Raw genomic sequence first — 72,089 nt, 5'->3', positions numbered from 1 at the left:
GCACCGGTGTACGGCACCATTTGCTCGTCGACTGATACATACTCAGAAGGTACGATGCTTTCTGTCTTTTTCAGGACCCGGTCTATAACCGGACGAACCTTCCATACGCGATCGGTGTTCTCCGGGTCTTTAGAGAGGATATCTACCAGATGAAACAAATTTCGGAGACGCGAAAACCTATTGAAGTTCATGGCGTCTGCTATTAGAGGTATCCGAGTCCGACTACCCCAGTACATGCGATACCTTGGGAATTTAAAAGCACTCATCGCTATATGAATACCTATGAACCTTCTTATTTCAGAGGCTGTTGTACCCAAACTTGAGCCGGTTTTCTGTACAGAATAAAGATTGGTCATCTCGGCGGCTAACTCATAAAATTCACTATCAAAATATTCTTTGAAGTAGTCTATAGGCTCCTCGGGACCAAGTGGCGGCGGCGCCGGGTCGGCATTGTTGATAACTTTCGAGAAGATCGCATTCTTCCATACGAGTCTGCGTTTTCGATTTTTCGGAGGCGGGGGAGGAGCGGCTCATCATCCTCAACTTCCGATAATGAATCTTCATCCGTATCGTGTGGCTGCGATAGATTTACTGACGCCCAATCTTCACCTTCGTCATCTGAGTTTGGTAGGTCCGATAACTCTGAAAGGTCTGAGTCGATCGCGTCCAAGACATTCAGTATGTCAGCGTGACGAACTCGACGTGGTCGATCATTGGATGGACCTGGAAAAGAAGATAGTGAGTCGCTTTTCCAGAATAGCGACGTGACAGGAAAAAGTTATCACTGATGTTTTCAAATAATACTAAAAAAAGTATGTTCCTCTGACTGTACCATATATGCTGCTATTTAACTAGAAAAGTTAGTATCAAGTCACACTGTCCTTACCCAAGAACACGCTACTTCGAAAAAATCTGCGGCATCTATCCAACGCACTAGCGAGATAAACTTTTTTAATAGATGGGGTAACTAACTGAAAAGGACAAATGAACCCCTTTTTTTGCGTATTTTCATGGTAAATCTGGTAAAAAAAATGCATGAAAACATACCTGGTAGATCCATTCTTTCGAGTACGGATGTGCAACAACTTCAAAATACTGCTAAAAATCAGAATTTAGCATCATCGGTTTGAAACTTTGCCAGTGTCTTTTCGCATTACTTATTATTATGGAGCGCATACTCGAGTATCGCTGCCATCTACAGGGTCCAAGAAGACCAAGCGAAGCTGTGATGTTCTCATGTGAGAACATGGTGACTGAAAGGGTTATATTCTTTTATTTTCTTTAGTTCTCAAAGATATATTAATTTCTCACTGGATGATTAATATACTCTTTTTAATGAAGAGATACGAAGATCTAGTGATCAAACACATGTAAGGATCAACGAACTTCATTTTGCAGAGGAGGCTTATATTCTTTTATTTTATTTAGTTCTCAAAGATATATTAATTTCTCACTGGATGATTAATATACTCTTTTTAATGAAGAGATACGAAGATCTAGTGATCAAACACATGTAAGGATCAACGAACTTCATTTTGCAGAGGAGGCTTAAATTCTTTTATGTTCTTTAGTTCTCAAAGATATATTAATTTCTCACTGGATGATTAATATACTCTTTTTAATGAAGAGATACGAAGATCTAGTGATCAAACACATGTAAGGATCAACGAACTTCATTTTGCAGAGGAGGCTTATATTCTTTTATTTTCTTTAGTTCTCAGATATATTAATTTCTCACTGGATGATTAATATACTCTTTTTAATGAAGAGATACGAAGATCTAGTGATCAAACACATGTAAGGATCAACGAACTTCATTTTGCAGAGGAGGATTATATTCTTTTATTTTATTTAGTTCTCAAAGATATATTAATTTCTCACTGGATGATTAATATACTCTTTTTAATGAAGAGACACGAAGATCTAGTGATCAAATACATGTAAGGATCATCAAAATTCATTTTGCAGAGGAGGCTTAAATTCTTTTATGTTCTTTACTTCTCAAAGATATATTAATTTCTCACTGGATGATTAATATACTCTTTTTAATGAAGAGACACGAAGATCTAGTGATCAAACACATGTCAGCATCAACGAACTTCATTTTGCAGAGTGGGCTTAAATTCTTTTATGTTCTTTGGTTGTCACAGATATATTAATTTCTCACTGGATGATTAATATGCTCTTTTTAATGAAGAGATACGAAGATCTAGTGATCAAACACATGTAAGGATCAACAAACTTCATTTTGCAGAGTAGGCTTATATTCTTTTATTTTCTTTAGTTCTCAAAGATATATTAATTTCTCACTGGATGATTAATATACTCTTTTTTAATGAAGAGATACGAAGATCTAGTGATCAAACACATGTAAGCATCAACGAACTTCATTTTACAGAGTAGGCTTAAATTCTTTTATGTTCTTTGGTTCTCACAGATATATTAATTTCTCACTGGATGATTAATATACTCTTTTTATATGAAGAGATACGAAGATCTAGTGATCAAACACATGTAAGGATCAACGAACTTCATTTTGCAGAGTGAGGCTTTATATTCTTTTATTTTCACAGATATATTAGTTTCTACTAAAGAATAATAATTAATTTCTCACTGGATGATTAATATGCTCTTTTTAATGAAGAGATACGAAGATCTAGTGATCAAAAACATGTAAGTATCAACGAAACTTCATTGTACAGAGTAGGTTTAAATTACTTTATGTTCTTTAGTTGTCACAGATATATCATTTTCTCACTGGATGATTAATATGCTCTTTTTAATGAAGAGACACGAAGATCTAGTGATCAAACACATGTAAGGATCAACGAAACTTCATTTTACAGAGGAGGCTTAAATTCTTTTATTTTCTTTACTTCTCAAAGATATATTAATTTCTCACTGGATGATTAATATTCTCTTTTTAATGAAGAGACACGAAGATCTAGTGATCAAACACATGTAAGCATCAACGAACTTCATTTTGCAGAGGAGGCTTATATTCTTTTATTTTCTTTACTTCTCAAAGATATATTAATTTCTCACTGGATGATTAATATGCTCTTTTTTATGAAGAGACACGAAGATCTAGTGATCAAACACATGTAAGCACCATTAAACTTCGTTTTACATAGTAGGATTAAATTCTTTTATGTTCTTTAGTTGTCACAGATATATTAATTTGTCACTGGATGATTATTATGCTCTTTTTTTATGAAGAGATATGAAGATCTAGTGAGCAAACACATGTAAGCATCAACAAACTTCGTTTTACAGAGTAGGATTAAATTTTTTTATGTTCTTTGGTTGTCACAGATATATTAATTTGTCACTGAATGATTACTATACTCTTTTTTTTTTATGAAGAGATACGAAGATCTAGTGATCGAACACATGTAAGCATCAACAAACTTCCTTTTACAGAGTGGGCTTTAATTCTTTTATGTTCTTTGGTTTTCACAGATATATTAATTTCTACTGAATAATTAATATAACTTTTCACTGGATGATTAATATGCTCTTTTTTATGAAGAGATACGAAGATCTAGTGATCAAAAAATGTAAGTATCAAGAAACTTCATTGTACAGAGTAGGTTTAAATTACTTTATGTTCTTTAGTTGTCACAGATATATCATTTTCTCACTGGATGATTAATATGCTCTTTTTAATGAAGAGACACGAAGATCTAGTGATCAAACACATGTAAGGATCAACGAACTTCATTTTACAGAGGAGGCTTATATTCTTTTATTTTCTTTAGTTCTCACAGATATATCTTTAAACTGGAAGATATATATATATATATATATTTTTAAACCGGCAAGTTTAATTTCTGGTTGAAATTAAACACTGTACCACTGGAAGGTCACACACAGGAACCCAAATTCTCTACGGCCATTTTGAATGAAGCACTAGTGAACTCTGAAGTCTCCGGAGGGGCCTTCTTAGTTGTAGAGACCCAGACCATTTTGGATTACCATAACCGGAAAGGATGCAAAATGGGAAGTCTTAGATTGTAAATTCAAAATAAAGAAGCCAATTGTTTTTAATGAAAAAAGAGCATTTTGAGACTATCTTTCATGATATAGAACAGTGTTTTCTAACCTTTTTTCCTCACGAACCAAAAGAAAGGCCCGAGGAAATTTGACGATTCTCTTTATGTAGTCGTCGATGACAGGTAAAAAAAAGATTAAATTTATAGAATGTATATTTGTCATATTGCAGAATAATTGATCAGGCCTGTATTAATCGTGAAACACTTGCATAAAACATTAATAAGACTAAAATAACGGCTATGAAAGTTGAAAACAATATAAATTTCAACAACTGGTTTTTATGGTTTACATTTGAAAAATACTTTTAGTGAAATATTTGTAGATTTTTGATAGAACAAAGCAATTCAACGTTAGGTTCAATATCTGAAAATTCCAGTGTTAGATCATGTTTTGCATTTAACCTGTTTCTGTTTTTATCTTTTAGATAAGTATATGTTGAAAATCCTTTCTCGCATAGACATTTTGTGTAAAATGATAATAGAACTTCAATTGCCTTTTTGACAGAACAGGATATTCATTTTGTATAATGATCCAGAAGTGAATTAAAGATTGAACCTTAAAAATTGCTTCAAGAGAACTGTCACAAGATAACTTTCTGAGTTTTTGTTTTTCCAGTATATTTCAAGAGGTTTGTGAACTTACATTTCATTGAAATGGATTAGCCTACCTATCCAGCTGTTTGAGATGTATGCATTGCATCTGTTCGGAAAATAGTCATCGGAAGTTAATCGAAGATAGTTCAGATGTTCATATTTACTCCTTTTACTGTTTTCGTAGAGTTTAATTGAACTTTCTTTCATTTAGGGCTACAATGAAAGAAAGGTTGAGATGGCTAGGGCATGTTCTGCAGATGAAGGATGACAGATTGCAGAAGACTTTCCTTTTTGGCAAACCGTCTAGGGCTAAACGGAAAGCAGTTCATCCACGTCTGGGGTGGGAGGATGTCATAAAGAAAGATTTAAAGGAAATGGGAACTTCCTGGGAAGGTGTAAAGAGGGAGGCTTGAATAGATTGGGATGGAAGAGGAGCAAGGGTAGCTGTGTTGGCCTCAGATTGCTTGGTGCTGCGGCGAGTTGTTAGTAGTAGTAGTGGTTTTATGTTATTTCATTAAACGAGGCCTGATGCCCCTTTCATCACAGGTACCCTCGCTTATACAATGCGTCTTTTTAGGTCAAGCCTGGCTCATCAAACTTTCAATTCGCGGGATTTTATTTAAATCTGTCTTCCGTGTAATGTCTTATAGTCTACTATATATGCTAAATCAATCCAAATAATCAGAAACGCGCGTTCTTTTCTTTACCGCTATCCAAGAAGTGGTCTTAGTCTTGCTGCCACCAGTATTGGAAGAATGTCTATTCCTCCACGACTATTTGGAGATCTCTAACGCCATAAGAATAATCTGGTGGTGCCAGTTGGTGTCGGAGTCAAATTGATGCCACTACTGGCTTATATTAGAGAATAGGTATAGTAGCCGAGTTCTCCACTGTCTCGCGTGGCCTATTCTCCTCTGAATTTTCGTAAACGAAATGGGTTACCAAGGTCCCTCCCTGACACCACTAAGGCAAATCTTCTGGTAATATGGCGCCACAATCAATTCTCACAGTCCGAGGATTCAACGCCGTATAGCCTTGCTAGTTTCTGACAAATGGCAGGGAATGCAACGTGTACTTCCCGCGATATGTAAGTGCCACAATAATTGGCCCAAGACTCCAGGCTAAGGGCAACGAGCATCAAACTCAACAATCATCTGAAAAATCTTCTTTCCTCTTTTAGAGATATCTCATATTACAGGGCTCTCGCTGCAATCCAAATCTGTCTGTAATCCAGTAAACTATATCACTCTAGGTTAATAATAAAGACGTCAAATTAGAAAGTATTAGCTTACTTTTTATCAAATCAAAGGATACAAAATAAGGGATTATAAACTTTTTGTCTCTAGACAAAAGTAATAATCAACCGGGGTGCGACAGACAAGGGTCAGACAATCAAGTCCCTCACAGGGTGTGACGTGAAGCTACGCATAATCGAGAATGTTTGAGTTAATCTTCCCTCTCACCCCCAATCAAATTTCAGTCAAACCTGGCGTTCAAAAATACATTTCAGATGGATGAGTCATCTTTTAACTGTGAACTACTGTCCAAGCTAATTAATCTGTCTGCGAGAAAAAAGGGAAAACTAAAACTGTTTTGCTAAAAGAAGTAACAAAAGATTATGAAGTATAAGGAAAAGGGGAGAGAGGTTGTCAAAGGGAGAGTGGGAATGATTTAAGTTAACTAAAGAAGCAAAGAAAAGGACATTTATCAAGTACCTGGGACCTCAGGGCCCTAACAATGCATCTATGTTTAATAATGTAGTGGTAACTATATCAGGGGTCGTATAAAGGTCCCGAAGTCTCAAAATTCCAAAAATCCCCAAAATGGTCCCTAAAAAAATCCCCATAGTCCCTATTTCTGTCACAAAAGAATCATTGATGAAACAGCATAGTCTTATAAACATTAGGTGGACGGCGTTTGCATCCCAGGTGATTACCCCCCCCCCCACACACGGAAAATACTTCCCGGAAAATACCCCCCATGGAAAATACCATCCCGTGGAAAAAAACCTTCCCCGGAAAATACCACACGTGGAAAATAAGGCTTTCCAAATTTGAGAATTTTATTTGAATTTAATATTTTTAATTTCCGTTGGGGCAAAGAGTTTTGGTACTTGTGTATTATACGCAACGTATTTAAGTTTATGCTGCGTAAAACTTGAGAGCAAACCGGTTTCTTCGTTAGTTTTTTTCAGCTTAGCGAGAGACAAGACAAAGACAAGAAACAGAATATATGGGATATATATAATTTGGGCTATATATTTGCGCATAAAAGGGGGGGTGGGTTGGTAAAGTATTTAGACAGTTTGAAATCTAGGAGATTCTTATTGACAGAAATTACTCCGTATATAAAAAGGGATGTCCCCTCCTCAACGCCTCGCTCTTTATGCTAAAGTTTGACTCTTTCTCACAACTCTGTTTTTTAAACAATAACAACTTTAGCGTAAAGAGTGAGGCGTTTCCGGTCGAATACGCTCATACCCGATCTTCTAGCACCATCATTTCAATACGATCACCCCTGGGGAAAAAGAAACAACAAAAAATAAATTAACACGCATCCGTGATAGCCTATGTATTCTGAAAAAAATAGCAAAATTCCACATTTTTGTATAAAAGAGCTTGAAACTTCTACAACAGGGTTCTCAGGTGCGCTGAATCTGATGGTGTGATTTTCATCAAGATTCTTCGAATTTTAGTGAATATTTCTCCCCTATTTCAAAAAATCAGGCAAATTTTCCCAGGCTCGTAGCTTTGAATGGGTAAAGCTAAACTTGACAAATATTATATAGTTGGATCGGCATACTAAGTTGATTCTTTTGATGTATCTATTGATATCAAAATTCCTTTTCTTAGAGTTTCCGTTACTATTGAGCCGAGCCATTCCTTACTTACAGTTTAAGCTTAAACTTTGGTTCTAATTTGATGAAACTTGTTATAGAAAAACGTTGGTATATGTGTTGAAAAAAAATGGCTATCTCTAGACTTTGATTGAATGTGTTTCAGTAAATGGTGGGCGTGAAAGGGGGTTATTTACTCTCCACTCACTTTCGAGTATTAAAAAGGGAAATTTCAATTTCCAATCAAATGATCCCTTTTTGAAATTTTTACAACAACTTTCTATATAAACGTTATATGCCCCCAGAGCATAAGTTACAACCCTTGCACTGAAGGCTCTGATAGGGCTATCATCCTAAAAGACCTAATTTCCAGAACTCTTCCAGAACAAAATTGATATCTCAAAATTTTGACTGGATCTGTTTGGGGAAATTGTGGGCGTGAGAGGGGGGTTAGTTGCCCTTCAATCAGTTTCGACGATTAAAAGGGCACTAGGCCTTTCAAATTTCAATTGAATGGGCCCTTTTTTATGTTTTTACAACATCGCTTTCTATAAAAACCTTACATTCTCCAAAGGCATAACTTAAAACTCTTGCCCTGAGGGTTGTGGGGGGGGATGGGTTGTCATCCTTAAGGACATAATTTCCAGAATTTTTCACTATGTTGAACAAAATGGCTATACAAGAATTTTTGATTGGATATGTTTGGTGAAATGGTGGCCTAGAGAGAGGGGCTAGATGCCCTCAAATCACTTTCGAGCATTAAAAAGGGCACTATCCCTTTGAATTTCCAATCGAATGAACCCTTTTTCAAGTTTCTAAAACAAAGATTTCATTAAAAACCTTATATGCCCCCAGAGAATAACTTATAACCCTTGCCCTGAAGACAGTGTGGGGAGTGGCCTGCTCAAAGGAATAATTTTCTGAACTTTAAACTGCGTGGAACAAAATGGCTATCTACAAATTTTGATTGGATGTGTTTGGGGAAGTGGTGGGCGTGGAAGGCGTGTTAGTTGCCTTCCAATCAGTTTCTACTATTAAAAAGGCAAAAGCAATTTCAATTTCTAATCGAATGAGCCCTTTTTGAAGTTTCTACGACAACGTATATGCCCCTTATATGCCCCCAGGTCATAACTTAAAACCCTTGCCCTGAGGGCAGTGGGGGAGTGTCCTCCTCAAAAACATAATTTCTATATGGACATCCACAACACTGAACAAAATGGATATGTAAAAACTTTGATTGGATATGTTCGGGTGAAAAGTGGGCGAGAGAGGGGGGCTAGTTGCCCTCAAATCACTTTCGACATTTAAAAGGGAACTAGACCTTTGAATTTAGAATCGAATGAGCCCTTTTTCAAGTTTATACGACAAAGATTTCAATAAAACTTAAATGACCCCAGGGCATAACTTGTAACCCTTGCCCTGAAGACTGTGAGGGAAGTGTCCTGCTCAAAGGCATAATTTCCTGAATTTTAACTGCGTGGAACAAAATGGCTATCTCAAAATTTTGATTGAATGTGTTTGGGGAAATGGTGGGCGTGGAAGGGGTGTTCGTTGCCTTCCAGTTACTTTCGAATATTAAAAAAGGCACTAGGCATTTCAATTTCTAATCAAATGAGCAATTTTTGAAGTTTCTACACCAACGCGTTCTATAAAAACTTAATATACCCCCAGGACATAACTTACAACCCTTGCCCTGAAGGCTGTGAGGGAGTTGTCATCCTCAAAAACCTAACTTACAGAACTTAAAACTACGTTGAACAAAATGGTTATCTCAAAATTTTGATGGGATGTGTTTGGGGGAATGATGGGCGTGTGGGGGGGGGGCGAGTTGCCCTCCAATCACTTTCGACTATTACAAAGAGCACCAGGCCTTTGAATTTCCAATTGAATGAGCCTTTTCTGAAGTTTCTACGACAACTGCTTCTATAAAAATCTTATATGCCCCCAGGGCATAGCTTAAAACCCTTGCCCTGAGGGTTGTGGGGCAGTGTCTTCCTCAAAAACATATGTTCTATTTGGAAATCAATTACGCTGAACAAAAAGGCTATCTCAAAATTTTGAGATGTGTTTGGGAAAATGATGGGCGTAGGGTGGGGGAGCTAGTTGCCCTCCAATCACTTTTGACTATTAAAAAGGGCACTAGCCCTTTGAATTTCCAATCGAATGAGCCTCTTTTTAAGTTTCTACGATAACGCCTTCTACAAAAACCTTATATGCCCCCAGGGCATCACTTACAACCCTTGCCCTGACGGCTGTGGGGGAGTGTCCTCCTCAAAAACATAATTTCTATGTGGAAATCAACTACGCTGAACAAAATGGCAACCTCAAAATTTTGATTGGATGTGTTTCGGGAAACGGTGGGCGTGGAAGGGGTGTTAGTTGCCTTCCAATCACTTTCGACTATTAAAAAGGGAACAAGCCTCTCCAATTTCCAATTGAATGGGCCGTTTTCGAAGTTTCTACGACAACTTCTTCGATACGAAGTGCTTTGCTATAAAGGAAAAAAATAATAATTAATACATTGTGCCAACATCGTTCTTATATGCCCCCAGGGCATAACTCAGAACGTTTGCCCCGAGGGTTGCGGGGGAGTGTCCTCCTCAAAAACATATTTTCTATCTGGAAATCAACTACGCTGAACAAAATGGCTATCTCAAAATCTTGATTGGATGTGTTTGGAGGAATGATGAGTGTGGGGGGGGGGGCTAGTTGCCCTCCAATCACTTTCGACTATTAAAAAGGGCACTAGCCCTTTGAATTCCCAATCAATTGAGCCTTTTTTTAAGTTTCTACGACAACGCCTTCTATAAAAACCTTATATGCCCCCAGGGCATAACTTTAAACCCTTGTCCCGAGGGTTGTGGGGGAGTGTCCTCCTCAAAAACGTACTTGCTATCTGGATATCAACTACTCTGAACAAAATGGCTATCCCAAAATTTTGCTGGGCTGTATTGTGGGGACGGACGGGCGTGGGGGGGGTCTAGTTGCCCTCCGATCACTTTCGACTATTAGAATGGGCACTAGCCACTCCAATTTGCAATCGAATGAGCCCTTTTCGAAGTTTCTACGACAACTCCTTCGATACGAAGTTCCCGGGTATGGGGGAAAAATAAAATAATACATTGTGGCAACATTGTTCTTTACTTAGGCAGCGCTATTGCGCTGCCTATGATAGACTTGAGTATACTTGATGGAATCTTAGGTTTAGTAGGCTGTTTACGTCTTCTGTTTGTAATAAGACGGTAAGGGCAAGCCTAGACAAAAACATTTTTGATAATTTCTATAAACCTTATTGCAGACTCATCGGGGTCTTCGGACTAATAACAGGGTAAAAAATTGGCGTCCTCAGCAACTCCTTTAGTTTAGCGGTATTCATAACTCTTACTTTTTGCTGCTGCCTGGTAATAGTTGGCATAATACCGATAGTTAGATCACACACCACCATAAAATTATCTGATGTATCGTCTACGACCACCACACATGTTCGAACTTGAATATTCGTACAAATATTTTCAATAAGAGACTGGGAACTTTCGGTAACTCTAGTCGGTATACGACATTGAGGGAGACATCCGGCGGTTAAAAATGTGGACAGTATTTCCGATGCTACGTCATAAGTGTGTAGATTACTCCTACTATGGTTACGTAGTAAAGATATATCAACATTAAAATCACCCATAATGATAGACTTACGGTATTTACGCGACAATATATCAAGACATTCCAGTAGAATTTCAGTACACCTTCCACTTGGAGGACGATAACATACACAACTCATGTTATCAAATTTAGCTCATTAGCTATTGGCTCATGGTTAACCTAAATTTCTACCGCCAATATTTCAAACAACATCTCCACGTTCTAATGTTCAACATCACTATTAGTTTTAAGAGGTATTAGTGAATTGACAAAAAGTCCAAGTCCTCCTTGCTTATTATTCTGGTTGTTCTTACACACGAGGTTATAATCAGAAAGATTAACTAACGTTTCAGTTATAGAATTTAACAATGTTAAAAACACGAACCAAATACGCCCAATTCACTCGACCAAATAAAAGAAAAATATTATCCAATTTACTAACGAGACCACGGCAGCTCAGGAACGCCAGCCGAAAATCACCCGGAAAATAATGAGTACTAGAAAAATCATTGGGGAAAATATCCTTATTACTTGGTCAATTAATTACTTCCAAATCCAGGTCTTTTGTTTCACAAGACGAATTAGAAAAAAAATCATTAAGATCAAGCGGGCTATTCTGAAGATCAAACAACGTTTCGAGTGATTACATAATTTTTCACTTATGTTGCAAATTCTAATCTTAAATACATAAACCTTTTGTATATATAACTTTTAATCCTGAAATCGAAAAAATTTAATTACATAAAACGAAAAAAAGATTTCTCTAAACACAAAGTGAGCACAAGTGAGTAGTCACGCTGGTATCAAAATTTGTCTTCATTTTTTCCCCTATTATTTATAATTTTACACCTGAATCTTTTATGAATAGTACAACAAAACTGACTCTGCACTGCTATATGGGCTTGCGTTCTGCACAACTAAGTCTCCCTATGCGGCTTCCTTTCTAGCCAATAGTAAGAAGAACTTGATCCTGACAGGAAGATCTATTGCAGAAGGTTCACATTCTTTTCCAAGTACATCCATTACCCTAAAAATACTAGCCTGATTAATATACATATACATCTGCAGATAAAACAAGTTTTATCAGCAGACAATCAGGCTTTTTAGTAAAATTATTACCACCATATCAAGAAATTAATCGTCAAATTTACACACAAAAAACAATAATAAAATGCACTGTGAATATCAATATGTCCGTTGGCAGTTTGGACCTATTTGGGCCAAAATTGCAGATTTAGACTACAAAACGAAACTCCCGACCAGTCCCTCAACTGATAAAGTGTCATTTCGCTGTTCCACTAAGGGTAAAATATGAAAAGTATTTTCTTTTTAATTTATAATCGAAAAACCACATACTGTTCAATTTTTCCGAGAATTCAATTCGATATCAGTATGCAACCAATTTACTTGTGCTAGTCTACATCCTACTAATATTCATTCAATTTTTTCACTTTATGTCTGTATCTTTGAAATATATGATAAATAATGCGCTTATACAAAATTTCTATTTCTATTTGATTTCCAGTAAAGGGCATTTTTGCCTTCTATTTCACTGGTATTCGCTAGATTTTAATGTCAAATTTAATACTTTATGGGCAGTTTCACTAGTTGCTATTGACCAATTAATTGGGATTCCAATTAATTCAATAAAGCTTGATAAAGAGTTTGGGTATGACCTCCTTCTCTCACTGTAAAAGTCCAAAACCTACTGCATCATTGGCGGCTTACTGAAAACTATATGCGTCTTGAACAGTCTTGGAAAGTATAAACAACATCAAATTGAATATTTGATGTATAATGATATTAATTGTTGAAAGATCCATCCGTTCAAGAATTTTTTTTTACTATAATTTTATTTTTATTTTCAATGCTGTAAGAGCTGGAGAAGAAGATATTTGTAATATAATTCGTTTTCAGTTAAGCGCCAATGACACAGTAGGCTTTTGGTTTTTATTTACAGTTAAGGAAAGAGGCAGTATCCAAACACTAGTTTGTATTGAAATTATATTCGTCTTGAACAACTTTAAAAAGAGCTAATAAATTAAACTTAATATTTGATATATAATGATATTAATTGCTGAAAGTTCATCAGTTCAAAATGTTACTATAATTTAATGTTTATTTTCAATATTAAGTACAAAAGAAAATATTTGCTTTCAGTAAGATTGGTTTTCAGTAAAGCGCCAATGACGCAGTAGGTTTTAGACTTTTACAGTGAGAGTATTTAACAGTCAAGATTTTATCAAATTCTTGGACCTATTTGGACCAGTTTGGACCTATTTGGACCAAAATTGCAGATTTAGACTACAAAACGAAACTCCCGACCAGTCCCTCAACTGATAAAGTGTCATTTCGCTGTTCCACTAAGGGCAAAATATGAAAAGTATTTTCTTTTTAATACGTTTAACCAGGGTAAACGTCCTGGTTTCAGTTGTCTTGGAAAATAATCTTTTGTCCTTGTGAATGAACCCAAATGAGTCTAACATCTGATGTATGTATATCTGTTTCTATTAAAATCTTGACTGTAAAAGTCTTTCAACAATTAATAAGCAATTTGATAAAACACTTTATATCAAGCTTTATTGTTCATTATAATCCCTACATCTTTTGCATAATGTATTGTTTATGATGCATATACAAAAAACCTCTAAAACCAGAGACACTTTATACAATAATAAATTTTGTTGAATTTGACTCAGTCAGTTCAAACATTCAAATTGAGATGACTTTTATTAATATGAATCAGACCATAACCTTGACTCAGTTGACACTACTGCTGTAGTTTATCAATTTTTAAGCAAAAGAATACAAATATTCTTTGGTGAACACTGAAGCACTAAGCACTAAACTGTACTGAAGCACTATATTTTGTACTAAAGTATACAATTAAATAAATCAACTGTTAGTCAACCTCCAGCAATAAAAGATCGTTTAGACAGACCTTCAGTTAGGACTATACAAAGAGGGTTAAGAGCTATGCTTTCTGTTTGGCTGTTTCTTAAATATTTTTTAATGAATTTACATGCTTAGTTTTTCTTAGGAATTAAAATACAAAAAAAAACTGAAAAAATAGGAAAGGATTTGTAAGCTTTATTTTTGGTAAGTGTACAACGAGGACAAAGCCTTATGCTTACAGCTTGTCGTTTTACTCGAGGCGCCACAGACAACTTGCACCATTAACAAATTCTTAATTTTTTTTTTTATTAAAATAACTTTTCCATCAAAATAAGGTATAAATATATGAGCAGTCCACCACATAATGAGATATGTTAAGAAAACAATTGTTTAGCAAAATTATCCAAGTTAACATATTTTGCAGTGGGAAAACCTTTATCTTCACTTCTTTAACTGTTGTACATTTTATTAACAAAATTCTGAAAAATAAACATAGATTTGACTGCATTTATCCGTTTTCAAATACTCTATACATGAAAGTTAAACACTATCACTGCCATCTACAAAAAAGATATTAATAGGCAAATACTGATAAATTAGGTTAAGTTAGGTTAAGTTAGAATAGACTAGCTAGATGGCTCTTGCGTGTTTGTTTATAAACAATTTTCAAGACTTGAAGAATAGACTAAATATTGAAAAATGTGACAGAAAAACTGGAAATACAAGGAAATAAGTGAAGATAAAGGTTCTGCCACTGCAAAATATCTTAACAAGGATTATTTTGCATATTATGAAGTAACAATTGTTTTCTTAACATGTTCCTTATGTGGTGGACTACTCATACATTTACACCCAAAATAATTGTATCTAATAATCGTTTACTGAATTCAACAATTTTTTATGCTGTCAAACCTTAAAATCAAATAATTTCTCCAATTTAGAGACACTCTTGTTCGCGCATTGGAAAGCAGTACTCCCAAATAAAACTATTTCAATGTCGAATAAATGCAAGGCTCAAACCTGAAGGGTGTAAGTCATGTAAAAAGTCGTGTAAAAAGTGGTGTAAGTCGACTAGATGCAAGACTCAAACCTGAATGGTGTAAGTCACGTAAAAAGTCGTGCAAAAAGCGGTGTAAGTCAATTAGATGCAAGGCTCAAACCTAAAAAGGTGTAAGTAACGGAAAAACATTCTTGCGAAGTAGATAAAAAAGTAAAACGACGTTTTTTTTTACCCCATGGCTATAAAAAAAGGAACTTTTAAAATCATCCTGTGCTGTAAAACCGAAACAACGAACTTAAAATAAAATACAATGTGTAAAAAGCATAGAAAGCACAGGGGCAGCCCAAGACCGTTTCCGAAATGAAGAAATGAATTTTTTTTGAAATGATGATGCTAGTACTAACTAATCCAAGTATCGTGAGGCCTTGCACAACTAAGAGCCACATATGATGATCTCCAGTTTTCAAATATTTTTATTTGACGACAAAAATCAGCATAAAAAATAATCAACAACCTCCGAATTTCCTTAAATAGGTTCTAAGACAACATTGGCTATATATGACGCACGAAATGACGAAAACAAAAAACAAATGAAAAACAAAAAGATAAAAACAGCAAGGATAGTAATTTTCAGTCAAGAATAGAATTCATGTTCATTCTTTTTTTTTTTTACATAATCGTTCTTTCTAGATTTAAAACAAAAAGTTGCTGACTAACTAAAAATTATCCTTGTTATCGCTTCGTCTTTTCGTTTTCCCTCAGCTTTTCTTGTTTCTTCTTTATTTAGCAAAATCAAATTTAACTTCTTGGTGTTTTTCATAACTGGTGCCTCGTGACAAAGGTAAACTGGCCCACTGCAAATTTTATTTTCAAAACTTAGCATAATTCAAATCTACAAAGTAACACTTCAAACCAAGGGATATACAATTTTCAAAGCCAAAACTACACAACAAAGACTAAAATGGGAAAATAAGTTAAATCAAAGCAGATAAACGACAAAGCAAAAAGTTCTCATTTTCATTTTTACTTTTATGTGTTTCTGCTAAATTTTGCAAGAGAGCAAAGAGTAAATACATCAGTTTTGCAAGATTATAATGCCTAAAAAGCTGAAAAATATAGTTTTGCTTATATATACAGGATCTAAAATTTTGATAAAATTCTTAGAGCTAGAGAAACTGAAAAAATATTGGTCTTAATGCTGGGTCTCATGGTCATATGTACAAAGGAAGGTCCAGTAGAAACTTTAAGAACCTACATAAGCTGGAACGAATACGAAGCTTATCAGTGTTAGTAGTCCAAAGCCATAATGGTGAAATAAGTAGACACTCAGGAGTGCCATTGCTGGGAAAAAAACGAGCTAAAGCATGCTTGCTAAAATTAAATTCAAGGCTACCAGATTCAAGGCTACATAAGCATAAACGATTACGAAGCTTATCAGTGTTAGTGAGCAAAAGCGATAATTTGAAAATAAGTAGAAACTCAGGAGTGCCACTGCTGGGGACAAACGAGCTAAAGCATGCTTGCTAAAATTAAATTCAAGGTTACCAGATTCAAGGCTACATAAGCATAAACGATTACGAAGCTTATCAGTGTTAGTAAGCCAAAGCCATAATGGAGAAATAAGTAGACACTCAGGAGTGCCACTGCTGGGAACAAACAAGCTAAAGCATGCTCGCTAAAATTAAATTCAAGGGAGATTCAAGGCTATCTTGATTAAATTCAAGGCTACATAAGCATAAACGAATACGAAACTTATCAGTATTAGTAAGCCAAAGCCATAATGGGGAAATAAGTATACACTCAGGAGTGCCACTGCTGGGAACAAACGAGCTAAAGCATGCTTCCTAAAATTAAATTCAAGGCTACCAGATTCAAGGCTACCTTGATTGAATTCAAGGCTACATAAACATAAACGATTACGAACCTTATCAGTGTTCTTAAGCCAAAGCCATAATGGGGAAATGAGTAACCACTCAGGAGTGCCACTGCTGGGAACAAAGGAGCTAAAGCATGCATGCCAAAATTAAATTCAAGGCTACCAGATTCGTGTAGCTCAGCCGCAAACCGTAATTTACCTGGTCAACCACAAGAAGCCTTGAGGTTCTCAAATCGTCCCCCTCGATGACACCTAGATACTCGAGTTATGTCCAGGAAAACCTTCCCCTTTTTAATTTTAACGAATGAGGAGTGTGAATGGGGGAACTCTTAGGTGACAAGGAAGGTTAAAAAAAAAAGAAACTTCGCTGGTCCTTTTTGACAATAAAGTGATGTATCAAAATATATTCGACAGTAAACTGATCGATGATATTGTCAGCTGATTAGGGGGTAATATTCGCATTTAGCTCATGAAATTATCAAATTGATTGTCATCGAATCAAATCAACCAGACCCAAGAAATGTGTGCTTAATTTGCTAATTATTGACATTTTCACCCTAGATAGACATTAGATATAGCTGCCGAAACCTGAATCCCTGAATGATTGGTCTTTTTTTGGCGTGAGATTCAAAATTCGAGACATAGGTGCTCAACTTTATGTCATTTGCTTTAAACGAGAAACAACAACCATTGGCACCAGTGGATTCATCAGTTGTCCCTATAACAACTGAAAGCATATCTAACGATACCCCTGAGGTAAAGAGGGGAATATAAGGGTAAGATTTCTTCCAATTTTCCACTAAAATCCACAAATCCTGCTGCAACTCAGCATCTACTTGCTTCCTGCTTTTTGCTTGCAGTCTGCATTCTTCTGTACTTTGCTCATATTGCTTCTTTCAAATGTCTACCAGGAGGCAATCTGCTGCTGCTGCTTCTAGGTCTGCTAACTCAAGTAACCCTGCTGTTGCTATGCCTGAGATTCAGACAGATATTACTAATTTGAAAAAATCCAAGTCCATTGAAGAAAATGTCTTTAAATCCCTGTTTACTACTGTTACAAAGAGTATTCAGTCACTAGTTCAATCAATTGGTCTGCCTATAAAAGGTGACGAAGTTGACCTTGATTTGGCAGTAAAAGACCTATTGACAAGCTGCATCGAAGATGACATTAAACAGATGCTCAGTGTACAGCTTCAAGAAGTGGACATTTCTGATAAAATTGCAGATATTGAAAAAAAGCTTTCTGATCATGCGTTGCTCAAACTGATCAACTTAAGCAGCAAGAATTAAATCAACTCATTGTTTTTGGATTACCTGAGGATACTACATTTGACAACCCCAAACTTAAGTTTTTGTCACTTTGCCAAGATAATTTTCCTAGCATTAGCCTTTTCAAAAGTGACATCGTGTTTGTGAAACGTATTGCAAGACGAGTTAGTAACAAAAATCGACCAGTTATTATTGAGTTCTGGAACCTGAGAGCACGATTCTTGCTTCTCAAAAATAAAAAGGACCTGAAAGGATCTGGTATGGCCATTCATGAGCCTTTGACTAAACCTCGGCTTACCTTACTTTCGCAAGCTAAAACCCATTGTGGCAGGAATAATGCAAGGGCTGTGAATGGTGATATTTTCTTCAAAAGTGGAAGTAGGGTACTCAAAATCTCATCCATTGGTGACATAAATCCCCTTCCTGCTTTGCAAGAATCTTTTGCCAGTATTGTTACAGATTGACTAGTACTACTTAACATAACTCTTCTCTTTACAACAAAATTTCATCTGCTTGGTTATTTTTTGCCCATTCTTTTTTTTTTCTTTGGCTTGTGCTTTTTCCCTTGTCATCAAAATTATTATATACAGTTCATTGGTTTTTTTAACTTATTTTCCATACTGTATTCTTCCTGTCCCCACTATTTTAGCTTTATCTGTTTCACCACTTTTCTAATATTGGATAATTAAAATGGATGATTCTCCATTTCTTTTTCTTTTCTAACAACACTTTCTCTTCTTGATTCAATGTGTTTTGATTCACCTTTCGTTTCTAGTGATGATAGTAAAAATGATCTCCTGTTAAAATCTTTTCATCAGTCTGATTGTTTTTACCATTCTTATCAACATTATTTTGAAAAAGTCCTGCCTTCAATGTCTTCTGATAAAACTTTAGTGTGTTTACTTTGAATGAGCAAGGTTTAAGGTACAAATGGGATAATGTTCCGCATTATATTGGTGGTGATAATAGCCCTTACGATGTAGTAGGTCTCACAGAGACCTGGCTGTCTTCAAGCGATGATATGTCTGTGTATGACATACCATGTTTTACTGCATACCACACAACTAGATCTCTAACTAAGTGTTCTGGTGGTATATCCCTTTTTGTCAGAAGTATTCTTAATGTTGTGAGACGTTCAGACGTTCAGACCTTGAGCAGATTTTTGATCCGGTTGTAAATAATAGAAGTGTGCATGCTTTGGTTGTTGACCTGTCATGTGATACGATAAGTTGTGATACTATCTGTTTATTTTATAAGCCTCCACCTTTCCCAATAGTGAAATTTTCTGAAGTAATTGCTGAACTTTGCTCAGTTGATAAGCTTGCTTCAAGAAATGTTTTTATACTTAGACTTTAATCGCAATTTATTGAAAATTGGATGTGATGATGAGTCTGACGGTTTTTTTAATCTATTTCTTCTTCTGGCCTTCTTCCTTGCATTTTCTTTCCTACTCGTGCTGATCCAGTCAGATCTTCTGCAAAACTGAGTGACAAAATTTTTCTGTCTTCTAAAAATGGTATTAAATTTTCCTAAAGTATTATTTTCTCTGATCTTGCTGACCATTTTCCAATTTATTGTTCTGTTTCCAAAATAAAAATGCTGAGCCGAGAGGATGCCAAAGGTGAGTCTTATACAAGAATTTATAGTCAGAGCAGGGTTGCCACCGTCAGTAGGATTTTACTAGATCTAGTAAAAAAAAAATCTAGTAAATTTAGAGGATCTAGTAAGTAAATTTCCCGAAATCTAGTAAAAACTAGTAAAAAGTCACGATTTATAGTAAACAAAACCTTTTTTTTCCATGAATTCAGGGAAAAAAATTATCGTAAACATATGACAATTTACAATTTTTGCTTGTCTGTTTTACAATTTACAATTTTGCTTGTCTGTCTCAGAGACAGACAAGCAGTCACCTATTTTCATAAACAACCACTTCACTTCCGGCGTCTAAAGGTCGACAAAATCAGCTTTCTGTGTATTAAATCTTACCAACTAAAAATGAAGCTATAATGACACTTGGATTTGTGATGATTGGGAATCTATTGGAATCAAAACAAAAGCCAACCACCCAAGGTGATTAGATGGATCTCCTCAGTTAAAAAATTTTTATTGAGTAAAAAGAAGCCTGCTGAGATAAATTAAAAATAAGTAGAAATGTAAAATTATAAATATATATATATATATATATATATATATATATATATATATATATATATATATATATATATATATATATATATATATATATATATATATATATATATATATATATATATATATATATATATATATATATATATATATATATATATACATATGTATATACATATATATATATATATATATATATATATATATATATGTATATATATATATATATATATATATATATATATATATATATATATATATATATATATGTATATATATATATATATATATATATATATATATATATATATATATATATATATATATATATATATATATATATATATATATATATATATATATATATATATATATATATATATCCAAAAAAAGGATTTTTAAACTTGTAGGCTTCCGGAATTTTCAATCATGCTATGAAAACGAAAGAAAAACGAAAAGAGAAAAAAAAGGAGAAAAAAAGAAAAAAGATTGTGAAAATCGTATTGATTATCCTCCTATAGTAAACATCGATGCTTGATGATGCGCGTGAAAAAAATTTTTTTGAGCATTTAGTAAAAACAGATGCGATCTAGTAAATTTTTCCTCTCTGATTTAGTAAATTCTTCCAGGTCAGGGTGGCAACCCTGAGTCAGAGCAATGTTCGTGACCTTGTGCCTGATCTTAGCACTAGTGATTGGTGTTCTGTAATGATTTCTGAAGATGTTAATTGGGCGTCATCCACATTAATGAGTCGGTTGCAAACACTAATTGAAAAAAATTCCATTAGTGAAATCTTCAAGTAAATATAAACCCAAGATGGCTTGGATGTCTTCAGGCCTTGGGAAATCAACACTGCAGAAGTCAGAGCTTTTCAAGCTGGTTTGCAGAAGCCTTGAACCTGAGGATTTATCAATACATAAGCATTATAAAGAATGTATTAACATCAACAATTAGACTAGCTAAGAAGAACTTTTTTTTGTCGAAAATTCAGGAATGCAAGGGTAATTTGGAGAAAGTTTGGAGTGTAGTTAATGAAGCTTTATCTCGTAGGAAACAAACAAAGAAACAGCCCACCTCCTTCAAGAACGCAGATGATTCAACTATTGAAAAAGCTGCTGTACCTAATGCCTTCAACTCTTACTTTACCACCCTACCAACTGCTAAGACACCTTCCTTTCCTAAACCAGGTAAATCGTCACCAGCTGAGAGAAGTATTTTTATAACTCCTTTTTCAAACATAGAGATCTGTGTTTTTATTTCTTCTTTATGTAGTTGTAACGCAGCTGATGTGCTTGGACTAACAAATCATGTGCTTAAGTCTGTTTCTTCTTGTGTTATTGAACCTCTGACCCATATTTTTAATCTATCTCTTTCAAAACGTGTTCACCAGGATTCATTTAAAATAGCAAAAGTAATCCCTCTTTTTAAGAAAGGTGACCCCAGCTTAGTTTCAAATCATAGACCTATATCACTTCTCCCAATTTTCTCTAAATTACTTGAACAAGTTGCGCATAAGAGGCTTTTTTCATTCCTGTCTACTGGTGTTTCAACTGGAAGCGGTTCTGTTCTGTCTGATCACCAGTATGGCTTCCGACCCAAACTCTCTACTGCATTTGCTCTAGTTGACGTTACAGAATCCGTGCGTGTTAGTAAGGGTCATTGTGTTCTAGGACTGTTTCTTGATTTATCTAAAGCTTTCGACAAGGCAGATCATATTGTGTTGCTGGGTAAACTTTTTATACTTAGTTCGGGGGAATTGCTTCTGAATGGTTTAAATCTTACCTGTCTAATAGATCACAGTTTGTATGTTATGATGAGAAATCTTATGAACTAGCCTCTGTTTCTAAAGGGGTACCCCAGGGCTCAGTTTTGGGACAACTCCTCTTTCTTATTTATATAAATGACCTTCCTCCATCTCCCAACCTTGATTCCCACTCTGTTTTGTTTGCAGATGATAGTATTTTTTTGTGGTTGCTAATGATCTGCCCTCTGCTGTTGCTAAGGCTCAGCTTCTGCTCAACCATGTGCGTGATTGGTGTGACCAGAACGGGATGCTGTTGAACAGCACTAAGAGTAACATTATTCATTTTCAAACCCAATACCACTTGTCCGAACCTTCCCGAACAATCTTTGTTTTTCATGGTACTGATATAATTTCCAAGTGCTTTTGTGTTAAGCTTCTTGGTGTGCGCGTTTATTGTCTTCTTTCTTTCAAAACTCATATTTCCTATACACGTTCTATAATTTCTGGTTAAGCGTCTATGCTTCATTTTGCCAATCAATTTCTTCCTCCCGATGTCATGCTCTCTTTACTATGCATTTGGCCTTCCTTGTCCTTCTTATTGCTGCACTGTATGGGGCAATACTAACTATTCTCCCCTTCGGCAACTCCGAACAACACAGAATAGAGCGGTGAAGGCAACTTTTCGCCTTCCCCGACTCTATCCTACAACTGATCTTTACAGTGATACAGGTCTAGATGCCTTAGATGTGGTCATCAAGAAGCAGAACTTAAAACTAGCTCATCGAGATTTCAATTTCTCGCTTCTACCCAACATCATATCCTACTTCGATCGAGCATCAACACATAAGTGCCAGACTTTGCTTCGGAGCTCTGTTAACGAATTTCGGCTGCCTTAAAGGGTATCCTCAGGGCTCAGAGGTCACCAATTTATTGAAGCAATTGCTCTTTGGAACTCTATTCCCAGTGAACTTTCTCTTATTAAAAACTCTTCTTCCTTTGCAGAAAAATATTCTCTAATTCTAGAATAATATTCTCATTTTGTGTTTTTGTTTTCTTTATTTGTTTATTCATATTGCTTTATCTATTTATTTTTCGATTTACGTTATCCATTTTTTTTTTCCTCTGCTTTACTTTATATATTTTTTTTTCTTATTATGTTGGATCAGATTAGAACCCCGATTTCAATATCATTTTTAATGGTCTGGAATTTAATTAAAATCCAGGAAATCTCAGTTTCGAGAAAATTAAGTCTAAGGTAATTGTGTAGCGGTTGTTTGTTTGTTGGTTTTTTTTCTCTCGTAGGCTAATGTAGTCATATTTGCGGGATATTGTTGTATTTTTTCTTCCCTGATTTGTTTTGTGTGGATTTTGTAACTGATACGGATCCTCCACAAGCTAGGCTTCTTGAGACCTCTAGCGCCTAAGTGTATTTATGTAATTATTTTAGTAATTGATAAATTGAATTGAATTGGCAACAAAATTAGCCGTATAAGAGTCATTCAATTTTGTAACTCAATTTCAAGGTAATTCTTACTCACTTGGTTTGGAAATTTTTAATCACATCAGTGGCTTTTTCATTCCCTTTAGCTTTCTTCATTTGTTGAAATCCAGACCAAGTTGTGATATAATTAGAAAAATACTCCAAAGAATGGTTTAATTCAACATAGTAGTTTTCTCTGATGCATTCCTTATATGGGATTATTATGTCCCTATATTCTGCGTCGACTGAATACCGACCAGGGCCCCAATAGCCTTTTGTTTCCACTGAATATACCTAAAATTAGTTCTTTAATTTAGTTTTAGTTCTTAGTAACTTGCAGAAAAAAAAACCCAAATAAAGTTTTCAAATAGAAGTCGAGACTTAAAACTTCGTTTACTTCCTTTATAAAGTTAAAACGAGCAGCAACTACCATGAGTGAATAAGTGAAACTCAATCCAAAGAGGAAATAAAATGAATAATTGCATCATATAAAATGAATGAAAATTAAAATTAATAATTAAGTTAACTATAAAACGAATAGAAAATAAAGCGACAACTCTACTAAACCCTCTAGGGGTCAGAATGTCAATTGCAGATTGCAATCTGCAAATTTGCAGATTGCAAATGCAGATTGCTCAAAACAAAATAGATTTGAAATAGCTTCTCTTTTACCACTGTAACAGTGAAGAATGAAAGATTCTACTTCTAAGATTAATATTATTACACTTCCAACAAGTAATCTAATTTAATTAGTAAGTAATCAAGAAGTAAATAGTCTTTTTACAAGTCTTTTTAGTCTTTTTGGTAAGTTTTTATGCATGCTTTCTTCTTTTTAAACGCATTCTTCGAATATTATATCTTAGTTCCTCGGAAGCAATTAGATGAGGCCGTTCCCCTCACCCCAAAACGGTGCTGCAGCGATGACATCTTCCCATTCAGGTACAAATGAGCTCTCAGACATCCCCAGATTTTGATCAAAAGTTCACCACAAGGTGTTCTTTGGACGACCACGTCTTCTTCTCCGTCTGGTTTTTCCAATTTTAGACTGTCAGAGAAAGGCGGCCTTTTTTTATACGGAGTTAATGGCCTAAATATGTCAACTTCTTCTTTAGAACAACAGTTATCAGAGACTGTCCCTTTCTACTCCACATTTCAGAGCTACACACTGTCTGTTACCAGCTTATGTGCATCTTTCAAAAACGTATCAATCCAATTGTTAGATCATTTATTTATTTGTCATTTCAGAATACGGCTTCAACCCCCTACACGGATCACCTAAAAAATTACCAATTTCGACTAAGAAATTCTCTTTAGGGATCAATTCTGTATATTTGAAAGCATCAGAATCAAAAAGAAAAAAAGTATCTTTGTAAAATAGTACAGTCAAATTCAAAGTCATAAAATAATAAATATTGTTTTTCTTCCTGTAGATACGATTGATATAGTTCTTTGGCCCGTTTCTGTTCCTTCTTCGGCCCACTTTTAAACCCTTCGCTCTCTTAAACCCTTCTACCTCCAAAAGGCAGTTGACTGATTTGGTCCAGACAACGATCATTGAAAGTTTCAAGCCAATCGGTAATACAAATTTTTTGGATGAATTTCATGATTTATTTTAATTTGTCTCCTACTAAACCTAAAAAAGGTTTATTTTTACCTTTTCCGGGCTCCATTTTTTCGCCTTTTCCTTGTGCATTTGAATTCTTATGGCCAAATGAGTTCAACAAACTTTTTGGGAAACTGTCTCCAAACTTTTTTTTTTTATTTATTAGGGTTCCCATGGTCCAAGGACTTACGGTTTGGAGTTTTAAGCTGTTCAGAGAAAACTTTGTTGGCCATTTTCAGGCCCCATTTTTAAAAGCGCAATATTTTTTTTGCGCTTTTCTTGCTCTTCAGGGTCGGCGTGGCCCTGGAACTTAAGGGTGGAAGTTTGAAGTCATTAAAAGAACTTTTTGACCCCGTTTTCAGGAGTGCTAACATTTATTTTTTCTATTCTATCTTATGCATTGTGTTCTTCTCGGTTAAAGGAATTAATCACGGAGTTTTTTGAGCCATTCAGAAAGGCATTAGCACTTTTCAAGCCCCACTTTCAGGGGGGAGGGGACCATTCATAGAAAAACGTTTCTTTATATATATTGGGCTACCCTATCCTGGTTTCTTCCTGCAGCAAGTTTTGAACTGATCAGGGATGAAAAAGAATATTGGTCAATCTCCCCCCCCCCAAAAAAAAATGGTCACTTAGCCAAGGTAACGATCCCTGAAAGCTGCCTGCCAATAAAAAGAACTGCACTTTTTGGGCCATAATTTTGAGGGGGGTTCTTCACTCAAGGCTGAAATTGTTATCATGCATCACGGCCCAAGTAGTCCAGAGACTTAAAGAGTTTTTATTTTCAAACCCTTCAGAAAATAAATGTATTTTGTGCATTGGGTTCCTCTTGAACCAAGGACTTGAAAACAAAAGTTTCCTGATTAGACAAAACATTTATGGCACTTTATGACTCCATTTTTACTCACGAATTTAAAAAAATGGTTTCCCAAACGAAGTTTTCAAATAGAAGTCGAGTGTTAAAACCTAACTTTGTTTTAAAACTTAGAGAACAAAGAGAAACTACTATGAATGAATAAATGAAACCCAAAGCGGATAGGAAATAAAATAAATAATTAAAACAAACGAAGATAACTGATACTGCTATAGATAAGGGACCGTCGCCAAAACTAATTTCTGTATTATAGTAGACATTAGGTTTGCCTTGGACCAGGTATTTAAAACATCAAAATTAAAATTGATTAGGGACAACTCTATATTTTGCGTATCAACAATTCCTTTAACATTTTTGGGCATATATATTTCTTTTTTTTTTCATTTGTTTGATTTTGCATAAGAGTCACCTTAGTCCAAAAACATGCAAGTGCATGGTTCGATTCCCATTTTTAGGCAACATTTGTTTTTCACTCCTATCATTGTACTTATGTACATGGACAAATGTACTATTGTACTGGACCCTTGGCCCAGGGACGAATCCTTAAGGTTAAAGTACGACTATACTCTAACGAAACGCACTAAATATATATTTCAGAAATGGTGTTCGGTTTTGACCAAAACTGCTGTGTACAGATGTTCAAACTTCTGATACTGAAATTGAACTACAGTCGTCCAAAATGAAAAGAAAAGTAGATATTTCACAAATGGTTTACATAGCCTATGATTAAAATAGATTTCATAAATGGTCAATCATTAAAAGTAATTAAAGTTATTAAGATTTCAGTGTGTAAAACCTTAAATTAAAATCCTAAATTAAGATAAGCTAAGCAAACATTTCGCAAATCACGACTAGTTCCTTCCAAATTTGGATTGCAAGAGTTACAGAGATTGGTGCTTATAAACCTGATGCTAATATCGAATATATAATTGCAATATTGACTTACATTATATAATTATACCATAAATATGCGAAGATGTTTTTTTATTGCAAAACTGGGGCTAGTATTATAAAATAGAAGCCCAAAATTGTTGTGTACCAACTCTTTGCGACTACTACTTCCCTGACTACTACTACCACGTTCTTACTATTAATTAAATAAAAAATAAAGTTTATAGAATTGAAAATGGGGAGCAACATTAAAACTTAAAGCGAACAGAAAATATTACGTATATGAGGGGATTGCCCCCTCCTCAATACCTTGCTCTTCGCGCTAAAGTTTGACTTTTTGTTCCAATTATTTAAGAATGGCTCCTGATACACAAGGTAATTTCGGAGACCACACTGCCTTTCCATGACGATAAAATAAAAGTTCAAAATAGGGATAAAATCCTTTTTAATAGACAGTGTATAATAAATTTCACAAAAAAATACCAGCTGATATTTCGGTCACATATACAGTGACCGTCATCAGTAGTCACAAATAAATTTGTGAAATTTATTATACACTGTCTTTTAAAAAGGATTTTATCCCTATTTTGAACTTTTATTTGATACACAAGGACCGTTTAATCAGAATAGTAAGCTTTTTAAAAATTCAAAAAACATTTTAGCGTAAAGAGTGAGGTACTGAGGAGGGGTCATCCCCCTCATATACGTAAGAATTTTTGTTCGTTTAAATTTTTAATGTTCTTCCTTACTTTCAGTGGAAAAAACTTGTTTTTTTATTTAACTTCTGATAGTTTTTTAATTAATGCTGGGAAATACAATTACCAATACTATATGCAAGCAATGGGCAAAGTTCATAACTTGCAGCTCTTCCTCGGGGGCTGTGGGGGGTCAAGTTATCCTCAAAGACATAGTTATTAGATCTTTCGACCACGCTGAAGAAAATGACCATCTCAAAATTATAATTGGACAGTTTTTGGTGAAAAAAGGGTGAAGGGGGGGGGGGGTAGCTGCCCTCCCCCCACATTTTTGGTCACTTAAAAAAGGCACTAGAACTTTTGATTTCCGATCAAATAGGCCCTCTCCCAAATTTCTAGGATCACTGGTTTGATACGATCACCTCTGGGAAAAAAAAAACAACAAATAAACACGCATCCGTGATCTTGCTTCGGGTAAAAAATTCAAAATTTCCCATTTTTGTATATAGGAGCTTGAAACCTCAACAGTAGGGCTCTCTGATATGCTGTATCTCATGGTGTAATTTTCATTAAGATCACTCGATTTCTTAGGGGTGTTTCCCCCCTTTGTCAAAATTAGGCAAATTTTCGCAGGCTCATAACTTCTGATGGGTAACATTAAACTTTATGAATTTTACATTTTTGAATAAGCATCAAAATTCGATTCTTTTGATATATCTATTATTATAAAGACTCTGTTTCTTACAGTATCAGTTACTATTGAGTTGCGACGCTCCTTAATTATAGTTTCTTACCAAGAACTGTTTGATTGGCTATAACTGGAACTATTAAAATTGCTTATTAGCCATAATTTCTAACATAAATGTATTAAAAATCCTAACAGAAATTAAATATAATAAATAAGGTTTTTCAATAGAAAGTAAAGAGTAAATTTAGAACTTAAAAAAAAGCAGAGATTAACCTGAGTCAGATGTCAAACCTAAACCAAGCAGAAATTATTACAAATCGACCTTAAAATTTAAGCAAACAAAAATTAAAATATACATTGAAGACAAACTTTAAATGAGCATAAATTTCCAAAAAAAAAATATGGTGTTACCACCCTCAAACCCTTCAAAAGGCTAAGACATCATTTTCACTTCATTTAACAAAAAATATGTTTTGAAACAATTTGTCTTTATTCATTAGAATATTGAGAAAATTAATGTTGTTCAAACTTGATGCCTAATGCCTGGGCAACTGGGCATTGCTCAAAACTTAATGCATGGGCAAAAACTTTAATGCCTGGTCACACTAGTTAATAAAATCGAAGTTACGCACGACTACAGGGCCGAATAAGTTTACGGTTTGTAATTTCTTGAATTAAAACATTGTTAATTTTAAGCATAAAATTTGTAACGGTAATTGTATCATATACCCCACTGCATCTCAAGTTGTTCATGCATTGACGCACTGTAAACCGGTTTCTTTCGCTAGTTTCTTTCAACTTAGCGTAAGAAAAGACAAAGAGAATTGACAGAAGAGATGGGAAATATATAATTTGGGCTATATATTTTCACATTAGGGGGGGGGGTAAGAGGGGTATAGTATTTGCACAGTGTGAAGTCAGAAAACAATTATTACTTCATAATATCAGAATAATTTGTAGCTAACACATTTCGCACGCAGACCCGTTGTACTTTACCACCACCACCAACCCCCCCCCCCCCTAATGTGCAAATATATAGCCAAAATTTGTATCCAAAATATTATATTTTTATCATACTTACGTATAATTTATTAGGATTAACCTAGCTTCACTTCTTGAGCTGCACGGGGTATATCATACAAGTACCGTCGTAACTGATTTATCAGAGTCCAGAGTTAACGCATAATTTTTGAAGCCAGAAAAGACAGAAGCACGGATCAGCAATTTTTCTACCAATAATAGGGACCCGTCAAAAGTATAAAAACGTGGTATTAGTAAAACATGGGACCAAATTAGCGTTGATGCTCACTTATTAAGCCAATTTCTTGCCAATTAATTTTTCACGTCTGAAATACAAGTTTAACATTAAAATTTTCAAGACCCATGTTCTTCGTAAGCCTTCTTTTTTCATCTACAGGTGTGACTATAGTTTGACTCGGGCATTATACTACTCCAACATCCTTCCTCTTCCAATATTAACATATTTGTAACAATCCATTTAGTTTTATTTATGTTATTATGTAATACATTTTCATCTATGGTTTCTTCTTTCAAATCCACGCCTTTCACGCAGACAAAAAAAAACTAATTGCGTAAAATCAGCAACGAATTCGAGCATTTTCTTTCCTTAATTTCTAGTAATGTCAAACCACGCTCTAGCTTTTTGGGGACCGAAAAGCTCCTCATACTTCTACAAATTCGTCTACCTAAACATGTGTGACAATTCATTTAGTGATTTAGTTATATTGTTTAAAAAAAACTTTTTTCTGTATTCTCCCTTTTAAATCCATTTTTTCATATACATAGAAAAGAAAATTAGCCTCAAAACTACGCAGTTTGTTCAATGTTTAGTTAAGCACGATTGATAACAGTCTATTTTTCTGGGCGTTTTTTTTTTGGGGGGGGGGCATCAAAAAAGGGATTGGTGTTTATTTCTTTTTATTTTTCTGTTCTGTCAAGTTCGATTTCTTCGATCAAAGTAATTTCTGTTCGTTTCAAGTTTTAGAATTCGCTATTTAATTTTAATGGAAGTACTTTCTTTTTCATTGAATATTTTTAGAAAATTAGTAGTGAGTTCGTACTCATCAAAGCAAGTATGGTTGATTTTTTGTTTCTAAAAAAAGAAGTTTTAACCAGCTTTTTTGTTTCTCCTCATATGTTATTTTGATGATCGTCTTGGAGGTATTTTTACCAGAGGAGGGCCATAACTTTTATAGCTGGTATTTATTATAACGTTGGGCATATTAATATATGAAAGGAAGATTCTCATATTGAACTGAGAATCCCTACACAAATTTTATCATCAGAATGCTAGTGCAAATATAACATCTTCCTTTCATTTTCATTTTTGATCCAGTAAAATTGTCATTTTTGGGGCTTCTAAAGTTCAAGTTCAATATGGGTTTTAATTCAAAGAAAAAATAAATAAAAATACACTTAACTCAATTCCTTGTGCATTGATGCAGGTTTGGGCCCGTAATAATTGCACACTCTAAATACAGCGTGGCCTCCTGTCCTCTCCAATTTCCATCCCGAACCGCCATCAAATAACAATAAATTTAACAAAACTTCTCCTCCGCTCACACCCCTTGAAGTATCAAACTAAAACATAATAAATAATAATAACAAAACTTTCTAAACATAATAACAATAAAATAAATCTAGTAAATAAATTTTAAATCTTTTAGATTTTTTTACATTCTTTTTAAAGGAACCGAGAGACCTATATGACTTCAGCTCTTGCGGAAGTACATTCCACTCTCTAGCAAACGAAATTCTAGAAGATAATTCCGACCTAGCTAAAATTCTTTAACAAATTTAGTATTGGAGACTTTCCTTGAACCCAAATTTTGTAACGCCTTTTGTACTATTAAATTTTTTAATCTTTAAAAAGCTGTAGCCTCTGCAACGCTATCAATTATTTCAAGATTTGCCATCGGTTACAACACTTACCATACTAGATAGTACCATGTGCGACGTTAGCTATGGACTCGGTGCTTCGCCCGCTACTATGGGAATCCCATACAAAGGCAAAAATTATCCAGATTCAACATCCATTCATAAGAATGACCTACCTGTATAATAGCTGTCCTCAACAAAGGTGGTTTTATTCCTCAAACAGGGGAAGAACAAGAAGATTTTGTTATCTATCATACACGAGCTCTGCAACCTGAGTTACCGACACCCTGTTCAGCTGCTTGAATCAACCTGAGCGGAACCCAAAACTATATTGAATTTTTGAAACTGACAAATTACAAAAACTGTATACTGAATGATAGAGATGAATTACATGATCTACTGCATCTTTCAACTCTTTTTTAAATTCAGGAATATTAATCTCGGGGAAGCTGTATCCATATAGTGCAATAGCTCCATTTTCCACAAGCGTTCTATCAGCTTCTTCAAGAAATTTCGGAAGATCAAACCAATGAACAGCCTGACTAGCTGAGATTAGTTGGACTGAGTTAGCAGGTTCTGGTATATTTTCAGCCAATGCCAGACTGAAACAAAAATGATACAAAAGTAAAAGAGTCCAAATAGCAGTGGATACGTTTCAGCTTTAGCTGATTTTCTCAACTAAAAATAAGTTTTGAAACTATTACGCGAATGATACAGGGTGCCATCCAGTGGCGTAGCTAGAGGACAAGGGGAGTGGCTGTCATCGGGCGCAGCCTCTAAGAAGGCGTCAAACTGAGTTTTTTTTTACTATTTGTGCGGTACTGATGGTGGAGGGAGGGGACAAAAACCGACATTGTCGCCGTGCGCTGAAAACCCTAGCTACGTCTTTGATTCCACCATCAAGTACGAGAAGTCAATGTATGAATAAACATGCAAGTTGACTAAAGAAATTATCTATTCAATGTTTATCTATCACAGGAAAGGTAACAACATCATTTTTAGGGGACAAACATCCTCTTTTTGTGAGAACCAAAATTTCGAACGGGAATACTTTTAAAATAGCATATATTGACTGTGTATCAAGTTCTATCAAAAATTTTAACTACTCAAACCATGAGGTAAATCAGGATTCAAATTAAAAGGCAAGCTATGGAAGCCCAAAACTGGATACGTACGAAAAATCCCATCTTTTATTTTTATTGCAAGTTGAAATTGGAGAATACAAAAAAAAATTCACAGAGGTTTTATCAAGTAGTTGAAAACTGTATCTTCAACCATCAGGGGATGTAAATCTTCCCTTCAGGGAGTGGGGATGTGGGGGGATGGGGGCCGGATTACAATTTCAAAGGATATAGAACAAATAATGCAACATATTTGGAATCTAAGAGGAAAAAGAATTAGCAGCTGGTTTGATTTTGTTTTCTTAAGCTGCCTTACTTTTGTCCTGTGGTTTAAATAGTTTTTTCCCTTAAATTAAATTTAAAAAAAAACAAGTGTTTTAACCGAAAGTAAGGAGCAATATTAAAACTCAAAACGAACAGAAATTATTCTATATATGAAGGGTTTCCCCCTCCTCAATACCTTGCTCTTTACGCTAAAGTTTGACTGTTTGTCCCAATTTTTTAAGAAGGGCTACCGAAACACGGGGGCCGTTTAATTAGAATTGGAATCTTTTGTTTTTTAACTGCAAACTTGCACTTCAGAAGCGGATGATTAAAAACCAAGAAATTGAGAAATAAAGCAAGGCAATAAAGCAAGAAATTGCTTTAAAAAGAATGTATCAACACTAATTTGTTCCCAACTATTCACTGTCAATGCCATGTCTTTGTATGTTTTGCCATATTACCGTTACAGATTGAAAAACACCCGTCAAGTTCAATGGGGTTTATTATCAATTCAAAAAATAAATTACACATAAAAACAATGCTCAGTCCATTCCTGGACGCTGAGATCCTCAATCTCTACCTTTTAAACATAATATGCAGCGTGGTCACTGCTCCTACACTCAGAAACAACCTTACCTCTCATTTATCCAACATAACTACCAATTATCCTCCTTCCCTTTGCCCCTGGGGAAACCGCCTGATCATTATACCAAAATAAAATAAAATGTTAACTTTATTTTTATTTATTTATATTTAACACATTATAAAAAAAATTACCATTATTTAACTAATCTTTTCCAATGCTAATAAACGATTTTTTACTCTTCTTTTAAATGACGCGAGAGAGGTCCTACCTCTCAGCTCTTCTGGTAATAGGTTCCATGACCTTGCACAAGTTATATTCAGAGCAAAATCCGATCGTACAGTCGGGGAGAAGGGTATTTGCAGCTTTGATGATGATTGGTCGAAATAATGTTTTAAATGCAGACGGGTTCAATAACAGCTAGAAACTTGAACGCAAAGGTCAAGCACGACTGATGATGCAGCGATTCCATTGACAAATACTCTTCATTTTTTCCAATTGATTTCAAAGATCGCTTATGAATCGAATTGAGCTTCTGCAGGTGAGATTTAAAGTCGATTTCCAGATCACCTTACAGTACTGTAAATGGGGTTTGATAAGAGCGTTGTATAGCAGGACAAGTGTTTCCGGCGGCGAATTATTCTTTACTTTCTTCGTTATTCCAACATTCCGGGATATCTTCAGCTCTACTGCTTGAATGTGATGCAGTAATGACAGGTTCTCCTTAAGCAGGACTCCCAGGTATTTTGTAAAACGCTTTTCTGACCGACCGATCAAACCTCAGGATGTTTAAATACCACATACCTCCGGATGGACACTTCCGACGCTTTCAACTTTTCTAGTTTCAAAATATATGCATCAACTCTAGACTTTAATTGATAAATCACAAATTTAATGCTTGAAAGTTGAACATTGTTCAACTCTAGAGATTATGAATAGTAAACGTAACTGGCGCTGCAGTCGTGTATGATTTTGATATTATCAACAAGTGTAATTATATTATGGCCAGGCCATACACTACTTGTTATAAGGCCCTAAATTATTTTGCAATCCTTTATTCAAACTTTTTCTAGACAAGTCAGGAGCGTTTTATACTTAAGACGAGCGAAACACTTGTTAGAGGGAGGAATGGTCAGCAGCTAAGCAAAAGTAAAAGAAAGAAATTTGGAAAAAAAAATTGGAACCAGGTCGAAACAGAAAGAAAGTTTTTCTGAAGCTATTGACATTTCCAGTAATTTTCCAGATAAAAATATAAATAATTATTTTCCAATCTACAAAATAGCACAAATGAGAAAAACAGTAAAACTGTCTTGAGTATTGAATAAGCTTCTTCGGGATCATTTAAAGGCAAACTCATGCAAAGTATAAAATTATCTCTTTTAGCCCTGAGATTGAAATTTTAATATTACTCCCATATTTCCAGGAACCAATTCAGAAAAAGTAGATCTGGAAAAACAAAATTCCTGCAGATGAAGGTTGACAAATTGTCCTTGTTGGTCAACCATCTGGGGTCAGATGAAAAGCAGCTCGTCCCTGAATGGGTCTGAAGATGTCGTAAGGAAAGATTTAAGGAAAATGATAACTTCTTGGGAGGGTGTAAAGAGGAAGGCTTTCCATAAATGGAAGAGAAGCGTGCGTAGCTGAATCGGCCACACGATGATTGGTGCTACAGTGAGCTGTCAGTAGTAGCAGAAAAGGAATGGGGGTTTCCAGAATAAGATGTACACATTTTTCAAAAAGGGCTGTCAAGTCTCAGTCGAACTTAATATGAAGTAAAAACTCTGGTACTAGTTGCGCCTTTGGATTGCCTAGACACAACCAAACCTTTGCTAGAATTTGGAAGGAGTGACATAATTTCGTGTCATTGCCCAAAAGGATAGGGGAGTTTGACCAAACTTGGGGGACGTAAGAGCTATTATGTTAGTTTTGCAGACTGTGGATCAGGACCAAATAGAACTTTTGAAGGGTAGGGAGAGGGAGTGTATTCCTAAATTTCTGTCACAAGGACAAATGACACAAAAGGTTTTGGGAACTCAACCAAATTTGGTTGACTTCTGCTTTATCTGCCAATAACAAGAATTTCCATAAAACACACTGATTCTGATATAACACAACTAGGGCGCTTTTTCTTACTCTAGGTCTATACAAATGTGCATCGAAGGAGAAGACTTGACTGTCAAGGCAATTTAGTTGCCAAAGGAAGCAATTTACTTATTTGTAAAGCGATTTTTTTAGTTAACAGACTTCAACTTTCTGTGCAACACAACAATATTTCTGGCATTTTTTCCTAAACAACAGGAACACCATGACGGTTTCTGACACGTAAATTGAAGATCATATTTTTTTTTTTTAATGAGCAGTGTCTGTCATGGAAGGGATCATCCTGCATGAATATAATTACAACTAAAATTGCTCATTGATACGATTCGCGAATATTTCCTATCGCAACAATGTTTTACGGGTGAAAACACACTTGCTTCAATTCCAATTTGGCTGAGACCCGATAATATATTTCCCTAGATTTTGAAAAAAATACCTTTCTTAGAAATTTCCATTGAAAAACGACTCTTTTTGTACTTCCAATGAAAAACTAAAACAGAAATTTCCCAACATCCTCTAAATTTGTAGAAATACATTTTGCCCCCCCCCCCTCCCCCGTTAATTTCTGTGAATTGACGCCACTGGTTGTACCAATTCTCCAGATAAAGACAAATAGCACCAAAATAGTTGTTTATGACCAACCGTTATTAAAGTACCTAAATACTATATTTTTGGCCTCGACTCTTTTCCTTGCCTCAGCTATCTGCGCATGGCTGACATCTGTTCCATGGACTTTTGTAAAATAAGGTGACAAAAGCTCAGTACTCTGTCCACTACCACACCCAACATCATAGGCAGTAAGCAATGGGCCATCGTACTACAAATGAAATAAAGTCAGATCAGGCTAGACCAGCAGTCACAAAAGGTTTGCTAATTATTTAATGAATAGCCTATATAATAATTAACTCCATATACCAAACCGTGGATTTTAAATGTGTAGCTTCAGATGTCAAATCAAGCTGCAGCTTCAGATTAATCAAAGTTTATCTTTCGTTAAGAGTTTTGTGTTTTGGGCTATATTGCATAAGTGAAGTTGATTTATTCCTTAATTGAAAACACTGATAGTGGCCTTTATTCTAATCATATAAACTAGGTGTCAGACTGTTAAAGTACCAGGATCTTTTGATCCTTTGTTTGGCCTAGTTCCCTTGGAATTAAACACTACAAATTAAAAGGCTAAAACACACGGGTACCAGCGCTATCTATCTGAAATAAACCCGAAGAACTACGAAGGTACGCTGCACGTAGAACAGGGCTACCTATGTTACATATAGTACAAATTCTGAAACATTAATTTGCGGAAAAGAAGATATCTGGAATAAGAAAGGAAAGACAGGAACCCTCATAACCGACAACAAAGGGAGGAGCAATCTGATCTCTAATCGCGAGCTGAAGTCTGACGGCTCAATTCAGTTTTCTAGTACTTGATCTACGTCAGAAAAGGTTCTGCTGTTTACCCGCCACATTACCTTATTATAAAAAAAACAGAAGCTATTAGCCGAGATCTTAAAATTGGAAAATATGAAAGCTATATTTAATCTTTCAATATTCCAACAAAGATTAGAATATTAGAAGCTACAATTATGACAGCGGTCAAATATCGTTCTGAAGTAAGGGCGCTCCGAAAAACGGATGAAGGATTACTAGATGTTTTCCAGAGAAATTACCTAAGGATTGTTTTGGGTACCCGACTGGCTGACCGTATTTCAAACAGTAGGACTATAGTAAAAGTTTGGGTCAATCTTGCTTTCTAGGGCTATAATGAGAGAATGGTTGAGATGGCTACGGCATGTGTTGCGGTATGTTTAAGGACTTTGTAACATTCCACATCTCGTCTCACGTTAATGAAGCATTAATGAGACGAAAACGACCCTTCAGCTAGACACAAACTCTGTCCGACTTGAATCCACTTAGCAAGATGTATTACAACCTCAAGACCAAGGGCGTAATTTGCTACGGAACGCGGTTGGCAACTGCCCCCAGACCCCAGTAGTCCCCCCTACCCAGCTGAAATGTATCGTCTTCAAAAATCTTGTCAAAAATAAGATAGGCCTACATAATTCAAGCATCTACAGAAAAAGATCAGTTTTCTTTAGTATACTTTTGCCTGTATGGTGCTGAATGGCTGATTTTTCATTTGACTTGGAAAAGTCAGCCCTAACTGTGCCCCTACCCCAGGATTTTGACGAAGTAACCACACTGCTCAAGATATGCATCTCTGAGTTAGAATTAGCTATGCCAACTATGAATGAGGCTGTAAATGATCTGAAAACTGTAATAAAACTTGTCCAGCATGACCCTTTCCTGGTTAAATGATTGGATTAAACAGAAAAACAATAGTAGCTGTTTCATAGCATTGGGAGTAAACGAGGATGAGCCGTTAGAAAATACACGATCGAAGTTTCTCTCCTTCAATAACAATTTTGATTTAGCTGATCCACTTTGATTTAGCTTATGCTAAATCAAAGCTGATACTCAGAGATGTGTGGTCCCAAAATGGTGATAATCTGTAAAAAAAAAAAGAACCAAGTACAACAGTAGTGTTGTTACCCTATGCTTCTCTGTCTAGTTATGTCATTTGGGTTTAGTTTGTAAACCTATCAAATACGTTATTACCAATATCTTTAGTGATGAAAAATCTCGACTTTCCTGATCTAAAAAAGTATTCCCTAATTAATTCTGCTATTTTTAATCCTAGCCCTAATTATACTGGTACTGGTACCAAGAGTCATTATCTCATTCGTATCGTAAGTACTTCACATATTCTTATTTCTGTGAGAGTACTCTAATATCTTTTGCCATTAAGTATTTTTTGCGTTTTTTGCTTATTACTGTCCAGGAGGAGTTTTACTTTATGTCCAGTCAAATGCTGGCAGTTTTTTGAAGATTCAACCTGGAGCATATATATCCCGTAGCATACACTAGAAGCATCCATTCGTGGATGATAGATAGACAGGTCAAGACTTCAATGTGTTATACAGTTATGAACCACCACCAGTCACCAATGCTTTCTTTGTTATGTCTAGAAAAATTCATGCCCAGGTGATTTTATTAATAAGCGCATTTGTAATGTGCATGTTGATTTCAACTATAACCTGCTTAGCATTCGATCTGATATGGCCTCTAATTCTCTTTTTTTATGTTATTTCTTCTTCCAATCATACTTTTTACTTCTACAATATATCCAGCCAAAGGTTAACTGATCATGTTTTTCTCTCTCACACTTCTTGCCTGGTTTTATTCACAGCTAGTTATTTTGTCCTAATGTAATCTAACCCCATTTCCCTGTCTGTTTCCTCTATATTTCCTGCTGCAAAAACGGAAGAAGAACATGAATCAAAAATGTCCTTGGATGACTAAAAGCCCTATAAAGAATATGCAACAAGAAGTTACATCTATTCAAGTTTGTCTTTCAGAGTTGGTATATGGATGGAATAATTAGACACAACCACTGTAAAATGTTTTGGCTGGTTCTTTTGGGTCTCGAAAGAAGAAGGTTCTGCGCAAAAAAATCTAGAATTGCAGAAATAATTTGTGTAAAGTACGGGCAATCATTAAAAAAAGCTGTGTCTCATAGGAAGCACAAGATGTTGTCTTCCCTACATTATCAGAGCCCTAATAGCAACCGGATGGAAGGGGGTGTGCTGCCAATTCTTTAAACAAACATTTCTCAAACTTGCTATCTACAGCTGCCTTATATGCCAAAATAGTTAAAAATTTTCCCCTATTGGGGCTGTCCTTACTTATTTTTCCTTGTTATAGAAATGAAGTTTTTAATATAGCTTCTGATCAAACTGATGGTTGGACTGCTAATCCCCAAAATTGAAAGCAACCCTCCTCAAAAGAATATCTCCTTTGGTTTCAGAGCCAATATCTATCTAATTAATCTATCTCTTAAATCAGTTACTTTTCCTAAAATTCATGAACTAGCCTAAGTTATTCCATTGCACAATTAAGAAAAACCCAAGTGATTGCACATATCAAACCAATACCTCTTCTTCCAATGGTGTCAAGAATCTCTGAAAAGGTGGTTTACAGAAAAGTATCTTCTTTTGTATTTACGTCTCTAATGCTAAACTTGTTATTTAGGCTGGCCTGTCAGCCAGTTGAACTTCTACCATCTTATTGTTATGCAGTGGTACTTAGCGGGAATTAAGATGTTTAATGCTAAGGTTTAAAGGGTGAAACCCAACCAATATATTTAGTGATGACCAGGTAAAATTAAATGACCAAATATTCCAATTTTTCAGAATTACAGTCCACCACTGCATAGTGAAAGTTTCAGCCAAAAATCCAGTTCATAAACCTAAATCCAAATAATGACTCTAAATTGAGGGTTACCATTACTGTCCAAACCGTTAACTGTTAACCTAAACGGTTAACCGTTTACTGTCCAAACCTTTAAAGCTGTAGAAGGTTCTGAAACAAAATTCTTGAAGACACATGATAGTCTGCAAATGATCGATAAATTGCAAGGTGTTGTCTTCCTATATCATCAGAGCCATAATAGCAACCGCAGAGAAGGGAGTGTGTTCCCGATGCTTTGAACAAGCATGTCCAACACAAGATAGTCTTACAAATAATATTGGACTTTCCAAAAATATTCTTTGCATTTAACTACTGTATCAATCTGCTTTCTAACTTTTTTTTCAAAATAACAAAACTAAAATTTGTCTGTAATTTGTTTTGTAGTTTTTGAAGTATCCTTATATTAACACATAAAATTACTGAAACAGCAGCAAAGCCATAGTTCTGGTAATAATTAATATATGTTACTTTTTAAGCAATAACACATACATGGGTATGTGTGGCTACAGGTGTAACCCATTTGTAACCCAAAAAGTGAAATTTCTGTCATTATTTTGAACTTTATTTGGAGACGGGCTTGGGTCCATCTTGGAGTATTCCTAATAACACTTTATTAACTAAATAAATTTCCTCCCCTGGAAAAATTTCCATGTAAATGCTTCAAGAAAGGGACCTATTTGAACATTTCAGATTTACATAAATCTGAAAGCAATTTATTTCAAGATAAAAAAGATTTCTTAGATAAGATACTTGTTTTAAAAAATCACAATTGCAAGCCCCAAAGGACGGAATTCTTATTTTGAGATCGAACAACAAAAACATTTAAAAAGTTGAGAACAACAATGGAATTTTTCGTCTATTAATTTAATAAATAAAAAAAAAGTTTTCTCAACTGAAAATAAAGAGTAATATTAAAAATTGAAATTAACTGAAATTCTTAGATCAAATTACAAAAAATTCTTAAAAGAGCACAAAAGAACGTAACAAGAGAGGAAAACAAGGAAACATATACAAAACATAGGCAACACCTGTAAATAATAAAAAAAAACTGTAGAAATGTTATTTTTTTCAAATGTAATGTAAGAGACAGTATTTTCATAGGAAGAAAAGAGGGAAAGAAGCTATTATTCTAGCTAGGCTAATCTAATATACGATCCCATCTTCTCTTATGCTTAGCCATCGAAAATAATATTAGTGGCATATTTTCTTCTAGTTATATCCCTTTCAATACTGGATACAAACCTTCTCTTTAATATAACTAATAATCCTTTGAATCAAGGCTTTTGGTGGTTTTGGCCTGAACTGAGCATAACACAGAGCATGTAAACTGTCTCGAAAGTATTGCTGAGACATTCTCTTTAGTCAGCAACCTATAATTGAGTTCTTTCCAATAGTGAACTTTGTGATATGCACAATGTTTGAAATGTCTGAAAGGAAGATATAAGAATTTTTATAAATCCCTAAAAAATTTAACTGGCAGTTAAAAAAATAGTTACAATCCAATAGTGTACAACTCAACCTTTTTTTTATCACCTATTCCTTGCTAAAAACGAAACTGAACCTGTTAATGTACCATAGAATATGAATCTTTAATTCAACATCAGACTATTTTGGGATGATACTTCTATTTTCATTATATTTATTTACTTTTTACACATAAAAAGTAATAAAACTGAGTGTTTTGTTTAAGCCAAACAACATCGTCAGCTAAGAGGGAGGGCCTACATTTTTATTCCGCATTCACAAGCTTTGAGTAAATATATTTTTGTGGGTAAGTTGATTAAAAACTACTTTTTTGTATTTTCATTGAGAAATGACCAATTTACCTTCCAGATTTTGAAAAATGCATCTCACCCCCTTCCCCCTAAATTTTTGAAACTTAACGCCACTGTTTTAGCCCTCTTATATGTAAACTGATAGTAACACTTCTTTATCAACTTGCTCCAACCTTCTGTTTTAACAAACTCCTCAAATACCAAGTCATTTCTTTAAATATCATCCAAGACTATTTTATTGTGTCTCAACAGCTAAGCTACTTTTTCATGACATACATTTGGCATCAAATGAGACTATTTTGGATGTAATGAATGGACTTTTGTACCACCTAACCTTATATTTAGGTCTTATATTTTAGTCTTATATTTTAATCTTGTCTTCTTTTTTCTGTGCTTGGCTAAAGTGTGCTTTAGCCAAGCACTCTCCTAAAGTGTGCTTGGCTAAAGCCATTAGTGCATAAATAAATGAAGTTATTTAACAGCATTGTTAAATCCTGAAAAGGGTAGTTAGAGTTACCAAAAAGTGAGCAATGCTTTACTATTTTGTAAGATATTAAGTAGAAATTATACATTAATACAAAACATAAAAATACACTCTGCACTCAAAGTCATAATATAAGACCAACATAAGAACTGGCTGGCACTGTGGCCTACAGATTGTGTCCAAAACAGGAACAACAAATAAAAAATATATCCATGAACTATCTGTCTGCAGGTCAAATACCTTTTTTTCTTTCTTTATAGTCATTAGAGAAATCAGAATTTTTGTAATTTTTTAATGTCTAGGACTAATGACTTTTGTTGCTTTTGAGTGTTGATTTTCTTTTCTTTTCTTTGTTTGAATTGTAGGCTACTCAATCATTTTCCTTTTTGCATGATGGGTTTCAAATAAATACATACATCAGAATAACTGGAAATATTAAACAAATTAAGTTTATTTAAGCTAATTTAAGTTTTGACAGTAATTTTATTTATATGTATGTATGCTTTCTCCAAGATCTTTTGGTTAGGGCAGAAAATGCTATACTGTGTGAAAACAACAAGGAATTTACTGCCCTGCCTTGCTAACATCTTCCAAGGCTTAAAAAAAAAAGATTCACAAGTTACAGGCATGATACAATGTTGTTTCCCATCAAGCTCTACCCAGAGGTGTCAACTAAACCTGTTATGCAAACTTATGGATGCTTTTTATTTTCAAAGTTGGATAATGAATCTGGCATACATAGTACCTTGATAATCAATGTCTATCAACTAAATCACCATCATGTTCAGTGACAATATAACTAACTACTTAATATAAGCTTTTCTCCAAATTTAGTGAAATATCCAATCAAACCAGCCTTGGTCCTTTCTGAAATAAGCTGTTTACCTCTCAAAAGCCTATTATCTGGGACAAAAATGACACATCGGACATAGCGTTTTTAATCAAAAAGATTTTAAGGAATTAAACTTTGGTTTTATCTCCAATTGGCCATGGCTTGATGGCAACTTGATTTTAATTCAGAATAGGATAAAGTGAAATTGAGCAATATATGAATATTTTTCTCACAATTTAGAAATGTTGCATGCACATGTAAGTGGTACCAACCCATACTATTTGTCTGTTGTTTCCACTTTTAACATGCAGCACCAGGAGACTGAGCTTTGCTCTGTGAAGGGAATTTTAGAGATAAAAATGATAATAAGTGTAACCCCCATCTGAAAATGTATAGCCTACCCTCAAACCCTGATTTATATAAGAAATAACTCTTTCTTCAATAAGAAAAAGATTGCTGCAACAACGCTGCAATGTCTGCAACAACTGATTGCTAATATTCTTAGTAAAAATCAAGTACCAGTACTTAATTTTATGTTTGTATAGGCTAATATGTACACACATGAGAAGTCAAGTTGGTTAATGCTAATGAAATAAAACAAAATATGATGAAAATATAATAGTTTGGACACAAATTTGGGCTATATATTTGCACATTAGGGGGCTGGGGGGTTAAGCATAGCATATATTAAATATATAACCTAGGTAATTTTTTCCCCCTAACCCCCACCCCAAAAAAAAGTAAAATTCTACTTTAGTTACTTCTGGCTATCTTGGACAGGGGTTGGGTTAGGAAAATGAAACTTTCAGGGATGGATGTACATGCTAAGGTAGCCTATGTCCCGGGAAGGTACTTTGAAGTACTTACCTCCACTCCCCCCATCTATATAATGGTAAATTACTGCACATTATTAGTTGTTTTAACTCATATTTCATCCTATATTACTACCATAATTATATATCACTGCTTACCTTACACAACTTCAGCTTTTAACCTTGTTCATTAAAATATATTCCAAAATCCTATTTAAATCCTAAACCATTTAATTTCCTATCTTTGCTGACTATTGTTATGGTATAATAAAACCAGGTTTGTTGTGATGTCACAACTTTGCTTATCAGAAACCCTTACCCTTGAGGGTAGCAGGCACATGCCAAACACCTCTGTGTTGACAAGACCATTTAAACTGTATTAATTAGGGAAAGGATTTGACAAGAGAGACCAGTAAAAATAGCCTAATCGTTTTTAGAGGACAAATTATGTCATGGGAAGATGTTTTTGAAATCCCTCTTCCACCCAAACTCAAAATTTTCTAAAATTCTACTGTAGAAGCTTTTAAAGTATTTCTAAAGTACTAAAAGATAGAGTACTAAAGACATCAGAATCAACTTCAGAGGAGACGTTACATCATGGGAAGAGGTTTTTAAAATTCCTCTTCCCCCCAAAACTCAAAATTTTCAAAAATTCTACTTTAGAATCTTTTAAAATATTTCTAAAGAACTAAAATATAGAGTGCTAAAAACATCAGAATCGACTTCAGAGGACACGTTATATCACGGGAAGAGGTTATTTAAATCCCCCTTCCTCCCAAACTCAAAATTGTCCAAAATTCTACTTTAGAAGCTTTTAAAATATATCTAAAGCACTAATAGATAGTGCTACAGAATCGACTTCAGAGGACAATTTGTGTTATGGGACTATGTTTTTGAAATCCCCCTTCCCCCCAAACTCAAAATTTTCCAAAATTCTACTTTAGAAGCTTTTTAAATATTTCTAAATCGCTAAGACATAGACTGCTAAAAACAGCAGAATCGACTTCAGAGGACAATTTGTGTCATGGGAAGATGTTTTTGAAATCCTCCTTCCCCCTAAACTCAAAATTTTCCAAAATTCTACTTTAGAAGCTTTTTAAATATTTCTAAAGCACTAATGGATAGAGCGCTACAAATATCAGAATCGACTTCAGAGGACAAATTATGTTATGGGAAAATGTTTTTGAAATCCCTACAAACATCAGAATCGACTTTAGAAGACAATTTGTGTCATGGGAAGATGTTTTTGAAATCCCCCTTCCCCCCAAACTCAAAATTTTCTAAAATTCTACTTTAGGAGCTTTTTAAATATTTCTAAAGCGTTAAGACATAGAGTGCTAAAAACATCACAATTGACTTCAGAGGACACGTTATATCACGGGAAGAGGTTTTTAAAATCCCCCTCCCCCCAAACAAAAATACCCCGTGGAAAATAAGGCTTTTCAAATGTCAAATTATCAACCAGATTCTTGAGCATGAAGGGGGAATGGAATGAACGTTATGGGGAACTTCAAAATCATCTTCCCATTACATAATTTTTCTCTGAAGTCGATTCTGATATTTGTAGCGCTCTATCTATTAGTGCTTTAGAAATATTTGAAAAGCTCATAAAGTAGAATTTTGGAAAATTTTGAGTTTGGGGGGAAGGGGGATTTCAAAAACATCTTCCCATGACATAAATTGTCCTCTAAAGTCGATTCTGATATTTGTAGCGCTCTATGTTTTAGCACTAAAACATCTTCATTCAAAAACATCTTCCCATAATATAATTTGTCCTCTACATCTTCCCATGACATAAATTGTCCTCTAAAGTTGATTCTGATGTTTGTAACGCTCTATGTCTTAGCGCTTTAGAAATATTTAAACAAGTTTCTAAAGTAACAATTTTGGAAAATTTTGAGTTTGGGGGGAAGGGGGATTTCAAAAAGATCTTCCCATGACATAAATTGTCCTCTAAAGTCGATTCTTATGTTTGTAGCGCTCTATGTTTTAGCGCTTTAGAAATATTTAAAAATGCTTCTAAAATAAAATTTTGGAAATTTTTGAGTTAGGGGGGAAGGGGGATTCCAAAAACATCTTCACGTAACATAATTTGTCCTCTGAAGTCGATTCTGATATTTTTAGTGCTCTTTCTATTAGTGCTTTAGAAATATTTAAAAGGCTTCTAAAGTAGAATTTTAGAAAGTTTTGAGTTTGGGGGGAAGGGGGGTTTTAAAAATCTCTTCCCGTGATATAATGTGTCCTCTGAAGTTGATTCTAATGTTTTTAGCACTCTATCTATTATTGCTTTAGAAATATTTAAAAAGCTTCTAAAGTATAATTTTGGAAAATTTTGAGTTTGGGGGGAAGGGGGATTTCAATAACATATTCCCATGACATAAATTGTCCTCTGAAGTCGATTATGCTGTTTGTAGAGTTCTATGTCTTAGCGCTTTAGAAATATTTAAAAAAGCTTCTGAAGTAGAATTTTGGAAAATTTTGAGTTTGGGGGGAAGGGGGATTTCAAAAACATATTCCCATAACATAATTTGTCCTCTGAAGTCGATTCTGTAGCACTCTATCTATTAGTGCTTTAGATATATTTAAAAAGCTTCTAAAGTAGAATTTTGGAAAATTTTGAGTTTGGGAGGAAGATGGATTTCAATAACCTCTTCCCATGATATAATGTGTCCTCTGAAGTCGATTCTGATGTTTTTAGCACTCTATATATTAATGCTTTAGAAATATTTAAAAAGCTTCTAAAGTAGAATTTTGGAAAATTTTGAGTTTGGGGGGAAGGGGGATTCCAAAAACATCTTCCTGTAACATAATTTGTCCTCTGAAGTCGATTCTAATGTTTTTAGCACTCTATCTATTAGTGCTTTAGAAATATTTAAAAAGCTTCTAAAGTAGAATTTTGGAAAATTTTGATTTTGGGGGGAAGAGGGATTTCAAAAACATCTTCCCACGACACAAATTGTCCTCTAAAGTAGATTCTGCTGTTTGTAGCGGTCTATGTCTTAGTGCTTTAGAAATATTTAAAAAAGCTTCTAAAGTAGAATTTTGGAAAATTTTGAGTTTGGGGGGAAGGGGGATTCCAAAAACATCTTCCCATAACACAATTTGTCCTCTGAAGTTGAGTCTGGTTTTTGTAGCACTCTATCTATTAGTGCTTTAGATATATTTAAAAAGCTTCTAAAGTAGAATTTTGGACAATTTTGAGTTTGGGGGGAAGGGGGATTTCAATAACCTCTTCCTGTGATATAACGTGTCCTCTGAAGTCAATTCTGATGTTTTTAGCACTCTATCTATTAGTGCTTTAGAAATATTTTAAAAGCTTCTAAAGTAGATTTTTGGAAAATTTTGAGTTTGGGGGGAAGGGGGATTTTAAAAACCTCTTCCTGTGATAAAACTTCTCCTCTGAAGTTGATTCTGATGTTTTTAGCACTCTATCTCTTAGTACTTTAGAAATACTTTAAAAGCTTCTAAAGTAGAATTTTAGAAAATTTTGAGTTTGGGTGGAAGAGGGATTTCAAAAACATCTTCCCATGACATAATTTGGCCTCTAAAAACAATTAGGTTATTTTTACTGGTCTCTCTTGTCAAATCCTTTCCCTAATTAATGCAGTTTAAATGGTCTTATCAACACAGAGGTGTTTGGCATGTGCCTGCTACCCTCAAGGGTAAGGGTTTCTGATAAGCAAAGTTGTGACATCACAACAAACCTGGTTTTATTATACCATAAGAATAGTCAGCAAGGATAGGAAATTAAATGGTTTAGGATTTAAAGAGGATTTTGGAATATATTTTAATGAACAAGGTTAAAAGCTGAAGTTGTCTAAGGTAAACAGTGATTTATAATTATGGTAGTAATATATGATGAAATATGAGTTTAAACAACTAGTAATGTGCAGTAATTTATCATTATATAGAGGGGGGAGGAGTGGAGGTAAGTACTTCAAAGTACCTTCCCGGGACATACCTTAGCATGTAGATCCATCCCGGAAAGTTTCATTTTCCTAACCCAACCCCTTTCCAAGATAGCCAAAAGTAACTAAAGTAGAATTTTACAAAAGTTTAAATATTGTAAGTGCAATGACAAACCATGCTTTGCCATCCGATTCTCTATTCAATGATACATGTTTGACTAGTTTCCTTTAACATCTATCTTACGTGTGTACCAGATGGGCTAATTGACAAGTAGGCCTACTTGTTTTTATGCAGAAAGTGAAATATTCTCCAAAAATCTGTAATTAGTCTAAGTTAACAAGTTTTCTTATCATATTCAGAAGTGAAGTTTCATTAGGGGTCTCATAGAAGGGTCATGATTCTACCGTGTTAATAACAAATTCGGCAGGGTTGCCACTCAGCCGGTTTTTTTGGTGCCACTTTGGATGGTAAAATAGTGTCAATTTTGTATAAAAGGTGTCATTTTCCAAAAATTTGCCACTCTCGACGCTTCGTGTCGCTCGCGCTCATATTAACAAGCTTTTTAAATTGGAAATATTGGTCTATCCCTTTGGGACAGTGCTTCCACTTTGTTCCTACTAGATTTCTGATCCGTCTTTTTGAAAATCCTGAAAATTCCTACACCCGACCATAGAAAATCCGACTATTGTTCCGACACTGTGGTAGTCCGAAATCTGACAAATGTCCGACTCGAACCGAAAAATCTGACAAAAGTCCGATTTCGAGAATGAAGCTTCTCATTTTCTACATTATTTATAGACCTTTAGAACCGCTCAAAATGGTTTCTTAAACGTCTTCGTCTGCAAATGATTTTGGCAATTTGAGCTTGCTGTTGTGTTAGGCTGAAAAGGATGCAGTGAGTCGCCTTTTAGTTCCCCGAACTAATCCCACTACTCCCGCTTTCATCCTTTTGGCCCTTCTTTTAGCACGCAGCTGCGCTAGAAATTCCTTGTGCTGACGAGGCAGCTATTTGCGGTTCAGACGTCGTGGACCATTAGCCAAAACGCTATGTTTTCAAAACACCGTCAACCGCTTCAAGAAGAAAATGAAGCTGCACCGAATTCGGAATTTCGATTTATTGTTGCCAGCAACAGCAAGCTTATAAGAAAATCGAAATATATTTTCTTGTGATTATTATCTATTCTAATCAGCAGTTGTACCCAACCAATTCTGCTCAAGACATCCTCAGGGCTATACTGTGGTGTTTATCTTCCTCCATAGTATAATGCAGACGGTTTGATATAATATATTTTCCCTTCTTGTTTTAGTTTTATTTCTGTGTTTAAAGCTTTTTCCAATAGGAGATGTGTAGATGTACTCCAAAAAAAAAAATCCCCCCAGGTCCCGAATCGATCTCCAGTGAGAATCTAATATTTAAATATATTCGTTCCGGCTAGTTAAATTCCCTCCATCATATCTCTAAGGATATCTCATACATGGAAACTAGATCGATGGTAAATGTAGGGGCTAATGTAACCATAGATGATATTGGGTTTCAAGAGGCCCTCTCTAGAAGTTCTAAAAAAAGGAAAAAAATCTCCCCAATTAAAAGCATTTCCCCTCTCCCTGCCCAAGATCCTCCCTCCAAAACTTACGAATTTACCTTAAAATTAATCCCACCACTCCCTTTGAAATAAAAATGATCTCTGCAATAGGAGTTGCAATTTTTTAAATTGCTAAAATCAATGTTCTCTCTTAACATTAACCGTGATGGATCTCTGCTAATAGCTGTAGAAGATCAGACATCAGCAGATACAATAATTAACCTTAAATCCCTTCTGAATAACCCAATTATTGCATCTAATTGGAACCCAAAACAATCACCAACAAAAATAGTAATTTATAATGTTCCCCCAGAGATATCTAGTCAGGAGTTAAAAGAAGGCCTTTCAGATAGGGCTGGAAACACAATCCCAGTTGAGGATGTTACCCAACTTGGAAAACCCAACTCTAATGGCCTAAAAACTAGTAGATCCTTCTTATTCACACTGAAGGATAAAATTGATATCCCACAAAAATTATTCCTATTTGGGCAAATCAAACCCCACAAGGAATACAAACCTAAGCCTATTCAGTGTCAGAAGTGTTTCAAACTGGGACACACAACAAACAAATGCAATGAAATTCTCCAAGAGTGTAGTAATTGTAAATCTGTCCATCCTAAAGAGCTGACAACTTGCAACAACACTCAGCCTACATGCATCAATTGCAAAGGCCCACTTGAATCTACAAATAAATCATTATGCCCTGCATACAAGAAAAGAGCTCTAACACTCCAAATATCAACAGAGAAGGCCATCTCATACCCCTTTGCAGCAATGGAAGCAAATGCTGCCCAACAATACCAAATAAAGCCTGTAATGAAACCAACCAAAACCCCCAAGGCAATTGCCCCCAATGCATCCAGCACCCCATATAAAACACCATCCTCTAAGCCCCCTAGCTCAAATCCCTCTCAGAAGGAATCACCAAGCCAACAAGCTTCCTTGTCCAGTGAGATGAGGCCAGCCTGGCCCTCCCTCCCAAGAAGAAACATACCAGAAACACAACCAGGAATCAATCCCTTAACCAACAAACAGGATGCACAACCAAAAATGCAATCCCCAAATTTATGCTTATTCATTCTAAACTGTAATGCAGTTCAGGCCATGAACATACATCCACTACAGAAAACAAAAATTATTGCAGAATTGGCAAAAATCTACATCCCAGATGATATGCTCATTCAAGCAAAAAAAGATCTTGCTTTACTGTTAACAAAGCTGAACATTGATACACAGTCACATGAAGAATAAATCAACAACACAACATTTATCAATACTCCAATGGAATGTAAGATCACTAACAGAAAATAAGCTAAGTGAACTAATATCATTTATGAATAATAATTCAATTAATATTGCTTGCCCCCAGGAAACTCATTTAACCCAAAATCAATAAATTAAGTCTCTGGGATATACTATCCTGAGAAAGGATAGATCTTCAGAGAGAAAAGGAGGTGGTGTAGCTTTATTAGTTAATAATAATATAAAATTTTGTGGCATCAATTTTCCAGATTTTGAAAATGATGTTGATGTAATTGGTATAAGTGTTTGGCTGAATAATTTAAAAACCTACATAATAAGCTTTTATAACCCTAATGGCCAAACTACAGATGCCAAGGATTTCTTTAATTATATAAATAATTCTAATATGTTAAAAAATATCATTATTTGTGGTGATTTCAATGCCCACAGCCTTTTGTGGGGGAATAAACCAGCAAATAAAGCTGGTAAATTTATTGAGCATATGACTTCAAATAATAATGAATTAGTTGTTGCTACCCCTCCAAACCTGAATACCTATTTCAACCCCAAAAGTGGCAATTTCTCCACAATTGACCTACAAATTGTGTCTTTAAATTTTTTGAACAAAATTTACATAAATAAAATTGATAGTCTATGTACAGACCACTTCGCTATAGTTTGCTCCCTAAATGAACCTGCTGAAACTTCATCTCATACATCCAAATATATCAACACTAAAGTAAATTGGTCTATTTTCCAAAATAAGCTAAATGATGAAATTACAAGTTTCACCCAAAGTTCATGGATTTCTAACACAACAGTTGACACACATGCTGAAGCGTTGACTTCTTTACTAATAAATACAGCTAATAATGCTACCACCAGGACAAAACCTAAGAAAACATTTCCTAAACAAATTCCTAAAGTATGGTGGACAAATGAGTGCCTAAATAAATGGAGGATAAAAAAGGCAGCTAGGACAGAATTCATAAAAAAACCAACACCTACTACATATTTAAAAAAATTACAAGCAGAATCTAATCTAAAAAGGACTATAATAGATGCTAAATATAAATACTGGAATAATTTTGCAAATAATCTCTCCAGAGAAACAAATGAGCCAATTATACATAAAGTCATAAGCCACATATGTGGGGAAAAGACTTCTCCCAACCCACTCCTGTATGAGCTTATACATAATAATACCCATTATGACAATGATAATGAAAAGGCTAACCTATTTGTAACTCTTTTTGTTAATAAGCTAACATCAAATAATCAAAGCAATCTGTCCACAAGTCCTATGAACCCTAGTTACCAACCACGCCCAGGATCCGAGTACATAACTAATCCATTTTCAATCCAGGAATTGAATAATGCAATACATCATATTAGGTCCAAAACTAGCAGTAGCTATGACAATATACACCCTACATGGATAAAGAATCTCACACCTTCATACAAACAAGAACTTCTAAATTGTTATAATCACGCTTGGGCATCTTCTAGGTTCCCCAATATATGGAAATGTTCGTCCCTCCTACCAATCCTAAAGAAAAATAAACCAAAAGATAATCCTGAGTCTTATAGGCCCATAATGATTACACCTGTGATGGGGAAAATAATGGAGAAAATTATTTATCACAGACTCCTCTGGTTTGTTGAGAAAAATAACTTGATCCCACACGCTCAAACTGGATTCAGGAAATACCACTCCTCAACAGATGCTTTCATTTTACTAACAAATGCAATAAATGAATCTTTCTCAAAAAATAATATCCTAGTGGCAGCTTTCCTAGATTTTGAAGGAGCTTATGACAATGTGAACCACCAAATCCTTTTAAATAAACTTGCAAACCTTGGAGTACCTCCTAAGCTAGTATCCTTTATTAAATCCTTCATAGAAGTGCAAAGTTTCATTGTTTGTGTTGGTTCAGCCTCTTCACCCCAAAAGACAATTTCCAAAGGCCTACCTCAGGGAGCAGTCCTCAGTTGCCTCCTTTTTGCCCTATATCTCTGGGACATGAACCCACCCCACACGAATCTACAATATGCTGATGATCTGGTGCTATGGTCATCTGGCAACACCTTTCAGATAGCACAGTCAAATTTGAAAAAGTCTTTTTTCCAGTTTGAAAAATTCTCTCAACATTCAGATTTACCCATTGCAACCACCAAGTCAAAAATAATCCAATTTCACCAGAAGCGAAACCATGTTAATGCAAAACTAACTCTAAATAAAACAACTATTCCAGAAGATAATAATATTAATTACCTAGGTCTCATGCTTGACCAAAAACTTAATTTCCACCTCCACATTTCAAACACAATAAAAAAATGTTATAGAAAAGCAAATATACTAAAAAGACTTCTTTCCACACCCTGGGGTTGTAAGGAGAAAACCTTACTCCAGTTTTATAAATCACATATAAGACCCCATATTGATTATGGGCTCATTGTCTATGGTGCATGTGCAAAGACCCAGATGCAAAAAATCGAAACAACACAAAATGATATAATACGTCTCATATTTGGTCTTAGGAAACCCACAAGCACCAAGTTTCTGCTTATGGAGAGTGGATTAACAACAATAAGGGAGAGACGTAGCTTTCTCTTGATAAAACATCTTACAAAAATTGAATCAAATAGCTCACACACATTACATAACTGGTTAAGAAATCCAGCCATGTATAGAGGTATTGCAGATGAGTATGCCAATATTCAAAAGAAGATCCCTGTACCAGCAAAGTCTATTGCACCTACTTTCCCCCAATCCCCTCCATGGAATTGGTCATTTCCCATAATAAATACTGAATTTTCAAAATGGAATTAAGATTTAACCCCCATTGCTTTTGTCCAGAAAAAATTTGCAGAACTTAATACAATTAACTATAAAAATCACTTCCAAATATTTGTTGATGGGTCAAAAATGGATGAGAAAGTTGCAAGTGGTGTTTTCCTTCCTCACCTGAAAATTGCAATGGGAGAGAGATTATTTAATAATTTATCTATAATGTCTGCTGAGTTAAATGCCATAATCATGGCATTAGAACACCTTAAGCAAAACCAACATTTGATTAAAAATTCGAATAATATTATCATCTATTCCGACTCTTTATCAAGCCTTGAGTTGCTGGCCTCAGCTCCTCAATATAAGTTGGACATTGACACTTATCATTGTCTCAGTATTATTGATAATCTTGCTTCAAGTGGCATAAAAACTTACTTTCAGTACATTCCTAGCCACTCTGGCATAAGTGGTAATCATCAGGTTGATGAAATAGCAAAAAATGCTATAAATATTGACCAGCCAAGTGGGAGACCAATCCCAATTAGAGATATTTACCGATGGAGGCTATCAGATATTAATTTTAATAAGATTAATCCTATCCTTTCCCCCTTTCTCAATAAGTATCTTTCTAAAATTTATCATAGAATTCGTTCTGGAACAAATGGACTAAATTTCCTTGCATTCTCATATAAGCTTTCTAATTCAAGTGGTTCAATTCCCCTGTCTCCTCTTTGCAGGCATTGTAATATGAATAATGAAACAATTGACCATTGCCTATTTGAATGTAATATGCTGACGTCTGCACAACATACCTTGCTTTGTAAACTATTAAAATACTTCAAACACCACAAAATCCCACTATCAGCCAAGAGCCTAGCCAACTATACCTGCACACAGAGCATAGAAATCGACATCTATCATCTTATATTTGAACTCCTAGAGTCAAAAGATCTGCTGAAAGATATCTGAATATATTTAATAAATATGAGGCAATCAAGCCAGTAGCTCTGTAGCCCACAGAGTGAAGCAAAAGGAAAAGGGCTAAATAGTTATACTGAAAAGCCCGCCTGCTGTTAAATAGAAGAAGAAGAAGATTTATTGAGCATATGACTTCAAATAATAATGAATTAGTTGTTGCTACCCCTCCAAACCTGAATACTTATTTCAACCCCAAAAGTGGCAATTTCTCCACAATTGACCTACAAATTGTGTCTTTAAATTTTTTGAACAAAATTTACATAAATAAAATTGATACTCTATGTACAGACCACTTTGCTATAGTTTGCTCCCTAAATGAACCTGCTGAAACTTTATCTCATACATCCAAATATATCAACACTAAAGCAAATTGGTCTATTTTCCAAAATAAGCTAAATGATGAAATTACAAGTTTCACCCAAAGTTCATGCATTTCTAAGACAACAGTTGACACACATGCTGAAGCATTGACTTTTTTATAAATAAATGCAGCTAATCATGCTATCCCCTAGACAACACCTAAGAAAACATTCCCTAAACAAATTCCTAAAGCATGGTGGACAAATGAGTGCCTAAATAAATGGAGGATAAAAAAGGCAGCTAGGACAGAATTCATTAAAAAGCCAACACCTACTACATATTTTAAAAAATTACAAGCAGAATCTAATCTAAAAAGGACTATAATAGATGCTAAATATAAATACTGGAATAATTTTGCAAATAATCTCTCCAGAGAAACAAATGAGCCAATTATACATAAAGTCATAAGCCACATATGTGGGAAAAAGACTTCTCCCAACCCACTCCTGTATGAGCTTATACATAATAATACCCATTATGACAATGATAATGAAAAGGCTAACCTATTTGCAACTCTTTTTGTTAATAAGCTAACATCAAATTATCAAAGCAAGCTGTCCACAATTCCTATGAACCCTAGTTACCAACCACGCCCAGGATCCGAGTACATAACTAATCTATTTTCAATCCAGGAATTGAATAATGCAATACATCATATTAGGTCCAAAACTAGCAGTAGCTATGACAATATACACCCTACATGGATAAAGAATCTCGCACCTTCATACAAACAAGAACTGCTAAATTGTTATAATCACGCTTGGGCATCTTCTAGGTTCCCCAACATATGGAAATGTTTGTCCCTCCTACCAATCCTAAACAAAAATAAACCAAAAGATAACCCTGAGTCTTATAGGACCATAATGATTACTCCTGTGATGGGGAAAATAATGGAGAAAATTATTTATCACAGTCTCCTCTGGTTTGTTGAGAAAAATAACATGATCCCACACACTCAAACTGGATTCAGGAAATACCACTCCTCAACAGATGCTTTCATTTTGCTAACAAATGCAATAAATGAATCTTTCTCAAAAAATAATATCCTAGTGGCAGCTTTCCTAGATTTTGAAGGAGCTTATGACAATGTGAACCACCAAATCCTTTTAAATAAACTTGCAAACCTTGGAGTACCTCCTAAGCTAGTATCCTTTATTAAATCCTTCATAGAAGTGCGAAGTTTCATTGTTTGTGTTGGTTCAGCCTCTTCACCCCAAAAGACAAGATCCAACGGCCTACCTCAGGGAGCAGTCCTCAGTTGCCTCCTTTTTGCCCTATATCTCTGGGACATGAACCTACCCCACACTAATCTACAATATGCTGATGATCTGGTGCTATGATCATCTGGCAACACCTTTCAGATAGCACAGTCAAATCTGCAAAAGTCACTTTTCCAGTATGACAATTTCGCTCAACATTCAGATTTACCCATTGCACCCACCAAGACAAAAATAATCCAATTTCACCGGAAGCGAAACCATGTTAATGCAAAACTAACTCTAAATAAAACAACTATTCCAGAAGATAATAATATTAATTACCTAGGTCTCATGCTTGACCAAAAACTTGATTTCCACCTCCACATTTCAAACACAATAAAAAAATGTTATAGAAAAGCAAATATACTAAAAAGACTTCTTTCCACACCCTGGGGTTGTAAGGAGAAAACCTTACTCCAGTTTTATAAATCACATATAAGACCCCATATTGACTATGGGCTCATTGTCTATGGTGCATGTGCAAAGACCCAGATGCAAAAAATTGAAACAACACAAAATGATATAATACGTCTCATATTTGGTCTGGTCTTAGGAAACCCACAAGCACCAAGTTTCTGCTTATGGAGAGTGGATTAACAACAATAAGGGAGAGACGTAGCTTTCTCTTGATAAAACATCTTACAAAAATTTAATCAAATAGCTCACACACATTACATAATTGGTTAAGAAATCCAGCCATGTATAGAGGTATTGCAGATGAGTATGCCAATACTCAAAAGAAGTTCCCTGTACCAGCAAAGTCTATTGCACCTACTTTCCCCCAATCCCCTCCATGGAATTGGTCATTTCCCATAATAAATACTGAATTTTCAAAATTGAATAAAGATTTAACCCCCATTGCTTTTGTCCAGAAAAAAGTTGCAGAACTTAACACAATTACTTATAAAAATCACTTCCAAATATTTGTTGATGGGTCAAAAATGGATGAGAAGGTTGCAAGTGGTGTTTTCCTTCCTCACCTGAAAATTGCAATGGGCGAGAGATTATTTAATAATTTATCAACAATGTCTGCTGAGTTAAATGCCATAATCATGGCATTAGAACACCTTAAGCAAAACCAACCTTTGATTGAAAATTCGAATAATATTATCATCTATTCCGACTCTTTATCAAGCCTTGAGTTGCTGGCCTCAGCTCCTCATTGTAAATTGGACATTGACACTTATCATTGTCTCAGTATTATTGATAATCTTGCTTCAAGTGGCATAAAAACTTACTTTCAGTACATTCCTAGCCACTCTGGCATAAGTGGTAATCATCAGGTTGATGAAATAGCAAAAAATGCTATAAATATTGACCAGCCAAGTGGGAGACCAATCCTAATTAGAGATATTTACCGATGGAGGCTTTCAGATATTAATTTTAATAAGATTAATCCTGTTCTTTCCCCCTTTCCCAATAAGTATCTTTCTAAAATTTATCATAGAATTCGTTCTGGAACAAATGGACTAAATTTCCTTGCATTCTCATATAAGCTTTCTAATTCAAGTGGCTCAATTCCCCTGTCCCCTCTTCGCAGGCATTGTAATATGAATAATGAAACAATTGACCATTGCCTATTTGAATGTAATATGCTGACGTCTGCACAACATACCTTGCTTTGTAAACTATTAAAATACTTCAAACACCACAAAATCTCACTATCAGCCAAGAGCCTAGCCAACTATACCTGCACACAGAGCATAGAAATCGACATCTATCATCTTATATTTGAACTCCTAGAGTCAACAGATCTGCTGAAAGATATCTGAATATATCTAATAAATATGAGGCAATCAAGCCAGTAGCTCTGTAGCCCACATAGTGAAGCAAAAGGAAAAGGGCTAAATAGTTTTACTGAAGAGCCCGCCTGCTGTTAAATAGAAGAAGAAGACGAAAAACCGAGATTGTGAACCAAAATCCCTCTTCTGGGCGTAAAAAAAGCCTGTTTATTTTGATTTCCATACTATTTTACCTTCTGCTTTGCCTATTTTTCCATCGGATCAAATGGCCAAGAGCAACTTCTACTTCTTCTTGGGCTGCTGTGTGGCGATCTTGACCACGTTTTAGACAGTGTCATACCTTATGGGCCTAATGGTCCAGTCCAGTACAGGCTCTCTACGAAGGTGACGAACGCGGTGACGATTTCAAAAATGCTTAGCTACTCATGAGTATTCATTTATTGGAAAACTGGTATAAAAAATCAGACAATTAATGTAAACAAGCGTGGCAGTCTTTGGCCATAGTTTTGCATTATAAAAAGAAGAAAAAAAAACAAAACAAAAAACGCTGTAGATGTTGCTTTGTAGATTGCACAAGTCCATAGGACTATGCCCAAACGAGCGATGTAAGCCTGATTGTAGAAGTATAAGAAAATGTATCTGTTTTCTGCTCTCAAGATCAGCCCGGCGATTTTCGCCGTGTACGAGACATCCAAAATAGTGGAAAAGTAATGCAAAACTGGGCTTTCGATTTCTGTTTTCTTTTAGGAGAGAAACTTGCAGCTTAAACATTCATTTAAACTCAATACCCTCTTACGTCGTTCATCTGCACCTAACTTAAACTAAAGCTACAGTTCCACTCGACTGAACGTACTCGTCTGCCGTCGCGTTTGCTCTAACGCACTTGAGTCGTTTTAAGAGGGGAGCAACGACCTCTAAGTCTCGGGACACAAGTTTCTTTCCTTTCATGCCAGACTTGGCCTGCATGATAGAGGTAAGGGTAACACTTTTGAGCAAATTCCTATTATCTGTTTTCACGTCTTTCAACGTAGAAAAGAACCGCTCAACAACTGCGTTCGAAAACGGCAAGGTCAAAAGATACTGCAAAACCCCAACTATGTTGGGGAATCTCTGCGTACCATTTGGAGTTTTCAAAGAAGCCACATGGAGCCAGAAATCGCAGACGTCTGTCACATCTGGAAGATCAAAGATCAGTAGACTCCGCCATTCTTCTATAATTTTTGGTGCAACCCACGATGGTGCCTTACACTGCTGAAGGCTCTTTTGGAGAAAAGTGACAGCACTGATATCTAAAGCTTTCACAGGGTCAAGTATTTCGCACAATGTAAACAGTTCATCTTCAAATGAAAATCGCTGCTTGATTTGCTTCACCGCCTCTACATACAACTTCTGAGCACATTCATAGATTACTTTCACTTCACGCTCATCTGCTTTTTTATTCGGGTCTGATTGCAAGGTCTGAAGAAACTCGTGAGCTGCAGCTCCCAAGTACACATTTTCCACTGCAATGTATTCAATTGCGTTGCCAGGGTCAAGATTCAAAGGCGAGGTTGATCTGACGTAGATGGTCTTCATGACCTTCATGGCCAGTTTTCTCAAGAGTATCTCTAATTATAATTTTATTTTTTTGAACAAAGGTTTTTCACTTTGGAAAAGAAGATTGAAATCTGTAAACAGCTCCAGTACATAGAGCTGGAACTCAAGCTGAATCCGAAGCAGTGGATTCTTTAGGGCTTGCCATGCCCAGTCGTTTGCGTGAGTGGGATCTTAAGCTACAGCTAACTGAAAGTAGCTAGAAAGTGCATACCAATTCTGCAATAGTCACTGAACGCACATCCGAAGTGATAGCCAACGTGTCTGACCTGGGGCAAGCACATTCAGAACTGGGGTGTCAGTAAATAGCTGATGTAGTTCAAACTCAGAGCGCCTTTTGGCACTCATGTTGAAGTGATTGTATACAGTCCGATGTAGATCTTCCAGTTGCTTTGGCAATTGTTTGCAAGCATAAGAAGCCACCAAATGAATGGAATGGCTGCTGCACTTGACACAGCATCACACATGGGAATTTTTCTTTGATTCTGCTGACAACAAAGTTCTCACACCCGAACATAGCATTGCAAGTGTCTGCACAGAGCCCAACCCAGTTCTCCGTAGGTATCTTTTTATCTTCAAAAACTTTGCATAGCAGATTGAAAATAGTTTTCGCCTTCCTGTCGGAGCACTCAACCATATCTAGAAATTCGAGTTCTACTTCAAAATTCTTATTGCAGAACAAAACTGCACTTGCAAGTTGTTTTTTTACTGCCACATCAGTTGTTTCATCAATACTGATAGAAAAATGTGTCAATCTCAAATGGTCACACAGTACTTCATTGTAGTTCGGTCCTAATGCCTGTCTTATCACATTTGTCACATTTTGCTTGCCCAGCCTAATTTTTTCAACAACAGCCTTGTGTGGCAAACTTTTCAGAAAAGGTACAAGAGTTTCTTCAAATGATAAAGGCAGATTGTTTTCGACAATGAAAGCAGCCAACTTGGCCTTTAGGCTTTCTTCTTCGTTTTTGTCTGTGATAAGGACATGATCAATCCTTGTAGTGAGCTTTCTTGGAGCCTCTAATTTCCTTGCACTTTCACTGTGCTTTGCACTCTTTGCATGTTTTCGGATTTTGGATTTATCACAACACAAGGACTGACTGCAGTGTGAACAGAGAGCCTTTTCATCAGATGACTTGTTTTTTGCAAGCCACCCTTTAAATTCAGGGACGTTCAGCCAGCTGTGTCTGAATTTGGCTTTTTTCGTCTTAGCCTTCTTTCTTGGGAAGGATTTTTTCTTCTCCTTTTCTTTTCCGCCTTTCTTCTCCACTAAGATATTCAATGTCAGTTTCAGAAGATGACGAGCTGTCCGACATGATGGTACTTCCTGCAAGCAGACTTGATAAGTAAAACGTAATAAGTGTATTACAGCAAAGGATCTATAAAGTATGCTTAACTTCAAAAAGAAAGAAATTCACTGTATCTTTACTGTTGAAAGCTGGTATTCTTAAATTAGAATTTCATTTTAACAGAGATATTAGCAAAAAATGAACCTGTGAAGCACATTGAATAATTGTGTAGATGATATTGAATTAATCTTGTAGATGATAGGTTTGCTGTTTTCAATACAGTTTGACTGAATAATTGTAGCTTTCTTAATCTCAATATTAAAAAATAGAAAAGAAAAACGAATGTGAATTAAATAGCCTATGACGCTTTTTGATATATTAGAACAAAACTAATCTATAACACAGGCTCCACCAACCTGAAAAAGCCAGCATAAATCTACTGTACGATAGTGAGAGTAGCTTCAAAGGAAATTGAAACCCTCTTGACCTTTTAAACCTTCCTTGTAGGATACCCTAGCTATTGTCAGTCAGGAACTCTACTCTTTTGAGACTATTGCGCAATAGAGCCAACGTTGCCTGATAAGTGGATATGCTACTAGTTAGTGATAGTGAACGCCTAAAATGATACACAGTCCCGAGAGAGATAATTTCCACCTGGTAGACGATCTACCGTTTTTTCTCCTACGCGGAAGTTAGCTGTGCTTGAGAATAATTTTACTTTGGGCGTTACTGACAAGAGACAGATTATCTCATTAGAGGAAGTTTCCTGGGTTGGGTGATGATCGCAAAATAGTAGAGTTCCTGACCGGTTAGCTATAGCCTACTGCTCAGAGAAACTCTTTTTTTTCTCCTTCCATACCCCAGTTCCAGACAAATGCAGCCCATGCAGGGTACATGTAGGCTACATATAGGCTATCCTGCTTGATGCAGAATCCATTTATTCTGTCCTGAGTGGCCATAGTGCTGATCAGGATAGCTACGATGGTCCAAGTGTGCTTTGCAGATCAGTTCTGGACAAATTCTGGGTAATTTCTCTGTTAGAATTAAACTTGACTTCGAGAAGATTGCCAGAATTACCAGTCTTTTACCGATCTACATACCTAGACCCAGACTCAACTTGCATTCTTCTTTTGAGTAGGCTATTTTGAGATTTTAAAACATTCTGAACCTGTGAAGCACATGGTGTCACTAAACCATGTTGGCCTAGCTCTCCTGTAGGCTACTATGTTGGCAATAGACTTTCTAATCTTATACTGCCATTGGAAAAAAGTCTCACCTTAATCTTCCTCAGATATTGGAATTAACTGAAATATCAGAGCAGATTAAAGCACACCCTGTGCAAATTTTCCAAAATTGGGCCTTGCCAAAATTTTGCCACTAACACTAATGACTTTCTGAAAATCCCTAACAGAATTGGCCTTCTAATTTTACTAGTTTGAAAATCCTTTTTTATTGGAGTTGGAGACTCCAGTAGTCTACAAAATACACAAATCTGAAAAATATCCGTTTTTTACTGAAAATCCGACAACATTCCGAAGTCCGACACGATGTTTTTTTGTCCGACAAGAGGGCCGAAAATCCGACAATGTCGGAAAAATCCGACAAAGTGGAAGCACTGCTTTGGGATCACCCCCACGTGGTTTCCCGCTTCTTTAAATTCTCCAACATGAAGTGTCGGATCTAATGCCATCTATCAACTATAAAAAAGAAATTTTGATTTTACTTAGTCCGTGCTGATTCCCGGCTTTGCGCAGCACTTCCGCTCTTGTCAACTTTCCAGCCCCCCTCCTAAAAACCCGCTAAAACACAAATGGTGTTTACTGTATAAAATGGAAACTCGTCCCACAGAGTACTTTCTTCTCTTGTTTTTCTGAACAGTCTTTGTTCATAGCGTGAAAAAGGAACGGAAAAAGAAAAGAGGAAAACCTTTAGTTTTTTTTTCTTTTGAGAAAACGGAAAAAAAGCGACAGAATTACTCGTCTACTTTGAGGGTTTTTCATCCAGTTTTTCCATAAAATGGACTATCTGGATTATTGCAGTGCATTCAGGTGCTTGAAACTTATCTTTTCTCCGAAAATGCTGAAGAGAATGGCACGAACATAAATCGTAGCTATTGATGACCTTACGATAAACACAACCAGTAATGGTTCAGACACTAACTCTTTCAAATAATTCATTTTGCAAAAACTAGTGGAAAAACAATAAGACAGCTATATCATCTAATTTGTTTATCACAACCTGAATAGAATAAGTTTCACGAGAACTCTCGCCACTCCCTTTAAATTTTTCTTTACGATGTCTCCAGGGACTAGGGCATAGAAACAGTCAACTAGTATTTTAAGTATCAATACGAAAGCACCTTTATAATAAAAAAAGAGCATTTAGAGTATTAGCGTAAAAGCACATTTACAATCAAAAATTAGTGGGAATGAAATAATTAAAATGAGGAAGTGCGTCCAAATTCAACTTATGTAATGATGTAACATAAATTTAAGTAAGAAAACAAAAGTAAAATTAGATTGTGATTTTGCTAATGATTGCATAGGATTTAAGATGACGGAAGTTTTGGTATCAATGTTTTTTTAGTATGATGGTTATGTATGAATATTCATTTGTCCATTGCCAAGAGTTCAAAGAAAAAATATGAAAATATGAACAGAAATGTTAGAGCGCATTTTTGCGTCACTCCAGTCACTAAAGAGGTCACTAGATATTCTTGTGTGACACCAGTGAGCTCAGTGGATGTTTTTGCGTTGCTGAGTCGTTGTGTGATGTCACCACTGAGCTTTTCAGTGACTGGGCTTCAAGAGCTCCAGTCACGAAAATCGATGAAAAGACGCGTAAATTTAAGCAGTCACTGGCCTAGTGACTGGTTAACATAGTAACAGCTATTAACATAGTGGCGCAAAAATACACTCTTAGCTTTTCTTGCTCTTTTTTTCTTTGAATTGTAGTCAACCCTCAACTAATAAAACATAAAAATTGAATTCGGACCCACTCAAGAATTGCAAACTGCTTGACTGACTTATTGTCTATGAGCCTACAAATTATTGCAACAACACAAAATAGTTGAACTAGACAACTGAAAAAAATTGAAGGCTTCTCCACCACATTGCAGTTAAGTGTCTGTCCCTGTCCTCTTCATTGCCAAGTATTTCGTACCGAAGATCACTGGGTGATCTTCGCTTATCAGTGATAAGAATAAGAATATAAAAATTTCTCACATACAGATAGAGACAAACACGTTTACGTTTTTCACCGGATAGAAAGATTCTTGCATCCAATAATTGCCGCGCGTGGAGTTAAGATAAGAATCTTAACTGACGGAAAAAGGATATCGATGCATATCTACATTGACAGTTTTCCTTCCGGTTTTTTGTCTGAAAATATTCTTTTTTTGTAAAATAGTGCTACTTAGCAAAAAAAGTGCCACTTTTGCTAAAAAGTGTCCTAATAGTGTCAGGTGTCCCAAAAAGTGCTCTTTTAAGAAAAAAGTGTCAAAAGTGACACTAAAGTGTCACCGGTGGCAACCCTAGTGCGGTGTTGTAGCAAAGTGCTAGTGGAATTAAAGCAGTAATGCAATATATGCGATTGAGTCACCTTTAGGATTATACTGAAAGTTTCCAGTAAGATTCTGGAAAATCTTGGTAAATAAAAAAAAACTCTTTATGTGTGATGTTTTTTTTTGGTCCAGTTATGCCACACTGGCCTGGAAGAACTTATTAAATCTGAGAGAAAAAAAATACTAAATCGAATCCGTTTTTATCACAGCATCGATTTTTACTATAAAAGGATATTCAACAGCAATACATTTTTTCCTTTTTTTTTCTCTGTCTTTTCTCTTTTCTTTCGTTTCCTTCAAATAAACCTACTGCTGTCGCTTGTGAGAGTTGTGAGTCGATTTTTTTTTAAATAAAACTATAGATGTCGCTGCCAGGACTGACAAAATCAATACATTAGACTTACGAGAAGTGGAGTATTTCCTTTGAAAAAGTGTGGAGCTACTTCTGATTGGTTGAGGGTAGGAGTGGGCTTGCGCAGTGCAGAAGCAATATCCACTTCGAAGGGTTTCTTTTTTATGACTCCTTCATAAGTCTGTTACTAGATTATTTTCGCTCCATGGGGGTCGGTCACGACAGTCAGAGAATGAGAAACAACAGCTTGCTGCGAATTTTCACCGGTCGGTAAACTACTGTTCCTATTGTTCAAATCACTTCTCGCAGACTTGACCTAGTCAGACAACAATTGTCCGTTTGCGCCTGCAAGAAGTGAATTCAAAAGGGCAATAGTTGTCTCATTTTTAAAAGCAAAAAAGTAATCACAGAATTCTACAAAGCAGCAAACGTAAATTAGAATTCACATATGTCACAGGAACGCCCGAAGGTCTATCACCAGCTCTATTTTGCTACGCAGGAGATGCATAGTAAGTGAATTTATCTCTAGTGTCCAAAAGACTAAACCTTAACAGACTTAAAAGATACTCTTGTGAGCAAATCACATCATGTTTTGACACGAACTTAGCAAGAACTGAATACTTTTGGACAAGCCCACCAATAATGTTTAGAATTTAGCACCTCAGATTGAAATTATGACTGGCTGTTGGCACTTCAATCTTGTGGACTAAACTGAATCTTGGCTGGACAGTTATTTGGAAATTTCAGACTGTAGCAGGTGTGGCCACCAGCAGAACACACAGAACATACTAGCTGTGTATACGTTTGAATGATAAAATACATGATTGGTAGAGCCTCATCAACTATAAATAGCAAATGATTTACAATTTATTACAATTAGAACAACCTTGTGATACTTAAAGCATCGGTGGGAAAGAAGAGAAATTCCTGAAAAGGTAGATGTTCGTAACCAATACGCACTGATTCTTTTAAGAAAAAGTCAAGGTCCCTACGAGTCTCAAACTGAACTTTAAAGGTGCGGGAAGCAACACACTGGATTATCTTTGTACTTTTGGGGATTAGTCGCCGAACGTCAGAAAAGTCTAAGGATTGGGGGACTTCATTAACGACGGCTGCGAAGACTGGTTCTTTCATAAAAGCATTTTTAGATGGCTGAACAGTTTTCACAGTCTCAACGATTTTGTTAGCCGCTGATTTGGAGCGCACAACAATTTTCCACTCGTTATTCGATCGCTTAGCAATTGTAATGTCATTTGAAGCTTTTTTGTATATGCGGTCAATAAACTTCTACGGTAATGTGGATCAATGATTTTTTTGGGACAATTTTTTAGCACTAGAGCATACGATAGCTTAACGCTTTACAAATTGTAGGTAGCAGAGGTTGATGCATGGTAGACTTTTTCAGTATTCGAAGATTTCACATTTAAGAGCTCGTGAGTCGTGACGTCACTAAATCCATCTATCTTTCGGGAAATCTCGTTTACTTTTGATAGTGTAGCAGAAACAGCATCACCGATGACTGGAGTTTTACAGGGACTGAAAATAACAAAGAACATATAATTTTCTTCTCTTTGGCGGCTGATACGAAGAACTTACCCATGTCAATAGTATTTTCGTCGTCTTTGACATAACTGATGACTTGGCCTTGTGTATTAAGTTCACAAAAAAGAAGTTTCCTTGCTGATAAAAATCGGATCATGCACAAAATAATTCACAGACGAGGTTGCAATGCATTTTATTGTCACATCCTCGGATAGTGATCGCGCAAGAAAATTTAGTAGAGAATTAAAAAAATCTTTTTCGCTCATGCTTATCTATTAGTATTTAGGCGTAATCCAAGAATCATGGCCATCTGAAAAAGAAAAATGATATCGGAGGGTAATCGAATGGTATTGAAAAGGTAGTAGGCTAAATTTCAGAAGGTTGAAATGCCAGTAAGTGAGAGAATCGTAGGATTCTGTTATCTACTCTCCACAGTTTAAGGGAGACACCACTCCCGGCAGGTACGACGACACTTGCTACAGAAAACTTCCCCTCTTCTGGCTGCTAAGTTGTACAGTTGGCAAAAATATTTCATCAGTCAAAATAATTCGATAATTGTTATCATAGGATTATCTATCATTTATTGAAATGTTGAGTAATAATTTTATTCAGGTCATGAACTATAATCCTTTGCAAATTATTGCGAAATCTAACTAGCTTCCCAGGGATTAGAATCTACTGAAAAATCTTACTTTTTTGACAATTAATAATATCAAATTCTAGACATATCCAATTAAGCGTTTTGATTCCCCGTACCACACTTGCTTAATGGTAAATTTTAGGTAAAAAAAAAAAAAACAACACTCAAATGGTATCCATTTCTTATATATTTGCTTACCTCTGAAAAATTGCCATTGGCCAAGCCTAAGCCAAAATATAAGAATATAGAAATAAATATTATTCCCCTAATTCCTTAGATGAGATCCCTGCTCTGGCCCACCATCTAAATAATGTGGTTTGGAGGTATTACATAAAAGAAAAATCTCTGTAACAAATATAAAAGCCAGAGAGTGCGTATTTCTACCAGCCAGGAAAAACTAATTTAAACATGAACTTTTTAACTGCTGTCATTTTGCAAACCCAGAGCCTCACAAAATATGTCTGGTAGGGTTGCCCCCCCTCTGCTACATATATTGTTGCTAGCTTTGTTAATCTCATTCTGGAACCTAATTAATATTTCATTTAACCTTTGAATCTTTCAAGAATTTTTGGTCTAATGCTATAATTTATCTTTAAGCTAACAAGTTCGATAAGTGAAGGAGACATAAAAGAAAGAAAAATGGACCGTCAAAGTATCGAAATAGCTATCCGTAAGTTCTGTCCTAAAATTGGAAGTGAGAAAGATGAACTGAGACGAAGACAAACTATTTCAAGTTCACAGCACCGTTTACTACTATACATTAGTTTCATAAAAGACAGAACTTCATGCTGTTTAATTAGCCATCCTTTCTACTACAATTTCGATAAAACCTTATCTTGATTGTTTACTAATCATAAGTGACAGTACAAATTATACGCAAGAAAAATAAATTTTCAGATGATATTAAATCAAAACTGTAATTCAGATACAATCTAATAATATCAAATAGTAAATCAAATCTGTCCAGCAGTTATGAAATCTGTCATTATTTCAGATATAAGGTTAAAACTGAGTGCTGAGCACTCAGTTTTAACCTTAGAGGTTGACCTCAGTTTTAACCTTAGAGGTTATCAACCAAGAGGTTGATAAGCTTTTCACTCAAATTCTTTCATCAAATGTCTGTCCCAAGGAGCTATAGAAAGATTGACTAGCCAAAATGCTGACATGGCAAGTAATTTTCTATCGTATCTCATTGTACAAAATCAAAAGACATGGGGCTGGCTGTTTTTGAATTTTATTTTCCTTTATTTTCTTTTTCTTGTTTTTAGTCTATCATAAGAAGCCTAGATTAGATAAATAGCAAGATCACAATATGTTTCTAATGGTATTTTAAGGAAACTTTGGGATGATTCTATACAACTGCTTTGGTTCCTACCTGCTGTAACAGAAATCCTGGCAAAACCGAGTGAGAGAGAAATAATCGTTTATCATCTGTTTATTCTTTTACTATATTCATAACCAAGGTTGTTTGAGTTATTGGCAAAGACAAAAAAGGAAAATCATCAAACTAGAACTTTAAGCATTTGTACAAAGCGAACGCTGAATCTTGTGAGTTTTAAACGAAAAAGATTTTTTTTCTATTTAAATATGCAGTAACAATAAATAAAAATATCGAAGCTCCAACCGCAAAAAAGTATTGTGTACTGCTGGCCTTCCTCATTCCACTGCCTAAACTTTTTGACTAATGATGCGGATATTTTCCTATGTTGCTTGGTCTTCAACAAACCTGTTTTTAAACAGGTTTAAATTAAAGCAATTAAAGTTTCCCGCTCTAGTTTATTTCTGAGAAACCTCGTCAGAAACAGCAACGCTGGTGTCATCACACTTCAACCTATTCAAGAAGTGATCTTTACAATTTACGCGTCAACAAATCTGAACACAGAGCTTTTGATTAATAAATCAAATAATATTAACATTTTGATTACTAAATATCAGTATATGTATATTAAACTGACAATGCCCATTTATTTGTATTTTTTCAGTAGAGTGCAAATTATGTTCTGACCTTGGGAAGACAGGGGTTTTGAGCTCTACTCATTTTAATTTCTGTTCGTTTGGAGTTTGACTTGGTTTTTTATTGTAATTTCTGTTCGTTTTGGGTTTCATTTATTTATCGATGCTGATTTGTGATAGTTTCACGCTTTGTAGATTATTTGATTTTATTTTTGCTCATTTTTGGTTTAAGGTTAATCTAATTAAGGTTAAACTCCCTAAATCCATTGTAATGTTAATTTTCCTATGCTATGAAACGAGATCTAGCTCTATGACCCGGCATGTCAGCAAAAAAAAATTTCCCACAAGGGATCTTTGAAAAAGGATCTAAAATTTGGCCGTTTTTTTCTGATTTAATTCCCAGGAAATAGAAAAAAAAATCAATTGAAACTTGGTAGCTTTCTTTGAAAAAGGTCTGGAGCGTACAAAATTCAAAATTTGAAAAACTTGAAAGTACCATAAATTAAAAAAAAACTTTTAAAATTAATTAGCCCATTTGAAAATTCTATTTTTTTTTAAATTTATCCCTCCACGATTGTTTTTACGTTGTCACAATTTAGACTCTTGTAGGACGTTTTTAAAAGCGACGAAGTCTAAATCAACTTCAAATTATAGCTCTTTTTTTTATTTAATACATTCCAAGCTTTTCAGCTTTTTAATCCGAGTCGTTAATTTTTTGTCTATTTATGAAAAAAATTAAATTTTTACTTTATTTCTCCGGTTTTACATAACCCCACTTTACACCCCCTGGCTGGAAACATACCCGAGGGTAAGACGGGTCAGAAACATTTTTAATTTCAGTTTGACTGCTAAGAGAATCGCATAAGAATGACTAGGAGAAAAAAGATCAACAAAGGATGGCATAATCCAAAACATGTGCGGTAAGTACATGAACTATACGTAATTTATTGTTTGGATTAACAATTTGGTTTTGTATTTGATAAGTAGCGGTTTTAGGCCTCGTAATCATGGGGGAGGTACACCATAATAGTGTAAAAATACAGAATACATGTACTGGCCCCCTCCTATCAAGACCTAAAACCGACAATATATTTGATCAAAACAATGAGGGCAACCATGGCGTAAATTAAAAAAAAAAAGAGACTATATGATCCTATACGAAAATGATGTAGACTACTCGACTATTATATAAAACACACTGGAGAAGTGAAAATTGAAGACAATAAAATATGATGAAAATAGAATAGGCTAATTTATTAGCAAAATTGTGAAGGTCATTTGTGAATTACTCAATTTGGAGCTTAGGCGTCGGCTGAGCGTCTTAAAGACAAAGAAAAGTTCATTATTAACGTGATTCTTGACCCAGTTCATTTTAATTGATTATTAAGGCGATTCTTGATGACGCTGGTCTGTTTGCTTTGACTAGGGATAGAATATACTGTCTCACCATGGATGTTCAAGAATCATTTCAGATTGTTGGAAGGGCTACAACACAACTGATCTGGAACAAGCAGGTTTCACTCATTTGAAAGTGAACCGCAAAAAAATTTTTGTCGACTCAGAAACCGGCACCTCTACCAAAAAAGTAGAGAGAATGTGGGGTTCCTCAGAGAATTGGAGGAACAAACGGCACCAAGGTACATCCGGCCATCATTTACATTCATACTTAGTAGAGTACATGTGGCGGGCGGCAGTAAAGGCAGAAGGTCGAGTTCATTTTAACGCGATTCTTGAACCCTTTTTTGCGTTCTGGGAGCATATTTCCAAGTTGTAGTTTTCACTAGTTTGCTAATAAAGTATTCTATTTTCATAATATTTTTTTTCATTAGATTAAATAGGTTTGGTTAGGTTAAAATAGAATTGTTTAGGTTATGCATTTAATATATGCTATGCTTTACCCCCTCTCCTAATGTGCAAAAATATAGCCCAAATTTGTTTCTTAACTATTATATTTTCATCATAATTTTGTTTTATTTCATTAGCATTCACCAAACTTCACTTCTTGAGTATGTTTTATATAATAGACAAGTACTGAAAATGGTGTTATTTGTCTAACTTTTTCCTTGCCAACTTATTTTTCCATGTGGAGGTGTTCTGGGGATATTTTCCGGAGAAACTTTCAGCTGGGTCGGAACAGTCTGGCATATTTCTCCATGGGAGGGGGGAATATCCGTGAGAAAAATTCTTCATGGTGAAATTATCCATGAAAGTATTTTTCAACTGGAAAGGGGGGATTCCTCTTTGGTTGGATTAAGAATTTTGTTTAGTATTTGATCATTAGCGGCCTTAGTCCTCATAATCTAAGAGCGGGGGGGGGGGCAAGGTATGCGACATAAGTATACAAATGTAAAATACAATCACGGTCCCCTCCCTGCCCGGACCGCCAATATATTTGATTAAAATAATGAGGGTACCCATTAATTAAATTAAAAGAAAAAAAAAATCTTAGGGGAGAAGATAGGAGTACTCATTTTGTAATGAGCAGCCTGTAATGGAAGTAACTAACCAAACCCTGATTGAAGGGTAAATTAGGCTTATATGGGTGGTATGCAACGTATAATATATGGGTAGAAAGGTATATAAATTAAAAAACGACAGAATCATTCTCCTAAACATAATCATGCTTGAAACGGTTGAAGAGGGCACACAGTAACCGTGGAGAGTGAGAGTGGGATAATGGACCTGAAAAACAGAGCGACTCGGCCCAATAGTAATTGAAGCTCTAAAAAGCAGAATTTTTATAACAATAGACCCGCAAAAAAGTTAAGTTTTTATGCTTATTTCATATATATAATACTCGTTAAGTTTAATATTATTTGTTTTTCAACTTTTCCCTTGATTTTTTTTTTGTTTTTATCATAAGGGTCAAATGCCATTTTTATTGAGGACTCCTACCAGGTGACAGGAGGACCAGCGGTTCAGTCTGCCTCTGGACAAGAGTGAACTATATTTACAATTCAGCTGGCCTAGATAAAGAAAATGAATACTTCATTTATTTTTAAGAGGAGAATGGTTATCTTCTTGCTTTTTTTCTTATTTTGGCCTCTGGTAGGTTTTGTCTCGGAAGTGGTCGCATATAAGCTCTACTACACTCCTATCTTAAATAAGAGACTTTTTTTTTAATTTTTAATCGGAATTCATCTTCAGAGTGCCTGATCCCAGTCAGAAAAGTAACAAATAACGTAAGGTGTGATCCCGGATATGAACAAATAGGATTTGACAAGAACGCAATTGACAACCATGATTTGAAACAACAGGAGCCAACTAGATTCACTCAAGAATTAAGTTAGTTTTTCAGCCCCCCCCCCCACTTTCCCTTTTTTACACATAAATGATTTTTGATAATTACAATATTCTAAATATATTTTGCGCGCCAAAAAGTTTAGCTAGAGTGGTAATCCTTTTTTTTCCCACCTCCTCTCCTCTCGGTGACTTTCAAATTTTCTTTAAAAATATCTCATAATTTATTTAATGTCACCTACTCTTTTCTTAATAAAAAAATTTCTTCAAAATTTCAAAATATTAAATTTATATAGAATTGAGCATTTCAAAATATATCAGGTTATAAAAATAGAGGTATACTACATTTCAATTTTCATATACCTTTTAGGTTCATCCGATATCTCAGGCTGCCCTTCCCCTTAGGGGAACCCTTCCATCGTGACCTTAAATTACACTTTTCAAATCCTTTTTCATCAACCTCTATTTCCCCCCGATATATAATTTACTTTTACCCCCCATCCCCCAAAATAATAATATATATATATATATATATATATATATATATAAAAAAGTAAGAAAGAAATGAAAAACTCTACCTTAAAAAAAAA

At 35.2% G+C, this 72,089-nt stretch overlaps 1 protein-coding gene across 6 annotated transcripts; it reads right to left on the bottom strand.

Annotated features, from left to right (window-relative positions):
* Window positions 1–11,828: 11,828 nt before the first annotated feature.
* On the bottom strand, window positions 11,829–67,045 carry LOC148953486 (putative methyltransferase DDB_G0268948). Of its 6 annotated transcripts, none has more exons than XM_089088560.1 (6): window positions 66,952–67,045; window positions 40,804–40,988; window positions 35,910–36,070; window positions 31,577–31,787; window positions 23,595–23,830; window positions 11,829–12,151 (listed from the first exon to the last, which is right to left on the bottom strand). In XM_089088560.1, the coding sequence occupies exons 2-6, from the start codon at window positions 40,912–40,914 to the stop codon at window positions 12,052–12,054; spliced, it is 819 nt and encodes a 272-aa protein (XP_088944686.1). In that variant the 5' UTR covers window positions 40,915–40,988; window positions 66,952–67,045; the 3' UTR covers window positions 11,829–12,051. The 6 variants fall into 6 exon arrangements, with proteins under 6 accessions (XP_088944686.1, XP_088944685.1, XP_088944684.1 ...); XM_089088559.1 differs by lacking the exon at window positions 66,952–67,045 and adding an exon at window positions 47,654–47,784; XM_089088558.1 differs by lacking the exon at window positions 66,952–67,045 and adding an exon at window positions 47,548–47,771.
* Between the last annotated feature and the right edge of the window lie 5,044 nt (window positions 67,046–72,089).

Source organism: Artemia sp. Qi Xiang Cuo, chromosome 4, assembly GCF_049724085.1.
Source record: "Artemia sp. Qi Xiang Cuo chromosome 4, ASM4972408v1, whole genome shotgun sequence".
Taxonomy (NCBI): domain Eukaryota; kingdom Metazoa; phylum Arthropoda; class Branchiopoda; order Anostraca; family Artemiidae; genus Artemia; species Artemia sp. Qi Xiang Cuo.
The sequence above is the reverse complement of the archived record's forward strand: the minus strand, read 5'-3'. Positions and strand labels throughout refer to the sequence as shown.

Bases quoted from the DNA above. Each gene is read 5' to 3' on its own strand.
- LOC148953486 (XM_089088560.1), bottom strand. From the start codon at position 40,914: ATGTCTCAGCAATACTTTCGAGACAGTTTACATGCTCTGTGTTATGCT. The intron at 31,788-35,909 runs GTACTTTAATAA...TTTTTGTTTCAG, and splicing joins GCCAAAAATATAGTATTTAG to TCTGGCATTGGCTGAAAATA. The intron at 12,152-23,594 runs GTGAGTAAGAAT...TAGTATTTTTAG, and splicing joins ATTAAAAATTTCCAAACCAA to GGTAATGGATGTACTTGGAA.